This window comes from Melospiza melodia, chromosome 4 (genome assembly GCF_035770615.1).
Source record: "Melospiza melodia melodia isolate bMelMel2 chromosome 4, bMelMel2.pri, whole genome shotgun sequence".
NCBI classification, from domain to species: domain Eukaryota; kingdom Metazoa; phylum Chordata; class Aves; order Passeriformes; family Passerellidae; genus Melospiza; species Melospiza melodia.
The window spans coordinates 19,015,529-19,084,724 of NC_086197.1; the positions used below are offsets into that span (position 1 = coordinate 19,015,529).

Below are 69,196 nucleotides of genomic sequence, written 5' to 3' on the forward strand. Positions count from 1 at the left end.
AGACCTCTGTCGGGCCGAGAGAAAATCTTTTAGATAAAAAACTAATAAACACTGAAGACCGAGAAAAAACCTGAAGCCTCTTCTCGTCCTTTGGAGCACGGGCTGCCCAAGGCCACCCCGAGCCTTCCCGGGTCATTAAAACAGCGAGAAACCAACAAGCAAGTTTTAACTAACTGGGGACAAGGTTACAGCAGCCCTTTTTCCTTAGCCTTGGGGGGAGCTGCCAGAAGGACGTGCAGAGATTGGGAGTGGCTGCAGCCCATAGGAGATGGGTGCCTGGCAGAAGCAGCACCTGCTTTCCTTTGCACTCAAAGGAAATTCCCACCAGAACACACAGGGCCACACTGGGCTCAGCTCTCTGTGCTCTCCTAGCCCATTCCTTCAATGGAAAGTATGGCCTTATGGACTCTGAAACTGCTTGTTAAGACTGTGATGAACAATTCATTTGATACAGGAATTGTTTGTATCCATTCACCAAAACAGCCTCAGGAGGACATGGCAGGAGCCCAGTGCTGCTTGCATCTGGCCCAGAGTTGCAGTATTTTTTGCATCTGGCCCAGAGTTGCAGTATCTTGCAGGCACAGGCTGTTGTTGCCCTGCAGCCTCTCTCAGCCTGACATGCAGCTGCTGCATCTCCCTGTGCCTGATCCAAAGGCCTGGCAGTGCCAGCCCTGGCTGCTGTGTCTGCAGCATCTGGCCAGCTGAGATCCAGGGCCACTTTAGCACTGCTGGGATCTGACTGCATTCATCAGAATTTCAGTACCTGAAGCAGTAAGTTGAAATATATTCATTCTGAAGAAATAATACCTTTAGTCCCCATGACTATGTGTTTTTAATACCCAGAAAGAAAATTCCTTCAGACCAGTTTTCAATCCCGCCTTAAACAATTTTAAAACTTTTCCCCCCCTCTCAGGATTTAAAGGAACTATCCATTGTTCTAAGGAGGGATGTGATATGTAAAGGAGAAAACTTGGACCTGCTGTGTAAAGAGGGCCCAGCTTGTTCATCTTGCATTTTAAAAATAAAAGCTGCCACATTTTCATTTATATTTTTCCTAACTGTTCAAAGACCTGATGACAATTTCCTGAGCCCTCAGCTGGAGGGAAAAGGTGTTCATTTTCTTTTGAAGTACAGTTTTTATTTCCAAAAGGGTAATATTATCTTCTAGCCTAAATAATTTCAATTTTGGTGAAATAATAAAAGAGTAGAAAATGTGGTCTTTGCTTTATGCATGTGTCCCACAAAGAGTGTGCCCTCAGCAGGCCCAGATTGCTGGCCAAAGCCGTATCAATTGCTCTGGTACCCCCAGGTCCCTTGTCCCATGGGTGTTTTCAGCAAAACTCAGAGCTCAGAGCATGATGATGTTTCTCACATCTCAGAGCCAGCACTGGCAGCCCCTGCTCCCTGTCACTGCTTGCTCTTCCCACTGCATCCTGTCCATCATGCTGGGGCAATGCTGGTGTGACTGCACTGCTGAGGGGACCAGGAACAGCTCTGCACCACAAATAGCTTGTGTGGGTCCTGAAGGAATTCTTATTTGGGATTTATTTCCTGCCTGGATTGCTGGGGGACAGACACTTGACATTTGTAGCAGCACTACTGTGGAGATGAAGATAGAAACGAGCTGTCACTTCAGCATCACCAATATGCAAAAATATATTCATCCAAATGAAGATTGGCACTGTCTATACAGTTAAAGCAAAGCATGTGGCCAAGTATTTGCAGAATCTGGCTTTTCTTTACACAGTAACAAAATATTGTGCAAGGTTTGTTTCTTTTTTTCTTTACCAATCACCTTCTATGAAAAACTCCATCTGCTAAAAACCACCTACTCTGGTCTATAGCTCTGCAAAGTAAAGTTGTGCATGGGCTTTGCGAAACAAAATGCCCACTCAGAGTTGGAGCTGTCTGAAATGAAGTTCACAGCAAATGGATGCTAATGTTACCAAAAAAAAGAGAAAAACCCAAACCCCACTGCTGAGGAAACTGGATGATGGGTTTCTTAATGGGGTATTGAGCACTCAGAACTGCTCAACAGGAAAAAAGTTAGACAATTAAGGCTTTTATGACAGTATCTTCCTTTTAATTGTGGCCTGCTTAATTGGGCAAGTCAATTAATCAGAAAGACCTAGGGAACCAAGTTAATCCTAGTGACACTTAATGACATTGGCGGTGGCATAAGGAGGACGGTAATTACAAGAAGTTGGCTGACTGGTGATGCCTTGGTCATGCTTCTGCCCCCATCTTTCAATCTGCTTCTTCCGCCCAGAACTGTTTCACATCCTTCTGTAGCACATACATACATATATGTGTATATATATGTGTGTGTGTGTGTGTGTGTGTGTGTGTGTGTGTGTGTGTTTGTGTGTGTGTGTGTGTACACATACCAGTGTACTGATACTGGACCAGTATCCCTCACTCCTTCACATTTGTGGTTCACAGCTTCCGCCACAGCCATTTGAGGGGTGCGAGCCTGCCCCCGTTGCTCTGCCCAGTTCCCGCGGCTTTCCCAGCAGGACGGCTCTAACGGGGCTGGGGGAGGCGGCTGCTCGGCGTTGCTGTCACAGCTGGGAGGGGACAGGAGGCGGGCGGCTGGCTCTGCCCGGAGCGAGGAGGTGAGGCACGGGCAGGCGGGCTGTCCGCAGCCCCCGAGCTCCTCCCGGAGCCGGCACCGGAGAGCTCCGAGCCGGGATCTCCCCCGGCTGCCCCGGCTGCTCCGGCCCCGCCCCGCCGGTGACACCCCCGTGCTCCCGCCCCTCGCTTCCCGCCCCCCGCCGGTGCGGCGCGGGGGGTGCGGCTCCGCTCGCTTCGGCTCGGCTCAGCTCGGCTCGGCTCGGCTCAGCTCAGCTCAGCTCAGCTCGGCTCGGCTCAGCTCAGCTCAGTACAGTACATCTCGGCTCGGTTCATCTCTGCTCGGCCCGGCCCGGCCCGGCCATGGTGGAGCGCTCGGACGAGGCGCCGCTGCTGTTCTGGGCCGAGGGCCCCGCCGTGTCGGCGCCGCCGCCCGCGGCCGAGCCGGGCGGCAGCAGCAGCAGCGGCGGCGGCGGCGGGAGCGGCGGGCGGCGGCTCGGCGGCGGCTGGAGCGCGGCTCCGTGGGACGGCGAGGGGCCGGCGGAGGCGGCGGGGCCGCAGCGGGCCGAGGCGGAGGAGGACCAGATCGTGGCCGTCTTCGTGGTCACCTTCGACCCCCGCACGGGTGAGCGGCGCCGGGAGCGGGCGGGCCGGGGCCGGGGCGCGGGGCCGGGCCTGGGGCTCCCGGTGCCGCTGGACCAAGATGGATGCGGCGGGGACCGGGATTCCCTCGGGGAGCGCTCCCCGCATCCCGCACCCCAGGGACCGCTCCTCCCGCCGCGCTGGGCGGCGTGGCCGGACCCCGGGGGCGGGGGCCGTGGGCATTGCCGAAAACGGAGCACGAGGGGATTGCTCGTGGTCTCCATCCCGCCGAGAAGAAGTTCTGGCGGGAGGAAGGCGCCGCGTCTGGTGCCGCTCGGAGGAGAGGGATGGGTGTTTCTGCACGGCGCAGGGAGTTCGTGCACGGCGCTGGGGCATCCCCTGTGCCCCGCACAGATTTAGGCCGAGCCTCTGCCCAGCGCTGCCTGGAGGGCACCAACCTGTTAGCAGCATCTGGAGAGCATCCTTCTGTCTCCGTGGAGCGGCGCAGGCCTGCCCGCAGCTATCGGTGATGGATGGCGTTTGTGGCAGGCGTAAATCCGGCAGGCTCGCAGGGCATGATCACCAGCAGCAGCAGCAGCTCAGCTGCCTATTTCTTGGTGACCACTGTGTTTAGAGGCTGGCCTCTGGTGGGCTCTCTGGGACTCAGTGCTTTGAAGGAGTGCTGCGATCCAGGAGGGCCGAGGAGAGGGGCATGGGAATTTATTTTCTACTTCTCGCGGCCATATCCATCACTCTCAGTGTTGTTGGACTGTGCTGTTGTATCACTACTGACAGAGGTTATTAATTTCAAACCTGTAAGTCAGCATTTCAGAAATGTCTTAACTTTGTTTTCCTAGTCCCAGTGCACCCACAGCATCCACCAAACAGGATGTTAGGACACAGACAGGAAGTTAGTGCCTGCTTTGCCCCTGTGAACACAGGTACCACTGTGCAGAGGGGTCTGATGTCCTGAGACACATTGTTGAGTCTTTTGGCTGCCAGGCACCAACCTGGGGTTCAAAGGCAAGAGAGAGATTCAGGAGCCCAGGAGTGAGACTGAACTCTTTCTTCTCTAGACCAGCACTGCCTTAGCTGGTCCACAGCAAAAACACAAGGGACAGGAGTCTGTAAAGCACAGTGAGGTTAGTTCTTCAGTGGGAGGGGAAAGTACCTGACATCCTGCTCACAAGAGGGCCTTGGTAGTGAAGACTGAATGCCAGTCTTGAACTGAAAGTCCTAAGGAAGTAGAGAACATGACTTAACTGCTGGAGTGATGTGGTGTCAGCAGTGCCCACTGTCAGACAGCATGGCTGCTGTGTCCCAAAACACCCAAGGATTTTGAGAAGTTACCCTTTCATACTGCACCAGAGGGAAGTGTCTTCAGCCTAGAGGTCATTCACTCATAAAAATCTGAAATAAGATTGGATGTCATCTTTCCACCAGGAGATGGAAAATGGAGGTGTTGTTTTTCCTAAGTATCCAAAACATGAAAGAGTCTGGGTGACTGCAACAGCAGGTTGCCTTTCAATCTGACAGCATATGCCTTCTATGAAATGGTGAGATTTTCCTGAGAGTTGGCAGAAAGCTGAGCTTTCTCAGGAGTTTTTCTGAACCAGCTGTTGCTTTGAATGAAGTCCAGGGAAAGTTGGGCAACAGCTCTTCTCACATGTGATGTGCAGTTAATGCTGGGTGTCATCAGCCTTGGAGTAGTCTGGCAAGTCCAGGAAGATTCAGCCTCCTGCTGCTACCCAGCAGGGATGATGGGACTGTGAGCAATACACCAGCAAATGTCAGCTTTACAGCTGGGGAGCAAAGTGCCGTGTGGAGGGTGTGGACTTGGAAAGACATCATGAAGGTGCAGTGGTGTGAACTTGCTCAGGTCAAAAAGAGAATACAGGAATTACTGATAAGCCACATCAGATAGTGTGAGGGACTTGTGTATGTCTGTAAGGGTGGCTGGTCCTTGTGTATGACTTAAAGGAAATCATCCAGTTAGTGTCTGAGCTGCTTGATCCTGCCCAGGAAAAGCATGGACCTCTTTGGCAGCTTGCTGAGGCACAGGAACAGCTGAATTTCTGGTGGTTATGCCAGGTAGTGTCTGCCCAACTACAGGCAAGTAGGTGGGAAGAGCGGTTTTACTGTAGAAGCATGAAGTGGTGACCATGCTAATAAAGAATGTAGCAACTTCCCTCCAAAATTTAGAAGGGCTTGAAGCAGAGGAGCTTAGTGTACAGCAGTTGCATGTAATGAGTTTCCAAAGGTAGGTTATGGGGTTGCCAGGTCACTGTTACAGTTCCAGTGTCCTTGTGACTGTCAGTGCTCATGTGAGTGACTGACACAAGAGCCAGAGGCAGCTTCTGAATCAGTGCTGTCCTCACCTGCAGCTTGGTGAACCCTGTGGCACTTGAGAAGGAGCTTAAAGGGTCGGTGAGTAATAGAGACAAGGAGGGAAAAGAGGGAAGTAATGTGTTTTGCACCAGTAAACATGCAAATATTCTGTTTTTCTGTCCCACATTTCTTCCGTGCAGGAAACTGAGCCAGTGTGTTTAGGTTAGACTTTTTGCTTCTCCTGTCCTGGCACAACATGGTAGCACTGCACAGCAGGGGACCCTAAAGCCCTCAGCAAACATCTAATAGTGAGGAGTGACCCCAAATGCTGGTGCCAATATCTTTGTGAGGATGTGAAAATCCAGTGAGAAGGAAATACAAGGGAAAGAGGAAGAACATCCTTAACTTTGCACACTAGAAAATGGGTGCTGGCTCAGACCTGACCTGAAGGTGGGAGATAGCTTCCAGGAGATCAGATCTGCAGGTCTGACTCTCAGCAGAGTCACTAGTCTGCTCTCTAATGCTGGGTGACTCTCACTTGGAAAGTTTCCTGAGTGCACGAGAGCTGCTTTCTCCATGGGGAAGGGCAGCGCTTCCTGTTTTTCTACAACATTGTTCCCTCCTCGCTGCTCTGGTTTCTCGGGCAGACTGGCAGTCCTGTTGCATCTGGGTGAAGTCTCTCCTTTGTTTGCTCTCCTGTTTGGCCAGACTGACTTTCCTACTTTTTAATCTCGGCGTTTGTTCTCCGACTGCCACGTCGCTCATGTGCTCATAGGGCAGGGTGGCGTGAGGAACAGCCAGGAGCACAGCTGCAGGTTGCTCCCAGATCCCAGGAAAAAAAATAGCTGTGTGATAGGTGAGCTGGTTTTGAGGTCACATGCAGGGTAAAGATCTGTTTCAAGGGCATCCTTTCCTTATTGCTGCTACAGAACAGGCATTGTTTGAGCAATGTCTGCTTTAACACCTCTGCAGAGGATGTGACACCTGATGGTGTTTGTGACTGAGCTGAGCAAAGCCCATCTTCCTTTGCTCTTGCCGGCACTCTCACCTACTGATCTATGAATCTACAGGTCATGACCAATAAGGGATGCTTAAAAGCACATCTGGCCTTAACCACAATTTCATGGTTATGAGGCAACGGTCTCAAGAGCTGACTTCCTCGCGCTTTCAAGGAAGGTTCTTGCGCCTTTAAAAAGCGAAGCAAACAGGCTCACACAAGCCCCAAACAACAAAAGCCACCATCTATATATAATCTGCAGCCCTCCAGGGGAGCGTGCAGGCTGCTATGATGTCAGTGGCTCTCTCTGCCAGCCTTTCACACGCCTCAGAGGCCGGGGCTGGGCACAGCAGAGCTCTGTGCTCCCGCCTGTCACTGCTCAGGGCTGCGCTCGGGGTCACGAGGCTGCTGCTGCTCCAGCTCTGCGGGAGAGCTCTGCTTGGGCACTGCCAGTGGGCTCCTGGATGCACAGCTCCTCCTGTTGCCATGCCTAACGCTGCTGGGTTTTTTGAAGTCCTTGCCAGGCAGGGCTGGGGGAGGTCTACTGAATACAGCATCTATGTGAGAAGAAAAATAGCCTATTTAAATGTCAGTAGCTAAGCCCTATTCCTGTGCAGGCATATACTTGTGCAGGATGAGTAATGAGACAAAAGACAGGCTTCAGAAATAAGGCCTCAGATTTAAATATCTCCAAGTCTTGGCGGAGTGTAAGGCCCCTCCAAGTGTATGCTGTCTGTGCAAGCACTGCTGGAATGCTCACCCCAAAGGGCAGGGAAGGGAGTGAACCAGTAGGAAGCACCTTTGTGCTGCACCTGCCATTGCATTATCCTCAAGGAGTTTGGTTTGTTTGCCTTGCTTTTAAAACTAAGCCACATGACTTCAAATGCTGTGGGCAGACTGACAGAGAACAGAAACTCGGTGGGGAAATCTGGAGCACATCTCAGTGCAGTGGCCATGTCCAGGTGAGCAGGTTGGGCTCTGAAGTGCTGTCATGGGAAAGTGTGAGAAGTCACCCCTTTTTAGGTCCGTGGTAAACTTGTTGGACTTCATTTGCTTTAGGGACGTTTTATAACTTCTCTGATATCATCTGTTCCAGGATCAGGCTCCTCAGGTGGCCTTTTCCCCTGAACAACTGCATGCTTTCTGGCTGGGTTGGCAGGTGACAGATGTTTGCTGATCTTGATCTAGCTTGTAATTTATGCATTTTTTTTGTTGGTTATTCTAGCATGCACAAACACATTGCAGTACTTGGATCACCCTAGCCCCTATATAAAGCTTCAGGTAACTCCTATCCTAAAGAAAACAGGAGAGACTTCAGGGGTAAGAAGTGATGACTTGGATGATGGCTTAGGGGTTTCTGTTTGACCAGGCCTGCCAGCACAGCAAAGAACAATATTGGTGGTGGTGTGAGTTATCCCAGAAACTCATCCTAAAGAGCAACAGTCTGTCCTTTGGTTCTTATGGGATGGATGCTTGTGTAGACCAAAGCTTATCCACCATCAGGTAAAATCATAGCTGCTCTGTAATTAAGCTTATCATGGATAAATCCACAAAAAGCACTAGCTTCAGAAGTGGCCCCAAATGTCCTGCAGTGTCTGTATGTTGTGCTACAACAAGTAACATTTGCAAGAGATGTGTGAAGTATTGTGTGTCATGTACTGCCTGTGACAATTCAGGAGTTCAGGAGTTGTGTTAGGGCACTGTTTCAGGTGTCCCAGGGTTAGAAAACCAACGACTTGCTGTTGATGATGTGTGCATTTTAGAAAGGGGTACTGTATTCAAGCTTACCCAAATTCATTTGCTTCTCTGCAGGCAACATGGTGGAATGGTGTTTACCCCAAGATATAGATTTGGAAGGTGTGGAATTCAAATCCATGGCAAGTGGGTCCCACAAAATCCAGTCAGATTTCATGTGAGTACATGTGAGCTATGTTACTTCCTTTCTTAGCTGTGCATCTACACCACCAGCTCTTAATTCAGAATGCCAGAAAAATACCTTCTAGGAAGCTAGGGTCCTGCAGAAACTGGCTTGCTAAGCTGTTCCTACCTTGCCAAAGATACTTTTCAGACACTTCCAGTATCATGCTAAGTACCAGCTAGCTGCAGGGATCTGCTGTATGTCTGCTTTGCCTGTGCAGACCAACTGGGGCAGGCCAGCTTCTCACTGGTATGCAAATTTTAATGTGTTCTGGGCAAATTATCTGCACTGCCACTATTGAGACTGTCAGCAGAGGCCTAGGGTGAAGGGCAAGGAATGGCAGAACTGAAATGGGAAGGATTTTGCAGGAAGAGGACTTAGAAAAATGTTCTTAACTTTGACAGGGCTTTTGGTTCCTTTAAATGTTGTTATAAACAGGTCTCACTTTCTTCTTTGCTAGTTCCTTCAGTGGAAACACATAGGAGAGGAATTTTCTGCATTCTGCTAACCCAATGTTGCAATGCAGCAATGTTTTGCAATGAACTGCAGTGTCACAATTCCTTTTGGTCAGGAATAACAGTTACTTTCTTAAAGGCATGTGAACTGAACTCTTGCAGTCTGATAATCACAGTGTGCTTCAACGTGCTGGCACCCCAAATATGACCAAGTAGCTGTAATACTCAGACCTGCATTCACTGCAGGCTTCTTCCTTGGAGGAAGGGCTCTGCACTGACTGAATCATGCATTCTGCTGGTCTTCCTTCCAAGTTACTGATTTATTTTATATTTACTGGCCTGTGACATGGCTGGTAGGGGCTTTAGTGGGAGCTCCTGGGAACTCTTGCCTTAGATATTTTGTCTTGCTACTCAGAAGACTGGGGCATCCAAGGCCTGTCCACAGCCCTTCAGTTAGCAGGATGGGATTTCAGGGAGCTCCTTACACAAGAAATATTCCTAAATCAGCAATTTTAGCCTTCAGTTACCTTTCTTCTTCTTCTTCCCTCTTTGTAACACTAACCCTTCTATCAAACCTTTGTCTGCAGTTATTTCAGGAAGGGGCTCTGTTTTGGCCTGGCCTGCTTTGCCAACATGCCTGTGGAGAGTGAGTTGGAGCGTGGTGCCCGCATGAAGTCCGTGGGCATCCTCTCCCCTTCCTACACACTGCTCTATAGGTACATGCACTTCCTGGAGAACCAGGTCAGGTAAGTTCCCTTGGGAATGAGACTGGCCCTTCCCCACCTGGGAGAGGCAATGTTCCTTCTATGGAGAGCAGTTTTAGGCAAGTGAGAATTGAGTGGCAATGCTCTGCTGTGGTTTCCTTGACTGGCTGTTTCTCCAGAAAGTATTACAGGTTCACAGTGTGAAGGAGACAAGGAACTGATTAGCAGCAGTCTGTTCCTTCCTTAACAGGCTAGTCAAATGATACCCTAACCCTGGTTATTGTAGGCAGACCTAAGTGTCACAGGGAGAGTTGAGAGAACAAGAAGTTCCCCTTTTCTCCTTCTGAAAACAATTTTACTAGAGGTTTACAAAAGGCTTCTAATTGTGTAATGATGCTCCTGGCTAGCTGTGTGCTTCAGTTGTGTTGAGTGGATCTAGCAGCAAAAATGGTAATGGTAGAAAACTGTTCCTACCCGAGTGTCTGTAAAACAGGACCAGTGCTATGCCTGTGTCAGTGTGTGTGTTCTCTGGCTGCACTGAGAGCTGGTAGTCCTGATGTTTCTTCATTCCTCCTGGATAAATCTGTGCAGCTGAGGCACCCAGGATCCCTTTTAGCCGGGAGAGCAGATGTTTGCTGGGAGCAAGGCACTAAACAAATAGTCTGGAGATACTACAGATCTCCCTTTTTTTCTTTCTTTTCCAGACACCAGCTGGAAATGCCAGGGCACTACTCCCATCTAGAGGCATTCTATGATGACAAGAAAGGAGTTCTCCCTGATAGCAAGGGCACCCCCAGCTCTCAGCAACCTGTCCACTGGCTGCCTTCCATCCACAGATACATGTACCCAGAGATGAAGGTGAGGCAGGTGCCTGAGGCCTGCAGGAATGGGCAGAGGGCTGCTGCTCCTTGCTGGTGCCTTATACTCCTTTATGTAAGCAGTCACTCCTGCGCTTTGTAGGCTGCTTAGATAAGATTTTGTTACTTGGACCGTTGCAAGCTGTGTGCTGGTCTTGCTCCCACATTTAGACTTAGCATCTGTGCATGTGTCCCTGCTTCACCTCTAAGCTGTTTTCTTCCCTTTCGCTCCACCTGCAGATCACACACCCTGCTGGCTGTATGTCTCAGTTCATCAAATTCTTCGGTGAGCAGATCCTCGTCCTCTGGAAGTTTGCCCTGCTGCGCAAGCGCATACTGATATTTTCACCACCCCCAGTTGGAGTTGTCTGCTACAGAGGTATGTTTCCAGGGACACTGCAGAGCTCTGATCTAGTAGGCTGAACATTGCAGAAATTGCCTGTGAGTACTGAGGGGACAGACGTCATGCAGGTCTTCAGAATCCATTGTGACCATGCCTCATGAAGACACCGCTCAGGCTGCATTTACACGTTTCCTACCAAATGCTTTTCTTCAGGCCTTGTGAGTAAGGACACATCTGGCACTGTCAAACTCAGTTCCTGTCAGCACAGGACAATAAGAGCACTGACTGATTCCAGAATGTGGGATTCCTATGGGAGAACTGATTCTTTCCTATGCAAAACAAGATGTCATCTCTTGCGAAGTTCTGGTGTTCCAGGGGATTTCAGAGCTCTGACCACTGTTTTCCTAGAGGCCTGTGGGAGAGCTGGGCAATTGGGGTTCAGAGTGCCTTGAGGGAAACCAAAACCATCTCAGGATGTACTTCTCTTGTCCACAGTGTATTGCTGCTGTTGCCTTGCAAATGTTTCTCTGCCTGGTCTTGGAGGAACTGTCCCAGAGTCCAAACCATTCTTCTATGTGAATGTGGCAGACATAGAAATGCTGGAGACAGAAGTATCATACGTGGCCTGTAAGTATGATGGATTAGGCGTGATGTTTTTAGCTTCAGGCTGCAAAATGTCTTGAGACACCAGACTGTGGAATAGAACTGATGAGAAATAGGTTGTGCATGGAATGACTAACTATGCAAGCAGGAGAGAACAGTTGGTCTGCTGGGAAAGCAACATGCTGCTCTGAAAATCTTCTCTGGTTTTGGCAGGTACAACAGAAAAGATCTTTGAGCAGAAGCGAGATCTCTATGATGTCTACGTGGACAACCAGAATGTGAAGACGCATCACGAACATCTGCAGCCACTCCTGAAAATTAACAATGCTGACAAGGAGAAGTACCGACGGCTCAATGACCAAAGGTAATCACAGAGGTCTGGGTGCTCCTGACAGGAGATGTGGAATAAAGAGGACACTGCTCCTTACTTTCCTCCTTGTAGTATTTTCAAAATATCAATATCAATAAGTACTGGTTCAGCTCATCTCTTGAAGATTCTGGTTGTCTCATAAAGCTTTGAGGCTCACAGTAGGTATGTGCAATTAACTTGTCTCCCTTCTCTCAGGCAGATGTTAATGTATTCTCAAGAAGTGGGTGAAGATTGCAGCTCTTGTGAAGAGGACCTTTTTATCTTGTGAGTGGCTACCTCTGATACTTAGTTGGACACTGCTAGTTTTAGGGAGCCTCTTGCACTGATTTTGTGCAAAAAAACCAGACTGGCTTTTCTTCTTCAGATCACCTTCCTTTCATTTTGAGAAGCCAAAATGTAGTATCCACTGGGGTTGCTTATGTGCCAGAAGGGAGAAGTGCATTTTAAAAACACAGAGATGTAAGAATGCCCTCACAAATGTAAGCACTACTGCCAGAACATTTGGCTCTGGAAAGGACAGTGTTCATGGAAAGCAGGCACTGGACCATACTGGGGGTTGGTACAGTGTGATCAGACCTGCATGTGAAGGATTGGCCCACTGATGTGGCTGACTTCATACCTGGCAAGCAGAGGAACCAGAACTGGGTGTAGAGTGGGAGGTACAGAATTAGATAAAAACCACATGCCTGCCACCTCTGAAGCCCTGCTGTGCCTGTTGCTACTCCCACTCTGCAGCAGGTGAGATGTAAAGGGATGAAACTGTGTGAAGGGCTGTGGGGGCAGAGCTCTGATTGTTGAGCTTCACAGGTGTAGCCAGAGCTCTTTCTGAATAGCTTTGCATGTTCCTAGGAAAGTGTCAGGTAAGAAGTACCTCTCACTGGTATATTCTGCACCAGTAATAGAGAATTTATTTACCCACTGGCTTATCAGATGGGTGACAACACTCCTTCCTCCTTTACATTAGGGCAGCTGTAGGTGTGATGTACCTGCTTGGTGACCACAGATCACACTCTAGCTGATAACATGGCTCCTTCTGAGGGAAATGCCACCCACAGACAGGAGCACCACTGTCGATTAACAGTTCCTGCTTTATCTTTGTTTATTCTGGGTCACCATAGAGACAATGGAAAAGCACTACAGCACCCCCTAACAAGGTGGGATCTCTGGCTAGAAGGGGTTCAGTGCAGTTCTGGGGCTCTGCTGCCTGTTTGGTGAATACCCTGTCTTTTAGGGATTGCACACACTCTCCATTCTCTGACTTTCCCCTGCAGGTTTTTCATGGAGCAGAACAACCGCATATTCCAGACGCTGCTGGAGGTGTCAGCCAGCCAGGACAAGACCCTGACAGCTGAGCACGCACGGGGCATGGGCCTGGACCCCCAGGGGGATCGCAGCTTCCTCATGGACCTCCTGGAAGTGTATGGCATCGATGTCATGCTAGTCATTGACAACCCCTGCTGCACTTAAACCAAGGGCAAGAGACTTGGGGAGCAAAGATCACTTTTTAAAGACTACTGGACATTGCTTAGGAGGATCACTGGAACTCACCACAGCCACAGTTATTTAATAACTTTATATGGAGAGTATTTATAATTTTAAAACAAAATGTGATTTTATTTTCTCACACTCAACTTCCCAGTGAGTACCTGCTCTAAGGTTCCTTTTGATTTTGTCTCCCTTTCCCTTTCATTTGTGTTTTTTTGTTTTGTCTAGCTAGGACCAGTGGCACCTTTGCACCAAACCTCACTGTTGCCAGTGATAGCTAGGTTTTGGCCTAGCCTGGCTACCTGAGGGCTGAAGACTTCAGGAAAGCACTTTGTTTGATGACAACCAATGTGAAATGCTTCAGCTGAGCTTTCAGACTTGGCTGGAAAATCCTCCTATCAACTGCCCCTTCCACTTGGGGACTGAAGAGGGCTTTAGCACAAGCTGTTAATGGCCCAGTCTCATAAACAGCTCCTACCACGTTTATTGGTAGGGACAGTTAAACCAATGATAAGAACAGAACCAGGACTCCTTTAAACATTCCTCACCCAACTTTAAGGTGAATTGGAGCCAAGCCACCTTTCCTTGTAAATGTCAGAAGCAAGTTTGGGACTGGGGATGCTACAGGATCTTCTGACTTTGCTTACTGGAGCAGCAGTTTCACTTCCAGCACCTGAGGTGCTCTAAACTGGTAGAGACTGCACCTACCTTCTCACAGATGGAGAAGAGCACCTCTCTCCTCAGTCCATCCCACCACCACCTTTGGCTTTAGTTGCATCCCACCTGCTGCTTTGGTTTAAAATCTTCAAACCAGCAAGATGGTCTCCATTTAACAGGGACCAACACCACTGAGCCACTTTGCAGTCACTTTGTTGTCCAGCCTCAGCTCTGACAGTGCTGGGCTGGAGGGGGTAGAATAAGAATGCTTTAACCACTGTCACTAGCCCTTCCTTTGTAGCTGATGGGACTTGTTGCTCCTTTGCTTTAACACTGTCTGCTAATCCTCCTTTTGTTGAGCCTTCAGCACTGCCTGCTGCTATCCCTGGCTTTCTGTGTGAGACAGAGAACAGACCTTTCAGCTGGAACAACTGAAGTTTGCAGGAGGTTCCCTTGGAGTTTGGTATTATCTGGCACAGCTGCTAGGAGCAATGTTTAAAACCAAGTCTGTCTCTTTTTCTGGGCAGAGCTGTAGAACCAGATGAAACAGATGTTTTCTCATGCTGTTGAAAGAACAGGATTCAGTTCCTGAAGGACTAGTCATTACCTCCAAGAAGGCTATCCCAGTAAAGAGTAACCCCTTGGCTATACAAAATCCAAGAATGCTGCTGTGGGTTTCATGTGTGACATACAGCTTTGCTCCAAATCCTTCAGCCAGTAGCAATATCAGCTTTAGGCTGACTGTTCTTCCTGAACTGTGGCTATAGCTGATTAGTTGCTGCTTCTATCATTACAGATTTCAGCACCCTTGGAGAGCTTTCTGTGCACTGTAGAAATGCAAACTGTAGCTGATGTATCCATTTGTCCCAGCATTTTATAGGATGAGACAGAGCCTGAACCACTCTAAAGCAGGCAAGCACCTTTTTGAAACAGGTGAAGCAAATGTTCTCCAAGCACACCCTCTGTGGATTGTCTTCCTCTGGAAAGGAGGAGGCAATTGTTCCTGCAATTTGCCTGTCTCTGAGCAGTCACTCCCCTAGCTGCTTTTTCAAGGCTTTGGGGTGTTTTTTGTACAGAAGAAACTATGCTGTTGTTCATACTATCAATTGCTCACAACAACTGGAACATCATCCTTAGAAGGTTGGGGAAAAAAATGTAGAAAGAGGTAAAAACAGCTGAGTATCATTTAATGGAAAGACCAGTCTCTTTTCCTTAAGAAATGGCTTTGTTTTTAAATTGACACCTGAAGTATAAAAGTGGCCCACAACCTCCACACTTTTTTTCTCTAACTTCCACTTCAGTTTTAACATGCTGCCTGCAGTGATGAGCCCTGAGGAAGTACAGCTGAGCTGCCCTTGTATTGCTGTCACTTCTCCGGACATCAGAAGAAAACCAGAACTGAAACTAGTCACAAGCAATTTCTCCTCTCACTTTCCTGAAGGTTTGCTACATAGTTTAGCTGTAATCAGCTGTTAATGACTTTCTATTTTCTTTGTCACTAGTTCTTTTGCTAAACTAAACAGAAACAAACCTTTGATTTAATGTTGAAATGTTACAGTCACTGCAGTCAGAGGTTTTCTAACGCCCTGCATTAGAGCAGTGTTGTTAGTAGACTGCACTGACATAGCCCACTGAGCAGAAGCTCCTGAAATTCCTATTTGACTTTTACTAAACCTCTGCTTTCCAGAAATCAGGTCCTCAGTTGTTAGCAGTAGTATGGGTGCAGAAGCATCAGAGCAGATTTGCTGCAGCAGCATCCATGTGCTACATCCAGTTAGATGGCTGCAGCCTATCTTGTTCTTCCTTGTAATTGTGCTTCTCTATCAAGGCTCTCTTGGCAGTCAACTGCTACAAAAGTCAGGAAGTTGTCCAACAGAAGACAGAACAAGAAGACTTTTCTCTCCTAAGCCTTCCTTATTTGATTAGCTGCAAAAGTGCTTTCACCTGCACTCCTTTTCTAAAAAGTAGTGCTTTTATTTTTGTCACATGTGGAAAGTTCTCAAGAAACAGGTAATGGGTACATAATAGAAACAAACTGTTATAGCTTGAGACATGAAGGACTGTTCTGTGGAACCAGTTTAACTGAGTCTTATCTTTCCAGAAGATCCCATAATTCAAGGTAAAACAGTTATGTGCAGATATTCAAAATCCCCTCCTGGGCACTGGGTGCTTTGTTTCATAGTAGCAGCTGGGAGACATCTGCTGGGTATGTTTTGAATCAAAAGAGGGAGGAAAATGTGGCATAAGACAGGATATTACTGATTTGTCTTTTCCCTTTGCCTTTACAGTGGTGCCTTCAGTTTCTTGGGTGTAAAGCCTCTGGTCAGGTGCTGTGATCACAGCCCAGGTTTGAACGGTGGGTACAGTAACCAGGGCTGTGCTGTGCCCCTGTGTATTCTCCAAAACTCAAACTGTTGGATACCAGTGCAGGTTCTCAGCTTGTACTTAAGCCAGGAGAACAAGAGCTTCCTAACTACACCTTAACTCAAGCTGCACTAGAAATGCATAATCAAGCAATGAATTATTACTACTTGTACTGCATTGAAGGGTAAAGCTTATGAGAGACAAATCTCAGTTTTCAAGCTGAACAAGCAACACCATGCCAGACATTTAAATCATCCAGAAGTCTTCTCACTGCAAGGTTATTCCAAGCTGCATAGAGCCAATAAAGAACTATAATGAATACTAGGACAAAGGCACTTTATGGAATCAGAATTCAGATTTGTCTTACAGACATGCCACTACCTTTTTTTTCTAGCATGCATGAGGTACTTACTGCAGTGATCTTACAGCCAATGGTCACCACTGTCACAGGAGCTGAGCTTGCCTGTTCACCATCCTTTTGGGCAGAAAAAAGCTCCTCCATCACCTTTTCAAGAGGAAGTAGCTCCCTGTACAGGTTATTGAGTGAAGCCCATCAGGTTATATGGTGATGGCCCATTTTAACACCTGTCCAAGTTAATGAGAAAAAGGCTGGGAGTAGCTGTGGCCCTCCTGGCCACAGACTGTGCAAAGGACAGGCAAGCTTTGCTCAGGGAGGTGGAAAGACAGTGGCTCCTGGAATAGCAGGGCAAGAGCACTCTATCCTAAAGCAGAATTCTAGGTAAAAAGCATTCACACTAACCCAAACTCTCATCTTAGTCATTACTTCTAAGTTAGTTGCTGTTTTCTTCCCACCTTCCCAACACCAGTGGTGTAGTGATTATGAGAAAGGACAACAAAAATGTCTTTTACAAGGGACTGGAATGTATTGACCTAACAGTGTGATCTGTCTAAAATTGCAGGTACTAAATGCCTATGAACCAGGATTTTAGATTTTGGTTAATGCAACGTGTCATTCAAATGGGAATGTTTAAATATGGTCAAAATAAACAGGTGCCTTGAGCTGGTCTATCATTAGATTGTTATCCCTCCTTTTCTTTATCTTACAGTATTTTAAGCCCTTCTAGAATGGATTGTAAGTTGAAGCCAGGATAAATGTTTTCTTGAGTGAGACCTACTCCTCCTTCCTGTCTTGGAGTTTGTACAAAGGAAGATTTTTGTGTAGCTGTCAGACAGAAACATGAGAACTGAGTCCTTTCCTCAACACTTTAGATAGTGGGTTCAGCCCCTGCCTATTTTGTCATGTCTGTCTCACACCTCCCTTCTGAACATTGCAATTCAGAGGTCTAGAATTACCCTACACTGGAAGAACTCTGAACTGCAAAGGAAGGAGAAAAACTACTTGAATGGTATTTGTACAAGCTACTCAACTTATGCTGATATGAATATTTAAATATCAGCCTGTGTCTCAGATGATCCTTGGTACTTCAACATCAGAACAGCATCAGCAATACCAATTCTGAAGGGATCTCTTGGTTACCCTCAAGCAAGGAATCACACTGCAATGGGAGCTATGGAAGAGAACTAGTGATTTCCCTGTAAAATGGTACAGATGAACAAGGAGCCAGTTGTCACCATCTCACCCCTTGCAGCAGGCTGGGTGTGATTCTAACAGCTCTGATGTTGTTTACATCTTGCAGATGTGTGGTTGCTCCCATAGGCCTGTGGCTCTGTAGAGAAACTGCTTACTAAAAACATGGGTATTTTTTAATACAATTAAAGCTTACCTTTTTGAAATGGCTGTTGCCTTGTCTTTCCTGCCACTGGAGAAAAAAAACACATTGCTGCTTTTATTACAGAAACTTCAACTTGAGGGAAAACTCCAATGGTGAGAACTGCCCTTGACTCTGAGTGAGCCAGGGGCTGCAGAGCCATGTCCCAGGTGTCTCTGTGCAAGCAAAAAGAGCAAAGCACAACCACCATGTTCCTTGGAAAGCGACCCAGGGCTTTACTGAGCACCTTCATTACTGCAAACCAAAAGACAGCACAAACCAGGTCCTATCACCTGCATAACTATGAAAAGGAACTAGCAGGCTTCTATTCCCTTCAGTCTCGGTCAAGAGTTACAGAACAGCTAGGGCTGGAAGGGACTTGAAAGATCACCCAGTTTACCTAATTTGTGTCTCTGCAGTGTAGTCCAGGGAAGAACATTCAGCACCCAACCCTGCTTCCTCTTTCAAGGCATTTTTCCTTTAAGGTGTCTCCAGCAGAGGATGCTGTTGGAGCACAGGCTGCCAGGATTCAGTCCTTGACAGAGCTGCTGAAAGCCAACTCACTTAGGTGTGTATTTTGATAACAGCAGAGAGTCAACAAGTGAACTTAGACTAGATCACAGCATAACACATTGACCACACTCAATCGCATCAGAAAAATAAGGACAATTTTCTTCAAGGCAGAATCATGAGAAATTTGTCAGTTAGAATAAGGGCAACAGATAAGCTTGCCTAAGTCAGTAATACTTCCTTTCAGCAATTAAAGCAAAGCTATAGACAAAAGCTCATAAAAGCAACAAAACTAATTATGGTACTGAGGCTCAAGTGGATGGAGGTTGCATATGGAGTGGTGAGCACTGTTTACATTACAGAAGAACAATCAGCCACAATAAATAATAAACTTTATTTGGATATCCTTACTGGCATTTACTACTGCAGGAATAAAAGGAATATTTACAAAAAACAAAAAAAAAAAAAAAGACTCACTCAGCTTGTTAAAGAGTCTGTCCAAAAGTACTTCATACAGCTTTGGGTCAATGATGTTTTCCAATTTGCTTCTGTACAATATACCTAAATTGGCCAAAGGAATACATTTCTACTATGTAATTATTGGAACTCTGTGCTGTTGAATCTGGCAGGATGAAAAAATTAACAAATATATTATCAAGATACATATGGGGAATTTTTAAACTTGCTCCAAAGCTTTGTATCACCAACCTCCAGTTTATTTTGTGACAGAGTCAATAACCAACCATCTATTTTAATGTGCCAATTCCAATATTTCACAGAATTCCTTAGCATTATTCCCCCCAAATATTTTTTTCCCAGGACCCCAGGTTTTGCAAGATTTTTACATGGGTAAAGTAAACCTAAACTCTTAGAACACAAGGACAAGTCTACTTAAATTGTACTTTAATATACAATTGCATTACAGCAGTAGCATCTGGCACACAGCACTCAGCCTGTAGTGCTGTAAATTATGTAAATGATGACTTCTTAGAGGAGGGGGAAGAAAAGATGTCATCAAGTTAACATGCATTTTTCAGAATTTTCATTTGCATTTTTAACCCCTTTGAGACCAGTCAAGTCATACACTTCCAATGGAAGTACCTTGCACATAAAAATAGCCAAAAGGCTTATTAGTCTAGTGGGGTTAATCAGGTTGGTTAGGTCTCACATGCCTTGAAGAGACAGACCCTGGTGAACACTGGCCCCTCTGCCATGAGCTGTCAGTGCACCACTGCCTGCAGCAGCTGCTCTCTGATTTTGGGGTCACAGAAGAAGCGGAGTTTGCGGGGCAGGAGCTTCACCTCCACAGGCATCGCTTCATACTCCTCATTATCAATGCCAAAGGATCCCTCAGTGCCCTGTGTGCAGTGAGTTAAACATCAAGTGTTATTTCAGCAAGGCTGATTTTACTAATAAAACACAGCTGCATACTTAGCTCAGTCTCAACCAAGATCACCCCCTGCCTCTGCCTTCCAGCCCATCTTCTCTCCACAACACAGGGAGACCTATCATTCACCACACAGAATGTATTAAGAGTCTGGTGCATGAGATGTTACCTCACTTAGTTACTAATTGGTGATAATTAAACGCTAGGAAGCTCTAATGACCCGCATTGTTTATACTGAAGGATTCTTTTCTATTGGAACTACAATTATGTGCACTTAGATCTTGGGTCTGCCAGTGGTGACATAAACTAATCTGCACAAATGCCTGTTAAGTAACTTTTATTAAATCCATGTTACAAACCCCTTTCAGCTTTGTTTTACTGTATTGATCTGAAACATGAGATGCAAAGTAATTTACTGGCCAGGAATTAGTCAGCAGTAGAATTTTCTCAAGTGTTTAATGCTGATAAAGTCACCATGTGATTAAAACCATTCATCAAAATGGCAGGCTGACTACCTAAAAACAACTTCAGTGACTGCTTTGTGTGCCCTTGACTCACGGGAGGGCTGTGGGTACTCAAACCAACTCCAAGGGAACTGGGACACCAGAGCAGCACAGACATGGGGAACAGTACAAGTTCTGGCAGTCAGAGGTACAGCAAAGCAGTCCAACCTCCATCAACATGAACTGGTTGAGACTCATCTGGGCTGCCTCCAGTTCCTCCACTGGAACTGGTCCATGAAGTCAAACACTGCTCTGTACCATGCACCCATCTTCTGAAGACCTTAGCAGCAGCTGCAGTACAAACAGCTCATTTTATACCGCAACCCTTACTTATGGCCCAGCTGTACTTAGCCCAGCACCTCAGAGTATTCTTTCAGAATCACAAATTTGCCATTATCTGAATTCAAGGCAAGCATTAGGATGCTGGTTAATCATGACATCATAATTCATGATTTTTTTTGGTAGCAACAGATTTTTTTTGCCTTTCAACAAATTCTTTATCCCTTAATATGGAATTATTTTGCCAAATGATAGATCACTTGAAAACAGAAATTATCTATGAGATTGATTTAATGTCCTTGTGAAAACAAGAAACTGAACTCCCAGGGCCGCAATAACAGCTCAGAGGTAGGAAAAGACAAATCTAAATTATACAGGCAGGCACAGCTTTGTCTTCTTTCTCAGCTTCATCATTTCAAAGTTTTGAGGCACTTCCTTATACTGATCTCAGCTCCCCTGCCCTGTCTCACCCTCCTTTGTCTCTAATATTTATCTTCTTCTCTACAACACAATGCCTTCTGGGGTAAAATGTGCATATCTTTAGTGCTAAGGAGAAGAAGATCTGCATTACAGAATGCTTGAATCAACAGTGGATCATCTGGTCCAACCTCCCTGTTAAAGCAGGGTCATCCCAGAGCACATTGCACAGGACTGTGTCCAGATGATTCTTTAGTATCTCCAGGGAGGGAGACTCCACAACCTCTCTGTGCAGTCTGTTCCAGTGCCTGGTTATCTGCACAGTAAAGAAGCTCTTCCTCATGTTCAGGTGGAACTTCCCACTTGTATGCAATACACTCAAGTAAGAGACCCTTTAACCATCATGACTGTCTCTTTAAAGGATCTGCCACTATTTCCTGGCAGAACAAAGCTCCCCCATCAGGTTTACAGACTACTTGGGGAACTTCAGTCTGCCTGTCCTGGCAAGGGACTCATGGCTGCACTGTGGAACTCAGTGTCTCACCTGCAGTGTAATCAATCTCCCAGATTTAGAGTAGGGATTTCTTAAAGTGCAGCATCAACAGGTAGAGGAAACAAAGTGAAAGAGTTTTTCAGCTCTCCCAGCTTCTCACCTCTGGAAGTTGCAAGATGCATCTGCTGGCTTGGATGCACTGACTCCCTTCAGGGCACATGTGTGGGTCACGCATCTTTTGACTTCTGTCCAAACCAAAAGAGAGGTAAGGTAAGGACATGCTTCTCTCACAAACAGCCTTCTTCAGGGATGGCATTTTGTTGTGGTAAATCACTATGCATTTGGTAAACTTAGAGGTTATATACACAAATATTTGTGGGTTTAACTGTGAAAAAGTAGAAGAGTCCTTCCCTCTTCTGCTGCAGTCAATGCTAGTGCACCAACAGCCTCCAACCAGCTTCTGCTCTGAGGCCCACTAATTATATTTGAACACTGAGCACAGTTATGTGCTCTTCACTTCCATGCTGAACTATGCACTTCCTGCAGTGACTACCATCTCCTCATAGCTCATGCAACTAAACTTACCAGCAACCTAAAAAACCTAAGCCAAAAAAAGATAGTAATTTAATGGTTCAATGTAACTATAATTCTATCTAAAAACAAACAAAACACCCCCATTTTTCATATCAAAACCAATCAGCATGACATTTCCTATCAGCTGCTTCTGTTATCACTCATGAAGAAACCCTCATCATTTTATCCATTCCAAACAACATATCCAGTTTTGACAATTTCTCTCTTCTAGTACCTGTGAGATTCTTATTTATGTACTGTACTTAGGTAAGTGCTGCTTCCTTTCCCATGCCGGTTGATGTCAAAAGGGACCACATGGAATGCAGTTTCCTGCCTTGGAAAGCTGGTGTTGCAAGTGCCATGGTCTATTCCAAGGCTTAGGCTGCTGTCCTGTCACTGTCTCAGCTGTTAGAGACACTGAGCTGTGATTCCTTTTCCCCACAAGTGCTGCTGCAGAGTGAGCACCAGCTCTGGGCTGTGCTGACCTTCCTCTGGCCTCCTGACTGACCACAGGCAAAGGACACACTGCACCCCAGGCAGCAACCTCTCAGTCTGGGCCCCTCTCCAGACAGACAGACAGCAGCATATAAATAGCAGAGATAACAGCACAGAATTACAGTGTTAATACACCACAACTCTCAAGCATGGTGGAATTATCACAGATATTTCTCAGACAGGCAATGCCTGCTGTCCCCAGATTTCCATCTCTAGGCTGATATGAAAGAAGGGTGTATTTTAATATAGCCTAGGAAAAGAACTCACAAGAGCATGTCAGAATTTCCCTGTACACCAAGTCTTCTATGCCCTGAGGAAGGCAGTGCCTCTAAAGTCACAGAAAATCCCAGAGAAGGATCATGAGAAGAAAGGGCTGAAACAGGAGATGAAAATGAAAGACAAAGGAAGAAAAGCTAAGGAAAGGGCAAGGAAGGACAGAAGCAATATTAACTGTGGAAAGTTTGGTTTTAATCAAATATGTATACACTGAAAGATTGATGAGTGACTGTGAGGGAATTAAACATCCTCCAGCAATATAAATTATAAATCATTGATGGCATGCAATACTGTCAGTTTATACAGGGCTGTACAAACAAGCAGCAAGATTTCTCACTTAAACTTTAACCTGCTTAGAGTTTATCATACAAGGTCCTAGATACTAGATAGATACAAGGCATACTCTGGTGAGTAAACAGATTTTTTTGGCCAGTGAAGGCACATGAAGCTTCTATAGAGATGTAATTATGAGGTCAAGGTAAACTCAAAAGAGCCAAGACATGGAATTAAAGATCAATCAAAGTAGAACACTGGTAGAAGCAAGTAAGACAACTCCATCTGCAGTGATTGCCCCTCTAGTGGTCCAGCAGAAAAAAAATCATAATCCATTTCCTTTAGACTGCTCCTCACTCAAGACCAGACAGCAATGTGAAATAGATACAAGATCAGAAGTCTAACAGCAAGTTTCCATTGATTGTTGCATCCCACTCTATGCGGGACCGCAGAAACACAGGCAGAGAGAGAACCACAACACCTACTGCACATAACACACAACTAGAATGTCATTGTCATATCCAGAAGCTGCCAATGTTAAATGAGTCAGAGTGAGACCTCTAACAGTGCATCCCAGTTTTATGCACTGTGGATGATAACTGCAATCATGCCTTGGAGTGACAGATCTCCATACTTACATATACAGAATCTAAACTGGCTACCAGGATGTGGATTACTGATGCCACACTTTCCATGCCTGCTCTCCTTCCCTGCAGCACTCCTTAGCAAGCACTCCACTGTAAACAACTCTTCTTCTCCCACCTTATTTAAACATCTATGGCTGCTGTGGATGCTCTTGTTCACACAGCCAGAGGGCACTTTTATACACCTGGGATGACTTCCTCCTTTCTTGGAAATGCAACAGCAGCTGCCCTCCAGCACGCTGATGCATCCCCACACCTCCCCAGACACACACACTGCCTGAGCCTCCATGGCACTCTCCTGCTGGATGTGTGGTGACCCATCAGCTCATGTCAGTGCCCTCTCCAACATAAAAACCCCTTGTTATCTGCACTGATAAGGTATTTCCCCTAAAAACCTTTTTCAACCCCACAATTCTGGTATTTAAACTATGCAGTAAAAAAGAAGAAAAAAGAAAGAGCTGTTTCACACATTTCCAAAGACAAACCCTGTTGCTGCTAGGCAATGGGGGGCCTCTGATAATGGGCTTAACTCAACTCCAGGTGGCAAATCACAGTGGGACCTCTGAACACCCTGATTCTGCCTTGAAAAAACAGGGCACCTTTTCTCTGCTCTGACTCCTCTCTGTACAACTAACCATCCTCTCCCACACACCTCTTTGTCTTTCTTTGTTACCTACAGGCTTTTGGGCACTATTTAATCAAAAGAGCTTGTTTCTCTGAACTTTGCTTGAACAGCTCAAAGCTTTCAGTACTGCCTCTAATTAGCTCTCAACAGCAGGGCTGTGGTAAAGCCCCTCAGAGGCTTTTTCTGCACGACACTGTAACTGCAGTCAGAAATGAGCCACACTCCTGCAGGGAGCATGTCCAGCCAACACAGGAGGTATTATTTACACTGGGAATACACTTGAATATGCCCCCCTCAAGTCACACAAGCTCATCTACTTTTTTCTGCCAGCAAAGTGTTTGAGAACCCAGAATATCATGTCCTTTATGAGACCAGATTCCTCTTGCTTCTAACAGGAAAACTGCCTCCCTCTTTCCCTCTGTAGCCTTCAAAGCAAACAAATCAGTCCCAGGCAACCACAGTCCACATGCTCATGCAATTTGAAAGCAGCTGCAGGTGGTAACTGACTTACAGTGTATGCATAGGTCTGAAGATTTTATTCCCACTGGGGCTCCTGGGAGACTCAAATAAGAGGCCTGAGTTGGCATCAGTATCATAAACAAGTATCTTGCAGGAATTATTAGGGTGAAACTGTGCAGGTAAAACTGCACTGAAATCCCCCCACTGATTTCACTAGAGGGAGCTCGAAGACTGAGAAAACACCAAATGAAAAGGTAATATGGAGAGGAGCTCCCCTGGATTCAGCAGGAAAATCTGTTGCTGGGAAAACCTGCACTGAAGATGCAATGTATTTGTGAGTGGGACTGTAAGAAGGAGCTGGAAAAGGCAGCTCTGATTTGCTTCTTGTAAGAGCAGGAGGAACAAGCACACCACAAGACATCATCACAAACACAAAGGCAGCAGTAACATTCACTTTCTCCACACACTGCTTCTTCATACCTGCAGCCTTTTTTATTCCACATACAAGCAGGACCAGTATATTTGCTTAAAGTTCCTGTTTAAATTCACACCTTCCAAAGTTCTTCCAGCTCAGACCTAATTTCTCACAAGAGGTATTGAGGCAAGGAAGCTTTTATTGGAGGAGGCCCTGTCTAATCACAGTTCAAGAATTCCCAGGCACCACTAGTACAAACAAATCAGCTCTGTGACCCACCTCTCAATCCACTGAGCAGCTAGGGCTGAGAGATTCTGGGCTAAGTCTGCACAGCTGCCTATAAAACTCACTAAGGACAGTAATATCCAAGCTGTACTGACTTACAGCAACAGGGGAAAACATGAAAGGTATAGCAAACTCAGAAGCTAGGAAGAACTCCAGGTTCTGGACTTCTGCCTTGTTTACAGAAACAGAAGACGAGTGAGAATTTTAAAGAATAAAAGTACTAGTCCCTGAGAACAGTACTGGCTGATGTGCTTTGCAGTCCTCCGCTTCTGAATCTTGCAGCACAGCATGAGAGAAAACTAGCACACTTTTCAGAGACCCTGGGCCTTTTTGCAGCCTTGCCATACTCACCCTCTGTGAACAAACTCCCCTTTGCTGACACACTCTGCCTCGATGCAAATGTCCATGAAGTCCTTAGTGCGCTGTGCAAAAAAGGATTCAGGAATCAAGCAGTTAACATCTCAAAGTGCCACACCCATGACACTGCAATATGTTCACACAATGGCCACTCCTTTGTCCCCCAAAAGGAGGCAGAAGATGCATTTCTGCATTTCATGCTTTATTCAAATCTCAACTTGAGATTTGAATTAGAAATTACAGACGGTATTTTCCCATTAATGAATATTCAATAAATACCACAAGAAGCAAAATAATGAGTCACACGTTTGGCTTCTTGTTACATTTAAAGACAATAGCAGATCTCTTAGGCTCTTAATTTCTATTCAATGGGTCTTTCATGAATTTAAGCAATAGTACAATGATAAAACATTTGGCCACCAAACACCACAGTAAGAGGATTTTAAACAATACAAATTGGAAATCAAAGTGTCCTTGGTAACAATCCTCTAAACTCCTTACTTAGCTTTCCCATTTACACTGCCCTTACACTGAGTACAGTACAGCTTTTTTCAGGAAAGCAATTTTGATTAAGACACAACTTTTTTTTTAATGCATTTTAATATTTTTGTCCTGGCAAAAGTCATAGTGAGCAGATGCAATCAAAATGACAGAAGTAAAAATAAATGCATCTATTAGTGTAACTTGGTTTACTCCTTGGTTTATTCCTGTGCTGTTCTGCAGAGGCACTGCCTGAGCTACACTTGTATGGCTTTATCAGCTTCCCTCCAGTGGGGCAGCCTCTGCATGAATCTGAGGTGAGACACAGACTGGCTGGCAGCAGCCAGCAGGTATGGCTGGTATGGATTGCAGAGAGGTGCTGGGCAGCTTTGAGGACTACAGGGACAATGGTTTCAAGAGAGGGACTTGAATGCAGTAATAAGGGATCCACACTTGTAGAAAAAGAGTATTAGTATCAAGTATGCACTATCAAGATACTTCCTACTCTAGAAACAAGAAAGTACAACTGGCCTAACATGAACTTCTCCATTTCTCTAGGTTATACAAGAGACCTGAGAACCCTACATCACTTCCTTCTTTTCAAAACCAATATTAAAGTGCATCTTGAAGGCCTAAGGGAGGCAAAACAGACAAAACCACAGAAAGTATCTGATTGCCACAAACTCCCTCATGCTCTCTGTTTTTGGTAGGTCTGTTTTTACTTTACATCACTGGCTCCAATCCAGTTCAACAACCAAAACTCTTCAGTTCAAGTGTCACCTAGAAACCACTAAAAAATATCCAAATACTAGTCTCTGTCTAGCTTCTACCATTACTAGGACACTGACAGTCCAAATCATAAACCACAACAAAGAAGAAACTAAAGTTCATGGTGCTATATTCTAAAAAGAAACTAGGAGAACATTAAAAAACTATATTTGCCTGTTTGGGTTCTTTTGGTCTGATCCTACAAGATAACATATCAATACAACTCACATTTTTATGTTCATAAAAACCCTGACTTCTAAGGAAGAAATATGTTGCAGAAAGCTCAATGCCTCCTGTTAACCTGGGTATAGTGGCAAGGGTTACCTGCACCCTCGAGGAAGAAATGAAGGGCAGCTCACCAGTATAGGATCACTGTGTAAGCATTTTCCTGTAAAATTAAAGACTGACATCCATCCAAATAGCTTTCACAGCAGTAAAATTGCACCAAAACACAGGCATGAGCCAAAGAGAGGTTCTAAAACAGTGTATGAACAGCATGAACGTGCTGAGAAGGTTATGACAGGAACAGTTCCTTTGATGCCTTGCTTCTATTCTTTCAACCACCTGCACTTCCTTTCCTTCAAATCAGTGTAGCCCATGTCCTTTCCGTAGTACCAATTATTTTTAACTCCACTCTGCAAGTCTAAAAAAGAGAGGAAAATAAAAAATTCCAGCCAGACACTCAGGCTCAGCTTCCTTCTAGCAGCAGTTGATAAAAGAGAATCACTCTCACATAAGTGAAGAGGGAAAGGAATGCTTCTTGGTGCTTTTTTTACTCATGGGAAATCCTGAAACTTCTGTTTAGCTACTGAAATCTTGTGCAAATTCTTTCTGATCCCACTGCATCCCAGTTTTACTTTGGTCTCCTGTACTTTCAACACTGGATTTGAAACTTGCCCATTCCTCGATCATGGATCTCTTCTTCCATGAAGCAGTAAATGTTATTTATATACACCCAAGAATGGGAGTTAAGCAAGACAGGAAAACCCTGTGGGCAGGCAGCATTTGGAATCCCATTAGCTTATGGTCTTACTGCTAGATCAAGCTGTTTGTTCCGAGTTGCAATGGAAAGCTCAATGGTGGACAGCTTCAGCTTCTCCCAGTCCTCAGGGGCTATCTCCTGGGGGAACTCTGTGCAGCAGGAAGAGAAGGAATCAGTCATTCAGTGGAATTTAATGACACAGATCACTATGAAGCAGATGACAGACACAAAAATCAGTCTGAGCCATTCCGGCCACTGGTTTTGTTTCTCTAAAATGTCAAAATCTTAAATTAAAAGGGAGCTTAGAAGTACTGAAGAAAAGAAATAACACCATCAGCATTTGCATAGTATCAGAAAAGACTGTCAAACACAGTACATCACAGCCCTGTGAATCCTCATGTCCAGGGATTGACAGATCTCCTGGGCTGGTGACAGAAACATTTAGAAAACCCATGAAATGTCAGCACCAAAAAACCAGGAAACCAATGTTCAGGAGGCTGTGGTAACACATTTTCTACAGGAGGAGCTCCACAGTTCAGTTCTTGTATCCAGGTCACCTGGTTCATGCTCCTGCATGAATCATCTCTGCTAGCCAAGGAGGAATGAGGTCTTAGCAACAGACTCTCCTTCCACAACCCAACCCAAGTGAGACTCAGAGAACACAAAATTTATGGTACAGAAAGAATTTAACATACTAAGAGAAATTGAGGCCTGGCCCAAATGTTACTGTTCTATTTACAGCAACAATTGTTGCTTTGTGTTAGCAACTCTCCCCACCCTGGAAAAACAAGGGCTGCTCCTCTCTGCCCAGCTCACTAAGAAGCCATTCTGCTGAAGAAGATTAAGAAGCTCACCCAGAAGTGCCAAGTATCCTCAATGGATGCCTCCACTGCAAAGGCAACTGTGAGTCCAGGGAATGCCCTGGGTTCTCTAAGTGAGTATTTGCTTATGAGACCACAAACATCTGTTCCATTTCTGAGAGATGCCTCTATAACCATCTTGAACAAAAATCATAGTTTAAATAAATAAAAAAAGGAAACAAATAAATAACAGCAACAAAGAAAGAGAGCAGTGAAGCAGACATGCCCTCCACACAACACAGCCCTGGATGTGTCAGAGGAGCAGAGCCTGCCTGTGAGTTGATGGCAGAGCACAGCCAGCCCACCTTTTGGAGATGACCAGTATGATCGCAGCCGTCGGTAAAGCCTCACATACAAAGGAGGTCTGGATGATTTCTCCTCTGGCTCCTCTGGAGGTCTCTCAGTTGGACCCACGTACATGAGACAAGCTTGATGTTTCTGAGGCCACTCCTTGGATTTACATGGAAAGAAAAGACAGAAGATAAAGGGCATTTTGTTGAGGGCATGTCCTGTTTATTCTTTTTAGTCCTGTAGCCTATTTACTGTGTACTCACACATAGTCCTGCAGAGCTACTCAGGCCACCCCACTGCCTCAGCCTACTTTAATGGCTCTCCAGTCTCCAGGTTCATTGGTGAGATGACAACTCTGCAGTTTCAAAAAGATTACCCACAGTTCCCAAATCCACTAATCTAATCCTTCCCTGCACAGGAGTGAGGGCATTTTCCCCTCTGTGAACAGAGGGTGAAGGGATGTTTCCTTTGCTGCTGAGGTGTGGTAGGGTGACACAGCTGCTTCTGGCTGGAGGGAACAACCCAAACCAGCCAGGTCACCAGCAATGTCTGAAAGCACAGCTGGTTTCTGCATGGCAACAAGGCAACCTCAAAGAGCAACTGCTCAGCAGGATCCAGTGCAAACAGACAAAGCCTGCAGTGCTGTGTGCAGCCAAGGGGCACTAAAACCTGACAGGCCTTTGTTCTCCACAACTCAAATAATCCAGACCTGACCTGATAGCCAGGTGCTTCTGAACAGCAACACAACAGCTCTTAAGGCAAGTCATGTGACCTTCATAAGGCATCTTAAAAGAAAAAAGAGAAAAGTACTAACACATTCTTGGTGATATTTCAGATTCCAGCATCAGGGCTACAGAAGAACCTTAGCTTTCAAAATATCTCCAGACACTGACAAAATTTATTTCGCATCATTGTTTTGAAAATAATTTCAGAAATGCTCCAAACATAGGACATTTAATTGGTTTTTAAATTTATATACTAAAACAACACAGCCAAGAGCCCACTTGAACTCAGTACAATTATTTTTCTACGTACAAAATTTCAGAAGTAGTTTTTGATCATGCAGCACAGATTGGTAAACTAATTCACCTCACACCTCTGAGAGCAAGGAAAGACTACACTCTCATACCTACATAATAAGCAGGACAAACAGAGGTTGTATCAGTAGGGCAGTACACAAACAATAAATATTAATGATTAAACGGAAAAGCAGAAATGCTGTGTAATTTAAGCTTGTGTATTTTAGAAAAGACGATAACACTCATAACAACGCCCCTACCAATATCAGAGGTGATATTTCCAATTACACTCTTTTTCAGCTACAGGTCATCCTGTTTCAAGAGACAACCCCAGTAAAACCAGAAAATATGAAGTGTGGAGCAGCAAACACAAGCCAGGAAGAGATTAAACTCAACAGGCTGGAGACACCTCTTGTAGAAATTAAAATCATAACACAAGAGGCACATGTGAATATCACAATTAGGTGAGATCAGGTAGAAAGTTTTCTATCTAAATGGCTGAAGAAGTGGGCACTTCTCTTTAACCTTCAGCAGGTTAAACAGATCTTTTTAATGTACAATTAATAGCTCACCAGAGAAATCCACTATCACCAGCCCCAGCTGAACCTAAGGACTCAAAAAAAGTGAGAAAGGAGGTGGACAGAAAAGAAGAATAGGTTTCTACCTAGAATGCCAGAAGCATAACCTCAAATTTTCTGTGGATGAGAGGGGGGGAAAAGCCTTCCCAACTTTTCTGGATACATTACTATTAATCCCCTTTACAGGAGCTGCCTCTAAAGGAAGCACTGGCATTGTCACAGACAGCATGGCTAGACTGCACTATTTGATCTGCTGTACCAGCTCCTGGGCATTTTCACTGCCTTTCAGGAGGCTCCTTGTATGTTGAGAGAAAAGGAAAACCATGTGAATGAAAATGCCTTACCTTTAATGCAGGTCAAATTTAAATCTTTCCAGGATCAATTTTAAGCAACAGGAAAGTTTAAGGTGAGATAAAAGCTATTCATCTTGATGTTTATTTTACTACACAAGGAAGCCTGATTATCAATGTGCATGAGCAGTCTAATTATAGACCCTTCTGCCAGATGAATAAATCAGAGTGAAATGTTATAACAAAGACTGTTGAGAAAATGTGGCTGAGCACTTTAGCACTCCACCACTGCTGCTCACCAGTTTCACAAGGGGTTACTGGCTTCCCCTGGTGATCTTGTAGCAAAAAAGCAAAAATTCAAAAAAAAAAAAAAATTAGAAGTATTTTTCTTCTCCTTCCTCTCTTCAGCAGTAATCTATCAATTGGTAGGCTTTTTTTAACAAGTTGAGTTCTAGCCCCATTTTATATTGTTATCAGAATCCTTCAGGAAAGCTTGCAGCCATATTTTACAAAGCAAAGTCAGCCTGTTCATTTCCCAAACACATTCCTCACAATTAATGTTTACCTTAAATATACTGAACAAATGAGCTGCTTTGGTTTTCAGAGGCCCAAGGTACCAGTACCTGGAAAAAGAACAGAAACACAATTTCTAAGATATCCAGGGATTAATACTGGGAAAGGGAGAAACTCTGCATATAGTCAGAGCATACAGACTGAGTTAGTGCTTCCTGACAACCTTTAGCTTTTTGATACAGTAAAATAGTTTCTGCACATCACCAGCAGCCCAGCAGTGACATCCCTATCCTGAGTTACACATCACCAAAATGCAGTGTATAATCTTCACTACAGGCAGCAGGACATCTCACTATCAGAATTTTACTTTGTTATGGGAGACAACTGGGGATGATTCAAAGGTGTGCGGTCTAACAGCTGATGGTGTGCATCTCCAACATGCAATACAGCAAATTTCAAAGATTGGAGGAAACAAACAAAAGCCAAAGGCTTCAGTGACAAAAGAATCAGCCAACGTTCATAAGTCCCAAAAGATTCTCACATCAAAATCAGGGTTTTACAAAATAAAAATCCTGCCATCCATGCAGCACTGTACAGAATCTAAAGATGTGACTGTATTTAGGCAGGCTTGGAACATTCTGATCAGTGTCATTCACCAAAGAGGGTCAACAAAGCACATTGAACACCACCAGCTCAAGAATTCTGCAGATTTAAGGGTCTCATCAACCATTAAGGCATGCAAATGTGCCACCACATCCCCTCAAGCCATGAAATTGTCTGTAAAATAGTAACATAAGACAGCACTACATCTCCAGCAGCACAGTCCTTCGCAGAGGGACTGTCAGACACACTTCTGGAACTGTGTCTCATGGCTTAACTCCCTTTGAGTTCTTTTCAGTTTATGATCAGCTGCACTGGAACACACCAAATGCTTTTAGTCCAATAACCCATCTCTCACAGGGAGCAAAAGTGGAGGAAGTGGGAAAGTATAAAAACAGGACAAGCACACGAGGATTTTGTTCCAAGCAGACTCTGAGCACTTGTTCATTTGTTGCTGAAGTGCTTTCCAAGCTGGACACATTTCTCTGCATTCAAAAACATTTATGGAAGGAAACAGGGCTTGAGGACGTTCGTGTGCCTCATGTACCAAAGGTGCTGTCATGCCTCCAGCACTGAGCCCAAAGGACTCTTGCAAAAGGGAAGTGCTGCAGGGAAAGATGCAAAGGCTGACACCAGGAGAAAAGCAGGGCATGGGCAGAAAGGCCAGCAGGAGTGCAGAGCAGAGAGAAGAGCGCTTCCTTGGACTGGGGGCTACAATCAGCAGGAGAGCCTGCAGCACAGTCAAGTCAGCACCTACACAGCCCCCTAAGAATGTCCCTGGCCTCCCAGGGACCAACAACCTGAGTACTGCATCTCCCCCATCCCCTCTTAAACCTACTCGAACATTTGCCAGACAAACTCCAGAGGTCTGCTACCTATTCCTGACAAAGACAGCTCATTCACAAAGCACATGGTATTTCCTTACAGCTTTTACTACATTTCCTCCATAAGAGTTTGGGGAGTGAGCTGCTTTGGCTCTGCTGCTCCTTCAGCAGATAATGTCATTTGATACACAGACACTGACATGTTAAGTGTCCATTTGGAGAAAGCCCAATAATTATGAGTTTAACATTCAGAGAACAGTCATCAGATAGCACAGTCCATGCCACTTCTGGCAGGAACCTGAAGGCATTTCTACTGCATCTGATGTCCCTTGCTAGAATTGAGTTTCAGAGTACACACACAGCTTTTCATTGGCAGATGATGAAAAACAATGGCCAATTACTTTACTTAGACTTTACTCAAGGGAGAGATTTTCCCTCTGAACAATAAAGTTCCAGAAGCAGATACCACAAGGCAAGAAGAAAGTAAATACTTAAAAGAACAGGCCAGCACCAAATATTTATTTCAAATTACAAGAATTCTGATACATCTTACACTCTCATGTGTGTAATGAAAGATCCAGCAAGAGTGGGTGCCTCTGCCTGTCAGATGCCTACATTCAGAAAAAGACTTCCTTGAGAGAAGGGAGTGTATCTTTTTAGGCAACAGATACTAAAAAGGGTACAGTTTCAAAAAATAGTATTTTCTTACTTGCTAGCTTTAACTCCTGCATCTCTATAAGATCCCCATCTTAAACCAGAGACTGCAAACACAGGCTGCTCCTTTTTTCCCTGTAAAGAAAAATAAACATTGCAAAATTGCTTTCTCTTACCTTTTTTCCAACTTTATTTCTCAAGTTTGCAAAACAGCATTGCTACATAAAAAATTCTGTTAAATTTCTACACAGAAATTTAACAGAAGAGGTATGACAAAGAGCTAACAGCAATAAAGCTTAGCACAATTTAAGCACTGTACATTCCATCTGCTCCGGGGGAGGAATATAAGAGGAGAAGTTTTGAGCAGGTAGCCTGAGTTTGACTGCACACCCAGCAATGGCCATTTCATTTCGTGGATTTGACTGTTAGCCAAAAGCAAGGAGCTCTGCACAGCAACACAACACTCTTGCTGCAGAAATGTCCATTCTACAACTGAACAGAAAAATAATATTCAGAAACCACACGAGGCATAGTCAAAGGTTTTCCAATTTTGTATTTTTCAATTTGTCAAGAAAGCTATTAACTTCACAATCCACATGAAAGCATCAAATCAGCAGACAGCTATTGCTATCTCTCACCATTGCTACAGAAACGCCACTGTAGTAAGTTTTGTATTCATCAATATTCTCTGAGTCTCAAAGAAAGGCAATGTTGAGGCATTCTAGTGTTTTCTTCTGTTTAGATTGTCTGATGCCATAGCACATGGTGGAGAAATGACTGCCAGCAGAACTGCTGATATCAGAAACTAAAATTCGTAACAGCAAGACACAGAGGAAAACCAGTCCATGTAAACACAAAAACATCAGAACGGGAAAGCTTTAGAAATGTTGGTTTCCAAGTAAGTAGATGCTTTCACCTTGATCTGTAAGACATCAAGAGGAACTGTCTCTCCTTTCAAAATGGCCAATGTAGCATTAGTAATATGTCTGCAAAACAAACAGGAAAAAAGCAAAGGAAAACAAACAGGAATAAAAGAAATGAGTAAGCTTTAAAATTACTTTTTTTTTCCTAGCAAATTCCACTATGAGTCCAAGTAGGGCTTTTTTTCAGCAAAAGTAAAAACCCCAGGGAAACGTGCTGCACTCAACTGAAATCAGAAAGCAAAATGGGTGGTTGCAACACATGCCAAAATCTAACAAACAGCAAAATACAGAAAACAGCAAAATGAAATTATCAGTCTAAGCTTTTGAGATAGTTCTCCTTTCTGAGCTAACCTGGGAGGTCAGAGGCCAACTGTGTTACCTCCTATTTCAGATATTTAACACATTAAGGACATAAATCGTGGTTTTATTTTAGTGGTAGCAAGTGTTACAGCCTGGGAGAGCATGGGACAGCATGACTGGTCTCAACTCATATGTCTGAGATTGAACTGCATTAGTATGTGCTAATTTATTTTGAAGTTTTTAATCAATGTAAATCTACCTATCAGCAGTGCCCATATTGTTTAGGTCACCATTCAGTTGTGGACAGTAGACAGGGCACTTTGGTTACAAAATCTTTTAAGTCCACTAAATAGTCTATGTTCAAACCTTGAAGCATATACTTGATTGAAACCCCTTCTTTGTTTTCAAAGTTGGGTAATATTTAGTTTCCATACTGCATATGTTTCCAGTGTCTCAGCTGGACAAGGAAAAAATGCAGTTTTCAGATCCAGCCTGATATTCATATGAATCAGTGGGAGAAACTGCCTTCGGTTTCATCAGGATTACAACAGTGAGATAGATAAGGAAGCTGCTCTTCCCACAGCCCATCTTCTCTCCCAGCTCTTATCTTTCTCTAAGACCTTTACAGTTCCTACACTCCCAAGAGAGTGCTGAAGGATCCAAAGTCCAAATATTTCTTCCAAAAATATTACTTCTGCACTTCTCAACTCAGGTTCTGCCACTGGTGCGGGTTGTTGAGCGGCCTACTGACCAAATTACCTTCAACTTCTCCAGTGTGCTGCAGTCCCACCTGCACAGTTCATTACCTTGGCACAAGAAGATCATCCATTTCAAACAGCTTCTTTAGAACCCAAACGTAAATTATTATTTTAATCTTAGCTGCTGATTACAGCCTTGTCCACATTTCTGAGCTTCAAAGCCCTCTGGTAGTTTTAAGGAAGGATGTTATGCCAGCTGACTCGTGGGTTTTACGTATGATGGATACTAGCAAGGGCTCCACAAAGAGAACAATGTTAATGAGTTACTGGGAGACAGAGTGAAAAGATTTCAGGACCAAGAAGAAATATATTCATTATTATGTGAGGAGAGGAAGGGAAAAATTGAAAAGAGATGAAGTGTGGGGAAAAGAAAGATTGACTCTCTTTTCTCTATAGAAGTGGACAAAATAATCCTGCAGCAAACTGAACTGCAAACAACAGATATCACCGGACTGGATCATATTGAGGATGCTGAAGAATTGAGTTGTTGGATTACTGCCAGCATCAGTCCCACCACAGGGAAAGTCAGTTCTGCCCTGCAAAAGTCAGTAATGGGATCCAACCTTTCCCTATTGCTGTATGCCTTACTTTGCAGGTTCTAACCAGGCTATATGTGGACTGGTTTCTAGAATTCTTAGACTGGAGAAGGGTCAGAAAGAGGACTTATTTTTGGCTTATTTTGTCAAATCCTTGCTATATCCTTGTCATATCCTTTCTGCTATTCCTAAGAGGCTGATCCTTTTAATCTCTTTTTCTTTTTAAACTCTGAGCATCACACGATCACAGAGAAATTAGCCACAGCAAATGATTTCTAATAATACATACATTTCCTTCTTTTAATTATTAGTCAGTTTTTGGAAGTCATTAACTCAGGTAAGTCCAGAGAATCATCAGGCTCTGCCCAGAGACTGCCAACTTCTATGTAACACAGAAGAAAAAGAAAAGCATCAAGCTACCAAGAAGCACTGCTTCTTGAAAACAACAAACCATGTTTCAGAAATATGTGATACTTACTGGACTTGATTTGTGCACTCAGGGTACAGTGTGTGGCTCAAAGTGCAAGTTTTTCCAAGGGGTATGAATCCTATAGGAATCTTACTGAAGGCAGCCTGGACACATAAGGAGAATAAATTAACATTTGCATGAAGCTTCCTGTGTGGAGATCACAGCTGTGTCTGGCATCACCCCTTTGGCAGTGAGCACCAGGCACTTCCTCACACAATGACTCAGAACATGGCACCCAAATCTGTGAAGCCACCACTGCCAACTGGGTACAAAGGAGCTCTCTGTAATCATTAAGAGCATTGTTACATGCATTTTGGCAGCCACATCCCAACTAATGCATGGATTCTGTCAGCAATCTGCCATCTTCCTTAATACTGATGGAGCCATCACAGGCTGTGAATCCCATTTACCACTGCAGAAATCCCCCTCTGACAGAGTAATCTTGCACAGCAAAGAGATTTTCACACTTAAGGAAAGGAAATTAATTGATTGCTCTGCCATCCAAATCATGAAGCAGCAGAAGGTCTAATTTTTGGAAGTCACTGACCATATTATTTTTTTCTACAGCTGTTCAGGAAAAGGGCTTGTTGAAGGAGCAGGTTATTACCCTGTACCTCATCTCAAACCTTGCTTTTTGAAGCATGTCAGCAAAGCAGTGTAAACTACCCCATAGCCCAGTGCACCATGCCTGTCCTGGGGGATGCTGCCAGCCACACCAGGACACAGCCAGTCTGCAGCCACCTGGGGATTTCCCTCTCACTGCACACCCAAGCCCTCTGCCCTGCTGTGTCTGTGTCACCTGCAGGGGCTAACACTCTCAAACACCCTGCTCTCATTTTCTTCAGCACTGCTCTGCAGTGTGCAGATGAAAGGCTGTCTGCAGCTCCTGCAGTGAAGCTCTGCTCCCCTGGCTGCCAGGAACAGAGCTTCTGGAATCCCCTGCACAGGCTCCCATGCAGGCAACAGTGGTGTGACACCCCCAAGGGAAAAGGGAAGCAGGGCACAGAGAGAGGGAGCTCGAGAGCTGATCTCTGCTCCTAGGACACAGTGACATGATGGACAAGAATTCCTTGGCCAAAAACACGAAGTGACACAGTGGCAATGCTACAATGCAGTATTCCACCCATAATTGTGCTGGATGCAGAATTCCCTACACTACTGCAAAATGATCCAAGCTACATCAACATAAGAAGCCAAAAAATAAAGAGAAGGTAGCCAGTAAAGCCTCTAAACTTTGCTTCCACTATTGTCAGATTATAAAAGTCTCAGCATCCAACTATAATAATATTAGATTTAAAACAACGATGCACCAGAATTGATATAAGTAGCCTTCCTTTAAAAATATTGACTTGGTTGCAGAGTCCCCCTTGTCACATTCAGACAAAGCAAATGTCTAAACAGATACAATTCAAGCTGCCAAGGGTATCATCATAATCTTGTCTGGATTGTTTAATTGAGTTTTAGCCAGCTCCTGCCAGAAGGTTTTGGGAACAATGATTCCCTCCTTTCTTCAATAACACTGTCCTCCCACTTGAAAAAGAAAAATCTCTCTCATTTCCATTCAGAGTGATCCACCTTGAGAGGTTAAAATTTGCGTAGTACAGCCATCTGCATAGGTAGGTATGCACTGCTTGAAGAAACAGCAAAGCAATCCCAAAGCAGTAGGAGTGTGACCATAACTGAATTCAGTTTCAAGCCTGTACAAACACAAGAAAAACATGTATTTCTGCCCAATGCTTCTGCCAAACAAAGTGGCATGCACAGCTGGTCCATGGGTCTTTGAAAATTGAGCATTTGGCTTCTCCACAATCCCTGCTCTGACGCTGGAAACTTCCCAAAGCCATGGCTTGGGAGTCACTGCACTCCTTCAGAAAGGGAACAAAGAACAGCAGGCAGCATTGCAGGACAGCAGCCCAGCTGGATGGCTGCACAGAAAGCTGGCTCCAGAGTAGTAAGCAAAGTATTTGCTGGAGGCAGCTGAGGCCAAGAGACCACAGTGGATGAACAAGACACTCCAAGAAATAAACACAGTTTTTAACATGACACCTTCTCACCTCATCTGCTCTACGGAGAAGTCCAGTTATGACCTGAAAAACATGGGAAATGCTCTAAGAATTTTATTTTTCAGTTACAGTAAGAACAGATTAAACTCTTAACCACATTTAATCTTTGACATTTAAGGAGCAGCTACCCTTTTATGGAAGGTGCTACAGTTGTTTACATGGGAAAGGAGGAATGTTCAGCCTGCAAACATGTTGGAAACAGCAGGTTTATGAGTGTGCTTGAGTACATGCTGGTACCACAAGCAATGCCAGTGTAAATGTTTTAACACTGAATAATGCTCTGCATAATGCAAAACCAGCACTGATCAGTGCAATTAACACAAGGCCAGAATGACCTACAGATGTATTCTGATCTCTTTCTCTTAAGGTCACTGTATTCATTAAGCCATTGTCTTATGAAATCAGTAGTTAGAAATCAGGAACTGCTTGAATAAAATACAGTCTTGAAAAAGATAGTATCCCCCAGTTCTGCTCCAGTCATTAATCATCTTGACAATAGGCATTTATTAAATACGTTCCAAGCTTTGTTATCATTCCCACATAACTTTTAAATTATCTGATTCCCACTTAGGAAAATAGGCATTCCTCTTGGGGAGTTCATAGAGAGGAAGGAACTTTGAAAAATCAAACCACTACAACTACATCACACAGAAAGAAGAAGTTAGAATAATGTCCCTCCAAAGAGTTTGCTTATTCCAGAATAAAGCTCCAGAAGATAGCTACGTCACACATTCTTTTTGTCCTCCCTCCCATCATCTCTTAAGACTAATACCAAGCAGAGTATTCTGTCCCCAGAATATTAGAACATTTACTAAAAACACAGATTCTAAACTGGACAGATCTCTAGGAACAGTTGTTATGATGCTGCTACATTGCATAGACTGAATCTTCTTGCCCTCAGCCCAACCATGATTCTCAACAAACCAGGTTCCTGCAGTACCTCTTGGACTGTGCCATCTCCTCCTGCAACAATGATCAGATCTGTGTTTTCCATTAGTTCCAGAAGCTCTTTTGCTTGTCCCTCGTAATCAGTCTGAAGAAACAGAGATCCAAACATGAGCACTCAAATGACTATTTTTAGTGTATCTCTTTCATAGAAATAAGAATAATCTATCCATTTGGTTAATAGTTATTTTTATATAGGCACACAGTACTGTATATTACTTACATTCAGGGTTTTTTTTCAACTTATAAAACCAGATTGATGCATATTATATTATGTGCAAGTAAACACACACAGACAGAGGTTAAATGACATATCAGAGCAAATCTTACTCAATAGATCTAGAATACCACAGTAACCATCTTATTTCCAGGTAATATTACATTGAAACAAATCCAGGAGCCAATCACTTGCAGAAAAACTATCTTTTACAGCCAAAGTGCTCAAGTGCATCTCTTGAAACACAGCATCAACTACACAAAAGGCCATTGCCTGACAGCCACTGACAATGGATTTAGCAGTGAAGAGTACTGACTTTTTAAACCATTAAAACTGTTTTCTGAAAAATTCATGTCTTTTAGAGAGTCATCTCAGCCTCACTTCCTTACCCAGCCCTGTTCTGCCAACTTGTTGAGTCTAACACTACCAAGCATCAGTTTTAAGTCTTGCAAAATGATTTCTTCTCTTAGGGTGGGACTAAGTACATTTACTGATCAGAGAAAGGGATTAATAAAAAGAGCATTTTAATACTAAACCTTGTGGAAAAGATTCCAAGACGGAAAGATGCATATCAGAGTACTCTGCTGTTAGGGCACACTGACTATTAAGCAATCCACATAATCACAGCCTCAAAAAAAAACTGCAGAAAGAGCAGAATCCCTTCAATGTTTCCTTGTTCTTCTCTTTCCAAAGGAAACCTGTTTGTTAACTCACACCATTTAGAGCTCAGTGCTCTGCTTTCGTGGTGGGAATGTTGAATTATTTGGAGAGACACAGAAATAATTTGAGTGTAAAGATAAGAGGTTATTTTTAATTAATCTGAACAGTTCAACTGGATGTCAAAATTCCTCACTTTTCAATTCTTCAAGTTCAGGCAGAAATGACAAATTCAACAGCAATGGGCACGCACCACTAGCCAGCACTCAAATATTTAGAGAGATTTTTCTCAAACATGAATTATAGAAGGGCTGCTTGAGACAGACAAACAAGCATATGTACTGCTTTAGCTGAAAATTAAAATCTCACTACACTGTTTGAAAATCAACTGTGAATTAAAAAGATTAGGTATCTGTCTAATATCTCAGTGTTTATTTCTTCCTATAAGATGTCTACAGGACAACTGAGAATTTCAAATGCATACAGGTTCGAATTTCAATACTTCAAGAGGAGCAAGAAGAGTCAATATTTCCACAGCAGCAGGACCTATCAGTTCTTACCTTAACAATAGTTACATCCAAGCCAGATAAGTGCAAGATTGGTGCAGCATTCTTTTCAAAAAGGTTCCCAGCTTTGCTAGAAATAACAGAGTAAAAACTGTTTAATGATGCCTGTGGCTGAAAAAAATTAAAAAGGAAAGAAACAAATGAATAGCAAGAAGAAATCTACTTAAAACCAAGCATTCAATCTCCACAATCAGTCACTCAACCTGACAGTGAGGAAAGATGAGATTTCATGTGGTTCAAATGCATTACATTTCTAGTCTCATATCTCAGATGTCAGGGTTTTGTTGCAGTTTTAATAAGTGCACAAGATGCTATCTTACTTTTGCCAAAAATAATTTTAAAAACCCATTAAAACAAATTCATATCTCCAGAAAGAAATTTATTAGAAAATTAATGACTTACAAAGCACTAGCCTTTAGGACCACAAAGAAGCCCATACAGGCTTTAAAAAGTATTTTTAAAATCCTGATTATTTATTACTACTTATTATTAAACAAGGTTAGAAGCAAAATTCTGTCCTTTTTTGTGGCAGGACTGATAATTTTATGCCTGTCATTGCAACACAAAGTAATTATATCACTAACTAATAAATTGTTTGCAAGTAGAAACATGAGACTTGGTTAATACTACGCATTTTCCAGACTCAAAAGCATGTGTCTGAGCACTTCCACATCAGCTATAATATTCCCCTTATATTGGTAGTAACAACTCTCTGCCCCTCCACAAAATGCAACTATTCCAAAGTTTATTTGATCAGCAGAAACAGACACCCATCAGACCCAAGATGATGTTTTTTCTGCTAATGAGCACATAAAAATAGCAGCCCAGCTCTTCCAGGAGTCCTGCTCCAAGCTCATATTTAGCCTCTCAGTTTGTGGGCACATCCCTTTCAAGGGCAGGTTCCCACAGAAGTAAGATCACGTCTTGCCAGCTTCAAGACTTGAAGCAATCAAGGTCATCTCTTACTTCTATAGTTTTTGAGGATGGAAATATATCAAATGCAAAAGTTTGGAAGGAATACAAAAGAATTCTACATACGAGGGAATGACAAAGGCCGAAACACAGAATCAAAGAAAAAAATTAAATATATATATGTTTAGAAATCATTCTTCCATCTCAAGCAATTAATTCTATTTCTCATCCCAGTATATCTGGTGAAATAAAGTTTGGCATAGTTACATAGCACCAGCTTGGCATCAGAGGGAGGCAAAAATGAGCTCAAAAATCTGGCTGGCTTTTATAGTGGATAGCAGAGTAAAAATGCAGAGAGAGTGCTACAAATGAGAGTGCTGGGAAGGGGGAATTTTACCCTTTGCAAGCTGCTGGGTTGAGCAAGACTGTTGCTTTCTTCAATGGCATAGTGGCAGGCATCAGCTGGTTGCCAAAAGCCTAAGGAAGAGAAAAAGAGCAGGGCTCAGTTTATCTTTTAAGCACACTGCTAAAACAGTTCAAAATAATGCATCTCTACGTCAATGGGCTTTCAAGCCTCATGACATTCAAATGACTTCCACCTTCAGCCATTGTACAGGTCTCTTATTCAAAGACCCACACTCTCAGCAGCAGCTCACATCACTGTCATAAGTACTCTTTAGCTCATTTTTACATTTCCACCACCATTTCGTTTTTGTCAACCTCTGGTTTTCTGCAATGGGCAGAAATCCAGGGAGCTCTCCTTGACTCCAAGGTTACTGGATTTTCTCTCCTTATGTAATTCTCATACACCTCCCTGCCACCTTCTTTCTGCATTCTTTCCAACTTCTGAACTTTAAATCCTCTATCTCTTCTACTCATTTCAGTATTTTCTATGCTTCAGTTTTTGAAGACAGGAAAGATAATTACAAGAGAATCTGCCTTGACCTATAAGCAAGTCCACTGTTTCTTCAACTTTTTTTAAGCTAATCTCTCTCTATAAAAATCATTAAATCCCTCCTCAACTTTTAATCCAATTCTGAAGAGGTGTTTCAATTTTAAATTCTCTGAGAGTTTCTCCACAAAGCCTCTTGCACTTTGGACCTATTTCCAAAGCTGTTCAGCACAGGCAAGGAAATGCAAAACTTCCACACATTCTATCCTGCTCTATAAACTTCCAGGTCACTTAAAGGCATCCTCACACCAAATCCAACTAGACTTGAACACAAGGAATACAAGGTATCCAGCAATACCATCCAGAAGCCCCACAAAGAGTAGGAACCAAAGACTACCATGCTGAACATGGCCCAGAGAACTGTTCCTGGCTTTTTTCCCCTTTCCCTAGGAAGTTAACCCCTAGCAGGAATTTTTATATTGAAGGAGGTGATACTGTACACAAAACCCAGTACATTTTAGTGGCTGTTAGCTATTTAAACTCATTATTAATTCCACTTGCAAACTTTGCTCAGGAAACTGTTGGCACCTTACTACAGGGGTTCCATACCATTGTCTCCTCACAGCAAAAGTTCCATACCTTCTTGGTGTTTCTCGTGGGCAGCTCCTCAGAGCTCTGACTCTTCCTTCTCCCCCCGCCACCCCACTCTTTTATAGCATCTTCTTCTCATTGCTTACAGCTGTGGCCTGGTAAAGTCAGGCCTGCTCCTAATCTTTGATAATTGGCCCAGCTGCAACTCCTTAGGGGTAAGATTACTTTCTACACTATCTTTATTTTCTTACATTCTATCCCCCTCCAGGAAACCTCAATTTAAAGAAGGGTACAGCTGGCTGTGCCGCTTAAACATCCAAATGTCTTCTTCAGGAGAGAAAAAGCATAAGAGAAGTTGCTGAGAGTAAAGAAATCTTCAAAGAAAGTGAAACAAATCAATAGCTCTTAAGCTTTACTCAAAGATCAGCTGGAAAACAGACCAACTTATATTGCAGTTTTTGGGTGGGAATTGGGGAATAAGGGCCCTCTAGCGTGCTACAGCTGTTAGAAACAACTAATTATTTGCTTAGGGGGCACAAAATAATGTATTTGCATGCTCCAAACAATCTAGCAAGGCTCTAAACAACCCAACAAGGCTCATAAAGATTTTATTAGTAATGACATAATTGCTTCGTTATGTAATATACTCAGACATTTATGCTACATACAGGGGCATTTCTAAAGCAAATGCTGATTTGTAAGACAGGAAATAAAAAAATAATAATGCAATATTCTAGAAGTCTTTCAGAGCAGAACATAAGTAAAGACAACTTATAGTCATACTATAAAAATGGTTATTAAATATATATATATATGAAGGTATAATTTAGGTAAGTCAGTGCCTTTTTCATTTTCTGGTCACAAGCACCCTTCCAGGTATTACATTTCTGGACTTTTAAAATGTCAACCACTATTCTACAACTTGGAAAATTCCTTTATACAAAGCTTTTATAGTGCTTTATGAACACCAGCAAAGGAACTACATTGTTTTACAGGAAACTATCCTTGAGTGAATTGTTTGCCAGCTAAACAGCACCTCTTTACACACGCCCAGAGTTCAGCAACAAGGTCAACCAGCAAGACTGATCTGCCAAGGAAGACCAAGTCAGCTAACACTGACTTATCCCAGAGACAGAGGTGTAAAATGTTAAAAATATCATAAATGGGTTCTTCATCACAGAATCTTTCCATAATCATTTGCTACACCAAGGCTGCATCATAAACTGGTATTTAAATTCAGACACACATGGCAGAACCTTTGCATGAAATACTGCTGTCATGGATTCTCTCTCAGGAAGGCAGCTACCTCATCAATTTCATAACATAACAGGCTTAAAAACCTAAAAATCCAGTGAAAAAATAGTAAGAACTTCACACACACTTCATTCAAACTAAACCTTTTCTTTGGTGAGTTTGTCTCTATTTTTTTCCCAATACTTATAATATAGCACTATAAAAGCAAGTAGCATTTTACAAACAAGTTTAGATTGTTGTTATTCTGAAGAATACCAGACACTTAATGCCTTAATGCAGTACTGCTGTGTGTTTTCAAGCACTATTTGGCAATGACACGTCAGTGAGAATGGAAATTGCAGCAAGAATTGATTACTAGGCTTTCTGGTTCATTCCTTTCTAATGCAGGAGTCTTCTGCAGGACATTTTCTCAGGCTTTAACCACTAAAATTGCAGGAAGCTCTACTGACAGTGCTTTTGTATTTTCATTTCTAAGAATAAGCCATAATGGAATAGAAGCTGTCACTTAATAACTGGATTTAAGAAATGGGAAATTCAGGATTTCCACAACTGAACTATCTGCTGGTACCTGTCTTCTTAGCACTTACACCTTTTTGACAATACACACAAACCACTTAATCAACTCCTTTGAGAAAAATTGGTTTAATTTGGTCAGCATGCTTCCAATACTGAGGTACTAATGGTCATTTTTTGTCATATAAAAAAACTTCTATCACTTTGTTATTATGTAGTAAAAATGAATAGTGAAAACATAAAGACTCTGAAATTACAAGTATGGTTTATGAAAGCAGTATTTTCAGGGAAAGATTTTCCTTGTTTTTTCATGAGCAGTGAGTTTCCTTATATAAATTCTGGCATGAAGATCCATTGCACAAGACAAGTTGCTGTGAAAATCTTTCAACAGCAGACAGGCTAAAACTGGGATAATTCAGGTGCACAACACTTCTTTACTGAGAAAAATAATTTTCACCATTCTACTCAGGCCCCAGTACACAGCAATGATGGGAGCAGTGTTACACTTCCCAAAATGTCAAAGACCTGTCATGAAGAGGCAGGTTTAGAATAAACTTTATTTGCGGGAGGTAAAAACTCTTTAAATCCTTCAGAAATGATGTCATCCATGGGCAGCAGCACTTACACCTCCAAGAGACTGCTTATTAAGGACAAGATTTCTTTGTGGGAATATTGCAGTATGGGAGTTTGTGGACTGCAGTTTGCCCATGCAGGCCACAAGCTAAGAAATACAACAGTCAGTATCCTGAGAGAGTAACTCTCCCCCCCAAAGAGTGGCTGTCTTGTGCTTTCTTGTCACTGATCAGCAACCAGGCTGTCCCCATGCAGCTCCCAGGAGATGGGTCCCAAAGGAGCTGGGTCAGTCAGACATCACAGCTGGCACCCCTGATAAAGTCACCCAGGGTCAAACAGACCAGGGCACTGACACAAAGTGGTTTGTGCTGCTTCTGCCCAGCATCCACCCCTCCTGGTGGATCATCAACAAATCATCTCCCTGCCAGAGGTTTACAGGCACAGAGGTTTACAGCACATGCAGCAATGGAGGTCTGAGTAGCTCCAGCAGCAATTAAGATCACCCCAAGGATAATGCTGCCCTCCCCTGCAGCAGCAGCCAGGACACACAAGGGGCAGCACCCCTGGGCATCCAGGGAAAGAACACAGATGATGGCAGCATCAGAAGGCTTGTCACGTAGGAAAGGCCCACTGGGAACATCTCAGGAGCCCTGCACAACCAAGATAAGAGGCAGATTTGAATCTAATTTTATTACTTTAAACAGTATTACCTGGGCTTCTTGGCATGCAGCTCTTCGTAGCAGGTTATCACTATCAGGTAAGACAGAAAAGAGAGGGGACATTATGTTGTGTAAGTTTAGAACAATTTGCTCATTTTTAAAATGTAGGTACATACCCTTTTTACACACAGTTTGACAACATTGGAACAGAACAAACCCCAAAACATTTTAAGGATAAAACATCCCCATTGATGCACATATGCATTTTTTTTCTGCATGTGCACACAAGCATTATTTCTACAAAAACAAAGGCAGAAAACAAAGACCAGGATGCCAAGTGTGCTGAGATTACATAGGCTCTGGCACACTGTGTAACTGTGATTTATTTATTAAATTGCTACATAACTGTACTCCAGAGCTCAGGTGTGGGTTTTTCCAGCGTTCTTGCTGCCTGGTGTTTACACTAAAGGTACTTACCATTCTGGCAGTGTAGAAGGGTTCTAGAGAGGACTTAGGTCTTTGTGCATTACAACTGTGAACTGCCCTTTCCATCAGTTTGCAAGCCAAAAACACATTAATGCAGCACCTCCCACTCACCCACTCACTCACATGCTCATGGGCCTGAGCATGGCCCAAAGCAGTAACTCAGAGAGGTGAAAAACATTCATTGCATTAAGAGAAGGGTAAAAACAAAAGAGAGATGCTCAGTGTTAGATATGTCACAGATGGTCTGTTCAGAAATATGTTCCTGACTTATCACTGGCAAGGGTGAGGAATGAAAGTCTATTCCTTCCCCAGCCCCAAAAATGCCCTATTTCCCCTTGCAGACAAAATGCCAAGTACTGTTCTGCTGTGCCCAGTCCTGCCTGTCCTCCAGATACCAACACTCTCCATCCTCCACTTGTCCTTGCCTAGTACCTGGCCAGACCATCTATTTTTGTCTCAAAATATCACATACAAAAAACCCCACTTACAGTCAGCATACCTAAACAAACAGTGTACCAACCAAAAGGATTAAAGGCCAACCAGACAAAAGCAGGTGGCTGGGAGAACAGCACACTTCTGCCCCAAAGTGTGGCTCACCAGGCCAAGCCCTGCCATGGAAATGGCAGAGGAGAAGGCAAGGCAAGGCCAAACCCAAGTGCCATCTGTTGGATTCCACTGGTTTACAGTATTTATCTGTCACTGGAACTATACAAGCTGCTCTTTTTGGCATCACCAAGAGATGCTGCAGTGCCATGAAATGACAAGTAGGGTGACATCAGGTGAGATATAAAATTGGGTTCTGTAAAAATAACTATGCCATAAAAGCCACAGATTTATTCCTGGTAATAATGAAAAGACAAAGGAAGAGTTCAAGCATGGAAAAAGAAAATATGTGAATAATACCTCATCAGGATAACAAGTAACTGGAATGTCTGCAAAAGAATTCCTCAGAGGCATGCTGTCATATTTGCTCCTTAAAACCAAAGGAGTAGATAATTTGTATTAAGCACCTGCAATATCACTTAGAGGAGCAACAGCCTTGGGTTTGATTGCAGTAATATGATGGAAATGCACCAGTTAAAATAATAACTCTGCAAATTCCAGGCTGTGGCCAGCAGTGTCACAGCTAATTCCAGACAATCAACACAGCCTGGCAGGCTGAGTCCACACTGTGTCACTGAGGGCACAAGCCCTCACACAGGGACATTGTCACCTCCCTCTGTGACTACGTGTGGCCAAAGCAAATAGAAAATAATTGCGATTTCAATACAAAAAATTGAAATATTATGGGATATCAAGGAGCCCCCATTATCAAATGATGGCTGCACAGTTGATGTCTTTGAGAATTACTGTCCTAACCTTCTGAACAATTCCCAGCCAAGCCCACGTTATCTGTTTAATTCACGTTGATGCTATTTTGTTCACAAGTCAAGCTCTGTCACACTGTCAGCCAGGCTGTTTTCCTGTGCCCCCAGCTTTATGCTGCAGTGTTAATTGTCTTGAAAATGAAGTCCAGAAACACTTCCCAAATACAAGCTGAAAATACTGTGTTCTCTTTCTCAACCTCAAAGATGCTCAAAACAACTGTCAAGGATTCACCTCAGTGAGTTTTACCCATAGAAATTAAGCCTGACAGTTTAGATGTCAACATTTATGCTGATTTTCTCCTGCACTGAAGCACTTAAAGAGACAGAAGAAGCCTACTTTGACACTTACCATTTTGGTGTCAAAGGAAAAGTTTAGATTCTGAGACTAGAGGAATCGTTTACCACCCAGCAATTTCCAGGTGATTTGTCTCAATTCTCCAGCAGCACAGCACCCAGAATCCCACACCATCCCACCCATGCTCATAGTGTTGAATCCCATAATTCAACTGGGATATTTCAAAGTCCTCTGAGTTTGTCAAGGATGTCCCAGTTTGGTTTAAAGATGCCAGGTAATAGGAATTTTTTCATTTCCTTAAAATATTATGTCAAGACTTAGCTAGATTCAAACTCCAGAAAAAACAGTACAGATGCACTCAGAGGGATGCGTATTTAAGAACATCAGCCCTCCTCCTTCATCACAGCTGCTGCATTTACTCACCTCACATGGCTCACATAAAGTACCCCAATTGGCCCTGCAAGTCCTCTGCAGGTCATAACAATTACTAGAGCCAGAAAAAATGTGAAAATCAGCTAAAAGGAAACTTCTTAAAACCCTCTGCCTTAGTATGTATTCATTCTCAAAATATGACTGCTCACCAGCTCCCAGAAAAGGTGAGACTTTAATAACAAACATAAAATTTTGTTGATTTTTTTGTACTTCATTGTCTACTATCAGGGAGTAACAAAGCTTTTTCAAGAATCCTCAAACATGAGCAGGTGGAGGCAGAGGGAAATTGCTCCACTGCCTTAAAGAATACAAAGAGATTTCTTCTGACTTGCACCATATCCACAGCAAACTAAAAATCAATTTTTACTTCACGTTTCCCCCAAGGCCTTATCTACAGCATTTGGCCTTAAAGCCAAACAGACAAAGCAGTGTTGCATCTGCTGGCAAACTCAGGGCTGTCTTCCTGCTGTGAGAATTAAGCATCACACAGCTTACAGCTGGGCCAACTTGCTTAAGCAGTAAAAAATTGGGAAACGGAGAGGAACAAACAGTGGTGGCAGGGTATGGAAGAAAGAGACTGTCCCAGGCTGAACCCAGAGCCAGAACCTTCCCAGCACAGCCTCAAGGCCAGAGCCACAGCAGCACAGACTGTGCAGACCAGAGCACCACACCAAAGGATGGCACCAACACAGAAGGGACACAGAGTGACTGTGCAGAGCACACAAAGCTCTGAGAACACAACATCTGTAACACCAGCTCTGATTTCCCTGCAACATCCCTAGGGCAGGACAGCTGCCCACTGCTCCTGTGCTGAACATTTTCAGCTGGAATAGGGCATTGAAACTCTTACACATGAGCACAAGATGCACACAATCACAATTTAGTGTGGATGCTGCTCAAGATGAGGCTGAGTTCTGTGCCCAAGAGCCAGCAGAAGCCAGGGTGGAAGGACAGCTCCCATGATGAAAGCCACTCAGGGCAGCAATGGATGCAACAAGGAGAGGACAACAAAGTTGAATTGAAGCTGTGTGAGGCTCTCAGCTGCAGCAAGGGTCTGTCTTAGATCCAACCAAAGCAACTCTCCTAAAAGTGATCACACTAAAAATGTAAAAAGAAGCTCAGGATCTCATTCCAAAATGGGTTATCAGCATTAAATCTAAGACTATTAAATATCCTCAAATATGAACAAGTCTAAAATCTTCAAAGTTTAGTGTCTGCACCAAACAGTTTTGTGAGGAGAAACTTGACCAAAGCAGTGCACACGGGATCAGTCCTCAGGAGCTATATCAGAACTCCTGAAAAAGCTTTTATCTTAGCAGAGAGCTTTTTTGGCTGCTTCTAATACAGCAAGAGCACAGAATCCTCTTTACTGGGTATTAGAGTTTACTTCCATCTTGGCCTTGGAAGGGCATGAAAGACAAATCTTAGGTTTCATCAGCTTTACCTAAGACTCAGAATTTATACTCTGTTTTTTTGACAAAGTTTGGATGAAATAAAGTCAGCTACTCAGGAAGTATATGCAGAAAGGTGGCAAAGTGAGTTATCAGCTGGCAAACACACAGAGACTAACATTCAAATTGTAGATAACAGCACCACTCAGGATTACTGGCAGGCAGTCAAAGGCTGAGGTGCTTTGCCAGCATTTTCTACTGAGAATGTCAATACTTTAATACATACAGAGTAAAACTAAGTATATGATGAGTCCACTGCCTCAGCAGAATATCCAGGGTCTCCATCCTGCCATGGTGATGATCACTTCTGCAGTGACATCACTGTAACAGTCTGGTCAAACCTGACAATCAGTTCAGCTGATGTCCATCATGCAGAGATTTCATTTCTGCTGATTTGGCAGAGCTGGTAACTCTCTGCACCCCCTGGGGATACAAAGAACAGCTGCAGCTCAGTTCAGGAAAGGTGACCCAGGACATAAAGCTGAGAAGGGATTCCAAACTTAGTGAAAACTTTAAAACAATAAAATATTAAAGATTTAGAACAATCAAATGGTACAATCTTTATTTGTAATCACCGTCACCTGTCTATGTTAAGCAGAAGTATGTTACTGTTTACGAGCAGACATCTGATAATCTGTGCACCCTGCAAGCTTTGATCTAGGATAGTAAATTAAGTGTCCCTTGTACCTGTATCATATGCTACAGATTAAAATGAACTTAATATAAAAATTTATGCAATCCAGACAACCTCACATGTAGCAACACTGAGTTATCCTCCTACTTGTCAGATAGCACAAGAGCGTTTGCTATCCCAAATGCAAGACAATGGATCTTTAAAGCATATTCTTTTATGAGAACAAAGGAATTTTAAGATGCATTAGGGTTTTCCAAGAATGGCAATGGGGTTCTAGTTAACAGTAGTTCAACCAGACATAACTCCTATCATTTGACACATGAAAAACTTTTGCCACCTCCTGACTGACACCTCTGTGAAGAGGTACCCTCTGCACTGTCACAGGCTCAGAAGGGCCGAATAACTCATGGCAGAGGGGGGAAAAGCACAAGGTTTCCTACTTTAATTCTTCCTGCTCATCCAAAACTCCTTACTTTAAATCAGTCAGTATTTGAACCAGCATCCCTCAAAGTGAAAGGCTAACACACTGATCCAGAAACTAAACACTGCAGGAAGAAAGTGCCAGGACTAAGGAGCTCCTCAGCCTTTACAGTTATTGCCATCCACAACCTTCAGACCAGCTCAGTGATGATCCATCACATTCCAGTGCCTCCCTTCCCTTCACACCCCAGGGAGCACAGGGCACCCACACCAGGCTCCACAGCACAGACTTCAGGGTGTGCAAGGGGGGCTCCCACATCCATTTCTAGGCAGGGAAGAGACACTGGGAACAAGGCTGGAAAAAGTAACACTGTTCTTGTCCATACAGCATCCTCCAAAGTCTTAAGGAAGGATTTCAGAGCTCTTCTGTCCCTGTGAGCTGGGAGAGACTGACTGGAGAAGAGCTGCCATTTATCTGCAGGACAGATTGATATTTACAATAGCTCCACTTACTGCAGGCATCATGGCTGCTGCACCCAAAAGGAGGAGGAACCTTGAGAAGTCAAAACACCAAATCACCTTCTCCTTGCAAGAGAAATATTTTGGAAAACCCACAAGGACAGAAAGAGGGATGCAGGATGGCAAACAAAAAATTTCTTTGGCTGTAAATAAATGACCAACATCAGCTATTTCCAGAAGTCAGAGGCCAATCTGAGCCAATGCTGTGCTAAAGCAAGACCCTTCATCAGGAACTTGTGATGCCAGAAACCAAAGCACAAGACCTCCCTACACTTTAAATGTGTTCTCAAAGGGCAAATATGAGTCTAGTCAGGAATGGCTCATGCACAGCACCTGAGGCTCTGATGTAGATAACAAGAAGCCTCAGGGCCAGCCCAGCCCCTACAGATCCCTCATTAACCTCTCCCTCTCCCAGTGCTGTCTGTGGCCATCTGTGCATGGGACAAAAGGCACCTCCCCGCTCCCCAGCACAACTGGGACACAGAAACTGGGAACAGGGAGTGTACCAAAACACACCAAAGCCATCCCCACAAGCTGCAGAGAGGCATCCTGCATACTCCCTGTAAGGTCCTCACCTCAGAGAGCATCACAAAGGGCTCTTGAGATCACCTATGAACTCTTCTTTACACTCTTGCCATCAGGCTCTTGTCATTCCTTGTTTTTCTCTAACCTGGATTAAACAACTCTCTGCAGGGAATGACCCAGAAACTGCTGAACAGTTGTCAGTGTTCCCAAACAGTTTAAAACTGTGAAAGCAGTAGCTATGGCCTGCATCAAAGTCTCACTGAGCTGTCTGTCATCACAGGATTTCCTACCTTGCATTTCCAGTGCCTCCTAAGGAAATGCTGTATTTTCCTTAACAGACAACAGGGAGATTGGAGAATGGGATATGTAAAATTTTCCTGTTAAAGCACCATGCCTACACTTGGGGCAAACAACCCCCACACGCTGAAATTTAGATACCAAAGATTCCCTTTTGGGTTGTTTGCCTTTCATATTTTCCTCCTTATTCCCCAACATGTCACCTGTGGCACACTCCACATTCTCTGTGACCCAAACACAATTTCACCACTACCACACAAGAAATCAGTGTACATCTGAAACCACAGCACACAGGCACAGGAACTCCCAGACACAACAGATACAAGGGGGACACGGAGCCTCAGTGCTTCAGGTAAGAAGCAGGCAATTAAAGCAGATGTACCAGGCAAAACAAAGGCTGATTTAATGCTAAAGTCCCTAAGTAAAAGGATGTGAAGAGAGTATAAAAACAACATAAACAGATTTATTTTCCTAACTTTTCCACGGAGGCTTTGGCAGCATTGCAATGCAAGCAGAAAAGAGCACTGTTAAAAACCTGAGTAAACAATTAAAAATCATTAAGACAGTGACAATAAGCAGCAAAACCAAAAGTAACAGCTTTTAAAAATAATTTGGCTACACCTCCTTTTCAATCAAAAGCATTACCCATAATCTTGTAGGACAAGGATTAAAGGATAAATATCAGGTGTGAAAAATGCATGTATTTTATGATTGGCTTTTTTGCAAATATTAAAATGAATATTATATGTGTTGTGTTAGAAAGTAACACTGTATTAATTCTCTTAAGTAGTGTGTTAAATATAGTTTTGGATTATTAAAAAAGTTAAAGTAGAAACTATGCTATGTAGGATACTTTTTTTAAAGAAAGGACTTGCAGCAAGGTAGCAGCCACAGGACACCCGAATCTTTCGGAGAAAAAGAATTTATTGCTCTCTTATCAGAAGAAATGAACTTCTTCCTGCCTCAAAGGTGCTGTTAGGATTCAGAGGAAGAAGTTGACGATGACCAGACAGAATCCTGTGTTTGAATGGAATTTATGCATCATGTATGAGATGTATGAATATGCCACAGGCTGTTGTTTTTAAGGGTTAATCCTCTGTTAACGTGTGTCCTTTTTCGGGCTTGTGCTGCCCAGAAAAAGTTACCCGGACGTCCCTAACTCTTTGTTTTTATTGTCTCATATTGTCCTAATTCAATTTGTCCAAATTATTATTACTCTAATTGTATTACTATTTTTATAACCATTTTATTACTATTGAACTTTTACAATTTTAAAAACAAGTGATTGGCGTTTTTCACATCAGGGACATTTACTCCCCAGGTAAGCAGTGGCAATGGCCCCACCAGGTATAACTTATGGGGAGAAGCAGCTGCCAGGCTTCTCCCAAGCCGGGTGGGCGACAGCAGCAAGGACCGCACCGGGGGTGGGGACAGCACAAGGCTGCCGGTGCCAGGGCTCAGGAAGAACTCTTTTTGTATCCTGTAGGGGCTCTTTTTGTACCCTGTAGGCAGGGACTGCAGCAAACAGGAGCAGGGAGAGCCCAGAGGCACAGGACAGCACGCTGGGATGGGCCACGCTCAGCACACCCTGCAGGCCTGGCTCCAGTCATCCCTACAGCACAGGCTCAAAGCCAGCTGAAGGCACACGTGTGGCTCACGACAATCTTTTTTAGGTTAGAAGACAGAAAACCTTCTCCTCTCCAAGAGACCCCAACACCGCTCACACCAACCAGACATCCCCACATTCCCTCAGTTTAAAGCTCCCGCCTGAACCCGCCCCAGTCCTGCAACGCGGCCGGCGTGGGCAGGCAGGAAAGGCACCGAGCCCTGCCAGGGAGATCCATCTCCTCCTGCTCATCTATCCAGGAGGGAGATCCATCCCCTCCTGTTCGTCCATGCAGGACGGAGATCCATGCCCTCCTGCTCCTCCATCCATCCAGAGGGAGATCCATCCCCTCCGCCTGCCGGGGCCCTCCGAGAGCCGACCCCCATTTTAGCCGCTCCCCCTCCCTCCATCTCTCCCTTCCTCCCTCCATCTCTCCCTGCCGCCTCCAGCCCAGCCGGCATTACCAGTGTTTCCCATAGAGCCAGTGTCCGCCCCAGCCCAGCAGGCAGGCTCCGAACGTGGATTTCTTCCAGTGGTTCCTGAGGGCCGCCAGCACTTTCGCCATGGTGCCCCGCCGCGCCGGGGGCCGCTGCCGTGCCCGGCCCGGCTCGGCTGGAAACGGCTCCCGCGGCCCCGGCGTTCCGCGCACGCAGCGGCCGCGCGTCACCGAAACAAACAAACAAACGAAAAAACGAATTTAAAAAAACCCGCGAATCCCAAGGAAAAGAGTTTTTACTCTTCCCAGAGTCCTGGCGCTCGCTGCCACGCTCCAGCCCCCCAGAGGACCTGTTGCCATAGGTTCTTGGCTGCTGGTGCTGTCGCTGCCGGGAGCGCGGGCAGATGGAGATGGAGCGTGGCGGGGGACAGAAGTGAACAGGTCTTTTTCCCACATTGTTACAAATAAGAAGCTTGACCAATATTCAAACAGCAGTCAATTTATTAATTAATATGGTAAAGTATGAGCAGTACAGCTCTGGGTACAGTGGGGCAAGTTTTCCCTCCAACTGCACACTGATAGTTGAGGCTTACTGGTATTTACAGGGGTACTCATCAGCTTTCTCAGCAGTTTCTATTCCCAATTTTTACTCATCAGCAGTTTCTATTCCCAGTTTTTATGTCACAATTCTATACACTATTGTGATTTAGTTTTTCTCAGGATGTATCCCAGGTGGTGGTGCTCCGGTTTCTGAAAGAAGAAAGATGAATCCCATCTGGTGAGGTCCAGCTCCCCAGATGTGTGTCCACCTTTTAATTGCAAGGACTATAAAACTCATAACAGTGATGCCCAGCTTCTCTTGGTCGAAACTATAAATCCTTGAGTTGATGTTAATTTTCCTTTCTCAAGCTGCTTTTCTCTGCTTTATTAAAGCGTGAGATAAGCATATTTCCTTTATATATATTCCAAAACTATCGTTTCAAGGATACAAGCAATATTCTAAAATTATACTTCAAAAGGTTATTATTGCAGAACTCTTTAAGGCTTAACTACAAGCAAAGAGCAACATCCTTAATACTTTAATTCCAATGCTCATAAATCAACTAAGGTTAATTGCAAACAAAAGATAGGTTCAAAGGCCTTCTTCCATGCTTTACTTTCCTCAGTTATTATTAGAATTAGCAACTGTCCTATTGTCGGTGTCCACACATATCGCAATCACAAATACACACGTTGCCTGTATGTACGTGACACAAAACACAGCTTTGTATTTCACAACATCAATAAAAATATCCGTGGTGTTGCCCCCTGCCCACAGGAAAAAAAAAAAAAAAAAAAAAAAACCAACATAAAAAACCCTAAGAAAACCCCAAACCTGCCAAAAACACCAAACCCAAACCAACCAAACAAAACACAACAACAACAAACCCAAAGAAAATCAAAACAAAACTCAAAAGTAAAACAGAATCACAAATAAACAACAAACTGAAAATATTCAATTCCAAATATTCCATAAAATGCAGTTAGAAGAAATGTTGTCCAGGAAGTAGGGGGGGTTTGCTGTTTAATCCTAACCATCAGGATGGCCATAAGAACCTGGAGAAATGTCTCCAGTCACACATAGAAAACACCAATATCACAAGGATGCCATGCAGCCATGAACAGCATGAACATCCTGCCAGGGGAAGATGGAAACATAAACAAGGAACAAGATCTGACCTCATCATGGAACAAAGCTTTGGGACAAGCTAGTGGTGGTAGCCTCTCCCAGCATGAGGTTGTAACTAGTATTATCTATAACAATTTTTCACAAGGTAAACCACCCAATTGATCAAGGGAAGCCAGTACATGTAATCTTGTTGGATTTTAGTGAAACTTTTGTCAGGAAAAGCCACTAATGCCAGAAATTTATGTCTAAAAGAAGACAGAGGAGCCCTGTAACTTTATTAGAATAAAGGGAGAGAGTCCACTGGGGCATACCTGTGGGGTTTTCTCTCTCTGGGTTTTGGAGGGTGCAGCCTCCTTTTACCACTCTCAGTTTGCAAACTCAGGAGAATAAGGATGCAGTCTGGCAGGGACTGGTGGGTAGGGTAATGAATGTAATACTCGACACTTTTTTTTTTTCTGACTGTTTTTTCCCTCTTACAAAATGCCATTTTAGCAATTCAAAAACATCACAGTCAATAAAATGGTTTTTTGAAGCTTCTCCAAATCCTTCTCTTAAGAATGTCAGGATGGGGATATGAGTTGTAACATAAGGGGGCTGCTTGAGGCTAAATTTGGGATTCTAGGTGTGCAAAAGTCTGTTCTGCAAAAATCAAATTGATGCAGAAGATGGTCCAGAAGACACTCTGCTGTTAGTGATAAGAAAAGCTGATTAAACCCTATGGATTAGTATCCCTACTATGTTTTGGGTTTTCTTTTCCCTTTATTTTGCAGAGCAGAAGATCTGGGATTTTTTTTTAAGTAAGAAAACATTAAATTATCTTCTCCTGATGAATATTTCAGGCATAACCTCATACAATAGCCATTGCTTTCCACTTAAATATTCCAGGTTCATCTGTCCACTGCATCTCAGTGTGCTGAGTATGTGCACTTGATGCAGTGCTGAATGTTCCAGGTGGTGTGGAGTGATTAAATGTCCTACTTTTCTTTCTTTTGGTGTTTGTCCTACTTTTTTAGAGGATTCAGGTGGTATGGCCAACTGCTAACAGCAATGATAGCCTCAGATATTAGTACTCTCATCCTTTTCTTCACTTATGAAAAGATTGTGTGCTGATAAATGCTTTTCAAATTCATAATTCTCATGTGGTGCCACAAATAATTTACAAACATCTATAACTTCCTATTTTGCAACCAAGTCTACCGAGTACAGTTACGTTCATTAATGATGTTTCCAAAACAAGTTTGAATTTTTAAAATAAACCCTCTTTAGTATTCAAATGCATGTTCAGAGCAGTCAGAAAAAATGCTTAAATGTATGAAAGACTTAAGCATCTCTAAGATGGCTGAATGGCAATTTTCCTGTGTTCATAAGCACGAAAACACATCAGAGTTAGTATAAATGAGAAATTTTACCTCAGTTGCTAGCTGTCTTCTTGAGCCTGCTTTGGGCAGGGTGGTTGGACAGGGTGAGGTCCAGAGGTCCCATCCCCTACTGGGACTGTGTGACAATCTCTGAGATTTTGGGTTGCTGATTTTTGATGTGGGGCTTTTTGAAGAGAGTTGCCCTTACAAGAAAGAGACAGTGCAGTCAGCAACGACAGATTGTGCACTTCTCTTTTTACTTGGCTTTACTTAGAATGCAGTGGCCATTCTGAAATCCCTCCTGGCAAACACGTATGTCCTAGTTTTTGGCTGTGGCTGTCTGATCCACCCTCAAGGTAGATCACACCTGCCATGCTGCTGCATGTACCAGGTAATTCTCTTTTAGCTGTCCTAGTTTTCTGCATGTCAGATCAATAGAAGCGGGTATTAGAGTGTGTGCAATGGAAAATGAGAGGATAAAGGATTGATCTTGAGCATCCTCTAGATTATGTGCTGTAGTTATTTTTTAGGCCATGTAAAATTCCTGCTCTCTTTTTCATAACACTGTTCAGAAGAGGCTGGAATGTGTGATTTTGTTTTCTTATGATTGCTAGGTGCTTTTTGTAAAAAACAGACTAATTCAAAAAGCTGCTCTGTAACTCTTAAAGCTTGACTGGGGAAGTGTCACCTAAAATTATCTCACAAGTTGTGTATGAAGACAGGTGAACACCTCATCCCAGTTACTCACGTCTGACCCTTGTATGAGGAGTAATTTTTTATCATTCTGTCTCTACCATCAGTTCCAAGCCTGTTAGGAAGGGAAGCTTCAGATAAGTGATCATGCCTCAGGCACATACTTATTTGTTACTTCGGAAAAGTCACATCCTAAGCCATCTCAGTGCTCAGCCACACAATGTAAAAGAGGCAGTAGAGAGGTTTTGTCTACTGCTTGGCACTGCCCTACTATCGATAAAGACAGAAAATCATTTAGTCTCCATTTCTGTCCAGCACAATCTGTGCCTATGTTTGCATAAGAAAGGGACCTCCCCAGTCCAGTGTAGTCCTTCTGTCATCCTTACAGCAATGGAGAATTGGGACCCCTCAGCCTGCTGGTTACTCTGGCATTTGAGACTCGTTTATCAATGCTCTGGGGGTATGGAACAGCAGTGCTGTCAGCACATCCCGTGCCATCACGGTAATTCTGCCTATTCGGTGCTTTCTTACAAGTGAAATGCAAATATCTGCTTGTGTTGCAAGGAGACCACATTTAGTGCTCTGCAGGAGCTGTGTGTTCACTGCAGCGCTGCAGGTCCGTGTTCCTGCCAGACCGAGGCAGCGTTGCCTGTTCGAGTCTGCCCACATCCCTGTTTTTCACATGATTAATGTCCCTGTGGCCAGAGTGACAGGGAAGAGAATCCTCACACAACCTTCAGGCTTTTGTGCAGCTGATGAGGAGAGAAACGGAATCTAAATATTTCCACGTCTCTGACCCAGCAAGAGAGATTATAGTTTGCTGTGTTTTAATTCTGCAACACCTGAACACCAAGCATGGTTTAAGCTGAGGGTGAGCCCTTTTCCTTGGTGGATGTGAGCAGCACTAACAGAATACTTCTCCAGATCAGGCCGTGGGATGGGAGCTCCTGCCTTTCGGACACATCCACCTCTGCTTTTTCTTAACCACAAGCCACAGGCACAGGCTTTAGGCTTGGCTGCAGGCAGAGCTCTTTCCCTTCCTGCCCAGGAGGGTCCCTGGGCTAGCTGAAATCTCTTCCCAGTCTGTGTCTCTCTGCTTCTGTTCTTCTGGTTTTGTGTCCAGGGCCTGAAGCTCCTCCTCCACAGTGCGTCCCAGGTCCCACTCCATTCTACCCCTGCCAATGATTTATGTAAGAGAGAGGAGCACTGCAGCCACTGAAGCTAATCAGAGAAAGTTGCTGCCTGTGAGAGCAGAGAAAGTTCATGATGGATTCTCTTGCCCTTATTTCCAGCTCTGCCTGGAGGTGTGATTCCCTGGGGCAGTGATGTCTGCAGTCAGTGCCTGCTCCACTGGTTTGGAGAAAGAACTGAATCACATTGGCAGGGTTTTTGGTTGGGTAACTCAGAGAAACTCTGCACAGGAATAATCCCTCCCTTCTTCCCCCTCCTTGCTCTTCCTTGGCTCTTCCTTAAGCAGAACGTGACCTGAGCTTCACCCTCCCCAGAAGGAAATTCAGGAGTGCCTGGAAATTCAGTGCCTAGCATATTTATATGGCAAAACCCACAACCTTTACACCCTGCCCCCTCTTCCCACCTCCAAGCTATTACACAGAAATATTCCCTAATTCTCTGAGTTTATTAACCTCTTTTCCAAGGGAATGAATAGAGATATTCACAGCTTTTGAACAGCAGCAGAAACCCATTAAGTTGCTCTGTGGCAATCTTGTCAGGAACTTGTTCCTTTAGCAGAGACACGTTTCAGAAGGCTCTACACTCACTCCCAAACCATTTGGATTCAGTAATGCAGGTGCCACTGAGGCATCAGCGTGAGCAGGCCTGGACCCTAAGCTGTGAGTGTAGTTAGATCTCCTCTGGGTCTGCTGCAAGTGGAGGAGCAAGGCCAGTGCCCTGGGACTGGGATCTCTCCATCCCCCAGCAGCACAAGCCCCTGCACAGAAATGTCCAGCAGCTCCTGTGCTGATTCTACACTCTGCTTCTCAGGGAAGCTCTCAGTGAAAGCTACATCAAAGACATCCATTTTGTTGCTGGCACAGGTTCCTACCCTCAAAAAGTCCTGCTGACTGAGGCTAAGGTCACTCCTCTCTGAACTCATGCTGTCACTGTGGTACTGCTACATATTAGAGGACTCAGCATAGAAAATAGTGGGATAGCAGGAGGGAGAGAGAAGGAGAGAGCCTGACCTGCCTGCAGGATGTGCATTCCTGTCTAAGCAGGGATGCTTAGAAGGGATGTAGCTTCCACCAGCAGGCTGGCAGCACCAAACCTCTCCTGCCTTACATCTGCAGGCAGATATTATCACTCTGCACTGAGTCTGAGTGAGGGATGTAACCCATGAGACTCCTCACTCAGACATGTTGCTTTTGGCAGAGATTAATGCTCATTGTTTCACAAAAGAAATAAGTCATATTCTCTCCTTTTATCCCCGTTGTACAGCTGGATGAGAGAGAGTAGGAAATTAAGGCTTTTACACTGTTCCTTGATTTCAGTGCATCCACAAATATTACATGCACTTCCCTATATTCACACTGAGATACTGCCTACCCAAATATCCAGATGCTGCTATATACCATCCTGGTTATATCTCATGGCCAGATGATCTCGTATTCAGAAGAGCATCTGAAAACTACTAATATATCTGCAGCAATGGTTCATTTTTCACTGAGGCAGTGACATCCTAATCTATGGACCAGATGGAGTGGGGCCTTGGGCAATTGTAATCAAAGAGCAACAGCCATAGTTTGAAGGAAAGAGATTCCCTGTTGGTTTTCTATTAAATGCTTCTATTTTCATTTTCTTTTGACTCAATTGTGTGCATCACCATGGCCCACTGAACACATCTGGATGACATCTTAGATCAAATACTCGGCACATTACTGTGTTTGCTCAAAGTTTCACTCCTTCCAAAGTCAGTGGCAATGCTCTGTGACAGGGACTTGTTTTATCCTTGTCCTTAGGTGGAGTTTGGGGATCAACAGAAGCAGTTGCAGGCAAAGGCAGGCTGAGAAAATCCATCACTGTAATGATGAACCCCTCCCATTCCTTTTCACCAACCAAATACCTTTGCTCCTGCAGGAGGTAGAAGATTAATTTGTCTTGGATGCTGGAGTGCAAAATAGGACCACTCAGAAAAAGTATAATCCCACTGAGTTACTATAAACTGGTCTAGTTCAGTCCCTGCCAAAAGATACATTCTGCATCTTATACTGACAAGGACCTGTGCTCACAGATTGTAACTGGCCATTTCATCAGTCTGTGAAGCAGAAGTCTTAATGTCTTCAAGTGTTGATGAACACATAATTGTATTTTGTTTTTCTTTTCTCTCAGTAAATCAGTTAAATCAGAATAAAATCTGATATTCTACTTCCTCATAGCTTTCAACTATTTAAAGGTAATCACTTTTCCTGTGAGAAAAAAGTTGTTGGAGTTGCAGATCCTGTCATATATACTGGTTCCTTAGCATTACAGAAGACATTGGAGAGTTCTTCCAAACACTTTCTTTACAAACTCTATTGCATTTTCATCAAATGTACTTCAACAATCTCTGTGGCTAGCTTGGTTTTGAACAGTTTCACATTGTATTTATCTTCCAGAAAGTTACTAAGTGATATGGTTTTATGAATTGGTTTTGTTGTTTTTGTGTTGTTAATAGACATGCTAATTATGACTGACACAGGCACTGCTTTTAAATCCCATGTTGTTTCTTTCCCTGTATACAGTGCATATTCTTTGAATTCCTATCACATTGTGATCTGGTATCAGTTCAAAGACTTGAGCTTTGCTTCTCAAGCTGTTTAGACATTTCTTTCACTTAATATGCTGCTTTAAGGATCTCTGATAAGATGTTGCTGAGGGCAGTGTGAGGCTCTGGGACTTGACTAGGCTCGATTAGAACAGCCGTGTATTTTACATTAAATGAAAGTGGTCTGAACCACAGTAGCGAGCCAATACTTGTTATCCAGACTCTCCAAATGCACAGGCATTACTGACTCCATTTATATGACATCTTTGCTTGCTTTGTTTTCTTGCTTTCCCCTGCTAAGAACAGATGGGAAGAGTAATTTAAATACCGAATACCATAAGGTACCTGGAGTAAAGTAAATTAAGGAAATACCGTAAGTGAGAGAATGAAGTGTTAAACCTCTAACAGGAGATTTACAATTAAGAATTAACAGAGATGATAAGCTTTGCCAAGAAACAGCAATCACTTCACGGAGTGAATCTTTCAGAGGATGGGCAGGGCTCTGCCATTACAAATATATGGAGGGTCCCAGGTCATAAGAAAGAGGAGACTCAAGATGACAAACAGTGTATGGATTTATGCACACTGTAGCAAGCAACATAAAAATTGGGATAATGTCCATTCCATGATGAAAGAGGCAAGGAACACCAGACTTGACTTTGCTTCACAAAAACATGCGAATACCAACAGAAGGAATATATAGAATGGGTAATGAAAACAAGGACAGCACCACATGCTTAGATGAAAATTATATATAGTGGAAATGTACAGCATAGCAGCCAAAGATGAAATTATCTTAACTGGAAATAAATAAGACATTTATTTTTTAACTGTTATACAGAAGCATATGTGTTGCCAGAAATACTTTTGGAAGATACTTGTAGGAGAGTCACACATAGCAGGAAGTAAATACGGAAACAGAATGGACAGTGATAAGCTTATTAAGCACAAAGAAGTATGTGAAAAACTGGAAAATAAATGGGCAATATACTGGAAAAGGCATAATTTGTAATATTGACCCAGAAAATATCTCAACTCCCTTAGAATTGTGCTATGAGCTCCCTGCAGATCTTATCTTTGGGAAAGGTACTCTTAAATCAGAGGCAAAGAGGGGATGTTGGTGGGATTACTGAATGGACAATGTTAGAACCATCACATTAATTTTTGTAGGAACAAAGCACAGTTTCTTCTAGTACTGGGACAAAGCTAAGCAAACAAAACAGAAAATTCTAGATAATGCAAATAATGCTGGAATAAATGACATAAGATAAAAACTGCAATGAGACTGTCACGGGTGAGATGATGAGGGAGAGCCTGTCCACATAGATGAGGGAAATATGTAAAAATTCATTGGGAAGGCTGCTAACATTTGCCCCTAATCTGGCTGCTTGCAGCTACCACCTGGAGCACTGCTGCTCGCTGATGTTTAATGGATGTGCAGTGTCAATATTAATCCAGACTCTGAGAAACTGAAGGAGTTTATTAGGGCACTCTGTTCCAATGGTTCACAGCACAGGAGTTAAGCTATGCATTCATTTCTCCAAGGACACTATTAGTGGTCCTGCAAAGCTTTGCTCAAAGCTGCAAAACAATGACTTCTGTGCCACAGATGCCAACGAAATGTGATATTGGTGTGTTCTAGTAAATAAAGAGATTTTGGGGTTTTCACAGAAAACTGTGTCTGCTGAAATTGGCCATGTCACACTACTGAGTTTGCCAAGCCAGTTCATCCTGGGAATTTCTGCTTGCAGTTAAATACACAGCTGGCAGGCATTTTGGGGGCCTAGAGCTACTCCCAGCTACCTCTGTGAAAATGCAGTAGGTACAGCTTAGAATTACATTGTGTGTAATGATCTGACTTTGAAAAACAACCAACCCACTATCCAAAGTTTTGCCCAACCTTGAACAGAAGACAGACTGAGATTGCCAGAGATATGACAGAGAGAGACTATAGAGAAAATGAATGTTATTAGCAGAATTGCTATTAAAATTCGGTAGGAACTCTCATTAGTTAGGACCAAAATGGATCCGTGATAGTCCTTAAGAGACTGAAAAATTTAAGTGAAGAGCCAAGAAAATACTACACAAACCTTTAAAGGCACTAAGGAAGCTGGCAGAATTCACTAAATGTACCAAAAAGAGCAAGAGATTTAGATGGTTCTCTATGAAGGACAAGCTGCAGAGCTCTGCATCTGCTTGTGTGTGTGTGCACCGTTGTTCCCATCACTTTCCCAAAAGAGTGGCACACAAGCAGCTGTGTACTCAGTGGAGTTTGGCACCTGGAGCACACAGTTAGTTGCGTGAACATGCCCAGATCCAAGAAGGGAGGGAGGGAGGGAGGAAGGGGATGGTGAGCCTGCTGTTTCAGCCAGGACAGCTGGGCAGCCTCAGGATCTGCAGGTGCACGGATATGTGAATGCTTTGTCCCCAGCCAGCCTTGCAGATCCAAGAAGCAGCAGATTCCCTGCACTAATACTGATCCTGAAATGTCACTGAGCATCCATTTAGAAAGGAATGTGAGGCTTTAAGGTTACAACTTTGATGGCCAAGCATCCCTGTCAGGCTTTTGTGGCCATCACACAGGAGTAATGGGAGCTAGGCAAGATGTAAGGCCCAGCTCTCAAAAGCCAGGCACAGTTTGGACCTCACCATTCCCAACCCAGCGTGTTCATTAAGGGTCTGCTGGGTCCCACCTTGTGGGAATCCAGAACATCCCTCTGGCTGTCCAGGATGGCCAGGACCCCTGCCAGGGGGCTGAGAAGCCCTGGCACAGAGCCCAAGATGCCTGTGGTTTTGATTATGACCTGTGGAGCAAGTTACCAACCTTATATGAAGATCAGCAAGGCTGCAACAGTTTAAGTAGAATATTAGTGAAGTTATCATGGGGTGGAAAAGTAGATTTTAGGGTTTTTGGTATGGGGGTTCAAGGGGCAAGATGGAGGGATCTGGGCATGTCCAGCCTTTCTCCTTCTTCTTCTTGGCCTCCATCTTCTGCTGTGATGGTGGCACTTTTAGATTGGTTTAGAGTAGAAGCTCACTGTCTAACATAGGTGAAAGGTATTGGAAAGTAATTGTAAACATTGTACATGTAGTTTTTAGTATAAAGACATAACACCACCTTGAGGGCAGGCAGAGTGCCTGGGAACTGTCCTGCTGGATGTACCTCAGCAGGACAGGAGAAAACTTTTTATAGATAAGATACAATGAACAACCTTGAGACTGAGAAATTAAGAGCTTTGACTCCTTCTTCAAGCGCCAGGCTGGGAAAAGAGACTTTCTAACGCATCTCAGAGTCACTCTGACCAGCTAGAGACCCCGACACCACCTCAGCCACCACATCCTGGGCTCTGGGGAACCATGGCTGCTTGTCCATCCACTCCCTGGGCAAGGCTTTGTCCTACAGCCTCATGAGTGGATGGGAGAGCCTGGACCAAGCATCAGTCACAGGTAATCTCACATTAATGAAATGTGTATCCTGGTAATTTGGGAATAATTGTATCTTAGGTTAATAGCCATTGGTATCTTCCCTCACCAAGTTTATTTACTCCATGACATAGTTACTGTGTCTTAAACAGAAATCACCCTCAAGGTATCATCTTATTATCTTCTCATCATTCTGCAAATCTGTTTCATATTACCAATAATCTTATTACTACAACTGCAACATTCATTAAGCAAATGGAGAACAATAAAAATACATAAGTAAGAGCAATCAAATTAGATTTGAATCTCACAGTGAGTGATGGATAATTCTGGATCAGATTGTTCTCACAGATTTTTCCCCATTGTTTTCTAAAAAGGTTTAAATAGCTCAAAAAATTTCAATTACAAGGCTCTCTTCTAGAGTGTGGCCATTTTATGTGACCTGGTTACCACAAAATGGCACAGTCAGGACCAGAATTGTTGCAGAAGCTTCCGCTTGTGGGCAGGGAGACCTCTCAGCAGAGACAGCATTGCTGGGCTCCTGTGGCAAACACCAGTCCCTGCACAGGCCAGGTGAACTCTTGACAGTGATCCAACACCTTGGGTATGTCAGATGCTTCCAGGTGACATCCTGAGTGGGCTTGCATAGGACTGGGAAGCCATCACTTTCTTCTCAATGTGTAGTGAGTGGCTCCTGATGTTGCACTGAGCAAAGCAAAACCACAGATTTTATTCTGAGCCATCTGTATTTAAGAGATTTGGGGCTTGATCCTCAGCTCAGGGGAGTAAATGGAAATGCATTCATGAAGTGCAGGTGGGTTGATTTTCAAGCTGTTCTTGCCTATCAGCTGTGCCAGTTTATATTTAGGTCTGTTACACCTGCATGGAGTCACTTGAACATGGATCAAAACAATTCCTGTCCCTAGCTGTGATCTGTACTCTCTAGTCCAACAACAGATCATCATTTGTCTCACTGGTAAAATAACTGCTGAGGAATAGAAGTGATTTTTTCCATCTGCAAATGCACAAAAATATAGTTGGAACATTTTATGGGTACATTGCACACCTGATGGAAACATGACTGCTTCTTCTCTGGGTACATCAAAAATATCCTCAGCCAACCTCACTGTTTTTATCAACTCTACTCTTTTATTTTATGTTCATTCTGGCCTGGAATTTTTATTTTTTTTTTCTGAGCATCACAGATGAATTTTTGGCCACTTTGGTATGCTCTGCCAAATGGTAGTAGAAGAAATCCAGCCTCTGAAGTACAGTATGTGCCATTAAATCAATGAGGGGGTGGTGTGATACATGCTTATGTGCAAATTGCTGTGTGGGACAGGGCCAAGGCACAGAGAGGTGCCTGGATTTGGTTTGGACTCAGGAGAGGCTACTGGTCACTGCCTTTTTGTGCTGGCCCAGTGCCTTCCTAGTTTGTATTCCTCCAAATAATTAAAATCCTTTTTTGTTTTAATATGCAAGTTTGCATTTACCTCAATAATTCAGTACCACTACTGCAGATATAATAGAAATACAGCTACACCCAAGTACAATTTTAGCAAAATGGGAAAAGAGATAATAAATAGGAGTTTTAAAAAACATAAAACTTTCCTGGATCCATAAAGAAAGAATAAAATGGGAAGTTGGAGCACAATATCCTACCCCTGATGGCATGACAGCCTGTAAATATCTTGTCCTTTTCCCATTCATGTTGTGTGACCTCCTGTCTGGGCTGTACCTGCCTATGACTGTGCTCCTGTAGAGAAATGCATCCCAGATGATGTATGCAGCCAGTTTTAGGAGGAATGAGGCAGGTCCCAGGGGCTCCTACCACGCTGATCAAAGAGACACAAGTTTTGTGGTGTGTAAAGAGGAACAAGAGGTCAAAGGGAATCAGCTCTCTGGCCAGCTCTCCTGTAACTCACATCCTGCATCACACACTGCCAGTGTTTCTTCTGCTGCAATCCTATCTGGGCTCAGGCAGGAAATGCAAAAATGCAGTCACCTCTAAGGAAAAAAGTGACATGTGGCCCTGGTTTAGTGTTTGCTACGTGTTGGGAGCCATCTGCCGGCCCAGTGCTCTGCCTGGCTGGAGGTTCCACTCAGCACCCTGTTCCATCCTCTCCATCTCCTCTGCCCTGTTCCATCCAGAGCTGCTGAGGGAGTGGCTTCTGATCTCCAATGCCCTCACACAGCCTGATGTGGGCTCCCCAGGATGCAGAATTTGTAGGAGATCCCTTCTGGAGCTGCAGGAGGGAGCCAAGACAGAGCAACACTCTGTCAGCTCTCACTGTGGTTTGCAAATTTGGAAATGACTCATGAGGAACTGGAAATCAGTAACATGGCTCCTCCTGGACATTCTCTTGATGGATGGAAGCTGAGCTGCAGACCTTGGGAATTGAGTTTGCCCTCAGCCTCCTTGGATCTCTGCAAGCAGAGGGCATTTTCTGAGCTGGCAGGAGTGAATGTGACAGCAAAGGACAAATGAGAGAGGAAGGAGAATGAAGGGCTCTGCACAGAGGTGACAACCTTGAGGGCAGAGCTGGCAAGCTGAGACCTTCGTCTGTTTGCACCAGCGTTGCTATTTGTGGCTGGATGCAGAAAACAGTGAGGCAGTAAAAGGCCTTTTATTTAAGGTGCTGACACCTCAGGAGAAAATGAGAAAGAGAGGTGCTAAAAGAAAAATACATTGCTTTTCATTCTTCTGTCCTTTCACTTCCTTAAATTTTATGGGATGAACTTGCTCAATTTAAGTACTTGTCAGCAAAGGTGTGACAGGACAATCAAGAGCCATCCACTGTGCCAGCTGGGAACACTTCCAGGGGCCAGGTGCTGGCAGGTACCTTGGCACTGCCTGAAGGGAGAGCTTCCCTCCTCCTCCTCCTCCTCCCCTGTCCCCTCCCCAGCAGGCAGTGAACCTGGGGCACAACCTCCTGCATTCCCATTGGCAAGTCCTGGGAGCCCCTGGGCTGCAGGAGCACATTCTGTGTTCAGAAATAGATGAACATTCTTCTAATAAATGTGCAGCCTGAATCCAGCTCTGCAGAGAAGTTGTGGGGCTGGTGAAAATTAATTTGTTGCTGGCAAAACAGCAAAAAGGGGCTGTTTTATACAGACTGGGACTATGCCACCTGGCAACCTGCCACCTCAGTAGATTTCACTATAAGCTCTTGCAGATGTTAG

The 69,196-nt window shown here is 43.8% G+C and overlaps 2 protein-coding genes across 2 annotated transcripts; one reads left to right on the plus strand and one right to left on the minus strand.

The window, feature by feature from the left end:
* Positions 1-2,816: 2,816 nt before the first annotated feature.
* Positions 2,817-17,989, plus strand: DENND11 (DENN domain containing 11). The gene is made up of 9 exons (XM_063154109.1): positions 2,817-3,196; positions 8,291-8,390; positions 9,439-9,597; positions 10,260-10,413; positions 10,653-10,791; positions 11,251-11,382; positions 11,572-11,722; positions 11,924-11,992; positions 13,000-17,989. The coding sequence occupies exons 1-9, from the start codon at positions 2,935-2,937 to the stop codon at positions 13,193-13,195; spliced, it is 1,362 nt and encodes a 453-aa protein (XP_063010179.1). The 5' UTR covers positions 2,817-2,934; the 3' UTR covers positions 13,196-17,989.
* Positions 17,990-18,849: 860 nt separating this feature from the next.
* On the minus strand, positions 18,850-55,291 carry AGK (acylglycerol kinase). The gene is made up of 15 exons (XM_063154110.1): positions 55,139-55,291; positions 46,694-46,733; positions 42,558-42,637; positions 41,243-41,318; positions 39,804-39,896; positions 38,855-38,887; positions 36,810-36,904; positions 34,731-34,800; positions 33,870-33,949; positions 31,789-31,846; positions 29,351-29,495; positions 28,237-28,334; positions 25,950-26,020; positions 21,714-21,798; positions 18,850-19,832 (listed from the first exon to the last, which is right to left on the minus strand). Exons 1-15 carry the CDS (start codon positions 55,237-55,239, stop codon positions 19,695-19,697), a joined length of 1,263 nt encoding a protein of 420 aa, XP_063010180.1. The 5' UTR covers positions 55,240-55,291; the 3' UTR covers positions 18,850-19,694.
* Positions 55,292-69,196: the final 13,905 nt, after the last annotated feature.

Coding starts and splice junctions, on each gene's coding strand:
- AGK (XM_063154110.1), bottom strand. CDS start 55,239: ATGGCGAAAGTGCTGGCGGCCCTCAGGAACCACTGGAAGAAATCCACG. Junction 42,638..46,693: donor CTGCATGCCAAGAAGCCCAG/GTAATACTGTTT, acceptor TCTCTTCCTTAG/GCTTTTGGCAACCAGCTGAT. Junction 26,021..28,236: donor ACAAACAGCTTGATCTAGCA/GTAAGACCATAA, acceptor TTTTTTGCACAG/CGCACTAAGGACTTCATGGA.
- DENND11 (XM_063154109.1), top strand. CDS start 2,935: ATGGTGGAGCGCTCGGACGAGGCGCCGCTGCTGTTCTGGGCCGAGGGC. Junction 9,598..10,259: donor TTCCTGGAGAACCAGGTCAG/GTAAGTTCCCTT, acceptor TTTCTTTTCCAG/ACACCAGCTGGAAATGCCAG. Junction 11,383..11,571: donor AGAAGTATCATACGTGGCCT/GTAAGTATGATG, acceptor TGGTTTTGGCAG/GTACAACAGAAAAGATCTTT.